Source organism: Brachionichthys hirsutus, chromosome 1 (assembly GCF_040956055.1).
Source record: "Brachionichthys hirsutus isolate HB-005 chromosome 1, CSIRO-AGI_Bhir_v1, whole genome shotgun sequence".
NCBI lineage: Eukaryota > Metazoa > Chordata > Actinopteri > Lophiiformes > Brachionichthyidae > Brachionichthys > Brachionichthys hirsutus.
This window is the reverse complement of record NC_090897.1, coordinates 7,645,001-7,716,353: the sequence shown is the minus strand read 5'-3', so window position 1 is coordinate 7,716,353 and position 71,353 is coordinate 7,645,001. Positions and strand designations below refer to the sequence as shown.

General features: G+C 44.0%; 2 protein-coding genes across 7 annotated transcripts; both read left to right on the top strand.

Moving 5' to 3' along the window:
- Positions 1 to 3,894: 3,894 nt before the first annotated feature.
- On the top strand, positions 3,895 to 8,868 carry aktip (akt interacting protein). 6 transcript variants are annotated; one of them, XM_068760912.1, is made up of 11 exons: positions 3,898 to 3,937; positions 4,052 to 4,158; positions 4,651 to 4,762; positions 5,436 to 5,647; positions 5,831 to 5,895; positions 6,162 to 6,262; positions 6,696 to 6,784; positions 7,081 to 7,179; positions 7,329 to 7,436; positions 7,558 to 7,618; positions 7,713 to 8,868. In XM_068760912.1, exons 3-11 carry the CDS (start codon positions 4,715 to 4,717, stop codon positions 7,815 to 7,817), a joined length of 888 nt encoding a protein of 295 aa, XP_068617013.1. In that variant the 5' UTR covers positions 3,898 to 3,937; positions 4,052 to 4,158; positions 4,651 to 4,714; the 3' UTR covers positions 7,818 to 8,868. The 6 variants fall into 6 exon arrangements, with proteins under 6 accessions (XP_068617037.1, XP_068617005.1, XP_068617029.1 ...); XM_068760936.1 differs by lacking the exon at positions 4,052 to 4,158 and having other exon boundaries at positions 3,895 to 3,937; positions 5,439 to 5,647; XM_068760904.1 differs by lacking the exon at positions 4,052 to 4,158 and having other exon boundaries at positions 3,895 to 3,937.
- A 4,460-nt stretch (positions 8,869 to 13,328) lies between these two features.
- chd9 (chromodomain helicase DNA binding protein 9) lies at positions 13,329 to 65,785 on the top strand. The gene is made up of 38 exons (XM_068739116.1): positions 13,329 to 14,855; positions 30,777 to 31,186; positions 41,144 to 41,252; positions 42,774 to 42,920; positions 43,333 to 43,401; positions 43,577 to 43,632; positions 44,150 to 44,267; positions 44,578 to 44,664; positions 44,904 to 45,041; positions 45,552 to 45,673; positions 47,087 to 47,330; positions 48,844 to 49,020; positions 49,207 to 49,350; positions 50,267 to 50,522; positions 50,833 to 51,043; positions 52,676 to 52,871; positions 52,976 to 53,158; positions 54,139 to 54,324; positions 54,412 to 54,522; positions 54,679 to 54,878; positions 55,080 to 55,279; positions 55,385 to 55,544; positions 56,842 to 56,931; positions 57,583 to 57,686; positions 58,010 to 58,127; positions 58,222 to 58,279; positions 58,369 to 58,417; positions 58,594 to 58,834; positions 58,930 to 59,135; positions 59,632 to 60,495; positions 60,696 to 60,856; positions 61,038 to 61,268; positions 62,064 to 62,241; positions 62,527 to 62,675; positions 62,776 to 63,006; positions 63,258 to 63,407; positions 63,656 to 63,760; positions 64,053 to 65,785. Exons 1-38 carry the CDS (start codon positions 13,329 to 13,331, stop codon positions 65,016 to 65,018), a joined length of 8,952 nt encoding a protein of 2,983 aa, XP_068595217.1. The 3' UTR covers positions 65,019 to 65,785.
- Positions 65,786 to 71,353: the final 5,568 nt, after the last annotated feature.

Below are 71,353 nucleotides of genomic sequence, written 5' to 3'. Positions count from 1 at the left end.
TAAGGGGGGGGGGGGGGGGGGTGATCTTCTCATATGGTGGTCATGCATATTATTTTGATTTTGTTTTAAAACACATGGCATTGGGGATGTTTCACATTCTCACAGGATGTCCAAATTCAACTCAAGGAGAGGAAGAAAAAAAAATGTGGGCGTAGAATTATGCTAACATCCACTGAGGTCACACACACAAAAGACAAAGGGTATATACTGTATGCTGAGTTGCTAATTATTATATTCGGATATATATCGCCATAACTGCTGAATTGGAATCAGAATACTTCTGTCTGGTTAGACTTTATCTCAAACACAAGAGGACCAAAATATTCCTGATGCTTCTTCACTGATCATCACGGAGTCCAAATATTCTCCAACACCTGATTTTACAACTGACGCAATATCTGCATATGACAGACCAGGCTGGGCTTTTTTTTTTTTTTTTTGATCACTCCTGCTGCCTAGCAATATTCATACATAGACTTTTCAATCTGTTCCGCTTTTATTAGTTTGGGTGATATTAAATGAGATCGCTTCATCTTATTAGAATATATTTCCAGTCCTGGCGAAAGTGGCTAGTAGCTGATATTCAAATTCAATAACGTAGCCGTAGTACTTAGTGCATGCCGCTAATAAATGCCAAGGTATGACGCATATGAAGACAGGGCTCAGCGGCAATAATATTGCTGTGAATGTCCTTCAGAGGTGAGACATGTCTCTCTGCGCCCCCGACACTCCACTTCTCATATTCCTGAAGAAGTCGAGGCGACCTAAATTCAGAGATGGGCAGGAAGGATGTGCTGAAGAAAAGAGAAGTGCCATTCAAATTTCCATTACATTAACTGGACTCGACTAAATCCCTGAGAACTGTAGACACTAGCTTTGATATCGTAAAATCACCGGAAGGATGACAATATGTAAATTACAACTGTGTGACTGACCTTCAACCTCCACTGGATGCTGGAGCGGACAGCCCTGACCGAGATCCATCTTGGAGCTGGCATTTGTAGTGTTGGTTGTGGGCGACATATAAACAAATGACCAGGGGGCTACAGAATACGGCTTGAGTGCAGCGTCTCACCTCTTGGCCTCCGTGGGGTTCAAACTTGACGTCTTTCCTATATCCTGTTTTATCACTGAAACCTGGCAACTGCTTTTGCAAAGACTGCAGCTAAGGCAGCTTAGCTACAAGAGCGAGTGACCTTTACTTTTATTATGAATATTTCCGTCTCATCTTTATTCTAGAAGGAAATCTATGCATATGATCAGCGCAATGGATTTCTTTTTCATTAGTTGTGTAAAATGCCACTCAGCGAAAGGAAGGCGCTGCCTAACAGATTACCCCGCCCCCGCCGCCGCCGCGACCACGGGGATCTGACAATTGGAATTAATATGCGTGGAGATTTCTCTCTCTATTTGTTGGCTGAGGTTATCGAGAGCTTTTGCTGAGAGCTTCTTTATCATGCTCAGATCAAAGTCTAACCAACACTTGTCACTGTCAATCAAAAGGTGATAATAAACCAATAATTATCTCATTTGGTATATTAAAATCTCCAGACTTATATGAACTGCAGTCATTACAGCAAATAATTGCTGCATTGCGGTTTCAGCCAGGCCATAGCCTTCGGGATAAAGAAATACTATTGCCATATGAAAGATTTTGATCTTTTTTTTACCTTAATTCCCAAGTTGTTCATATATCCAAAATGAATATTACATTTAAATCTTTCTTTATTCAAACTAACTTTGTTATTACATATTATTTGGACACAGAGTCATCTTTTTTCGCTTTTTATGTGTCCCCACTGTCAAGACAGGTTTCACCAGGGATGGCCAATTGTAATTCTTTACTGTCTTTTAAACCAAATTGTAGATCTGAATCAGTGGGCATAAAATCTCTGAAGAAATGGACTGACAGAAGGGAACATATTTCATCTTAAATTTGAATTCTGTTGACAGCAGAAGGTGTGTAGCTTGAAAATGCTACTGAAGCCATGATATATAAATATTTCATGCTGGAACAATCAGACAATAAAATATCCAAGAAAACAATTGATATACATGAGAAATGTAAACAGATCAAATGCTGCTACTAATGTATGTCGCTGCATCTTGGCATTCATCAACAAAATTAGGTATTTATTGTTTTTGCTGCTCAAATAAATTCTAAATTAAATAAAAATGTCCTGTGAGGTAAAAAAAAAAAAAAAAAAGAGAAAGAAAGAACTAAAACTCATAACAAAGCTGCATTGAATTCCCCACTATAAAAGGAAGCTCCAATGGCTCATATATTTAATTAGTTAATCCAATCTTCCCACTTTACACTCATTAGCGTATTTGTTTGACCAAACAAGGTCACAATAGTTGATTATATTAAGAATTAATCGCAAAGACAAAAAAAAAGAGAACTCATTACAAAAAGAGTTGTGTTGAGATTTGCATCCTTGTTTGTGTCAGATACTCTATCTCAATGTCATGGAAGGCAAAGCAGGCATGAACTTATTTGTTTTGAGGTGGTCTTTGATTTGTACATGTCTGGAGAGTGGCGGTGACCTTGCATTGTTGGCTGCCCCACTAAAGAGGCAGGACACTAATTACCTTTGTCTGCCAAGTGCATGTGGAACATTACACAAGCAGATATTAATAGATTCAATGATTTGTATATTCTCTGAAAGTTGGACAATGTCATTTTGCCCAATTAATGCAACCACCCATGCATTAAATTAGTTTTTCTTTTCCTCACGCAGGGAAATAATTAGCAGTAATTGTTTGGAAATCAATCAATATGACGAATGAACTGCCAATGAAGCATGGTCAAAACTAAAGAAACTCGTGACACAGATGGCTCGCATGCCTCTTAGTTCTAGAGGCAAGAGATTTGAGCTGTGCAGAAGACCAAAGCATTAAAATAACTAAAGAGGAAACATAAAGTTATATAGAACTAGGTTTTATATAGAACCATTTATGTAGTATAATGGCTCCTTACACAAAGGACTGATGAAGGTCCTTTGTGTAAGAAGCCTGTGGCTCATCCTCGTCGGTTCAGCAGGATGAGGGTGTTTCCGAACCGCATCCAACGCCAGACTCTCCAGACAAGCGGCAACCACCGAGCTCACGTTCTAGATATGATTGTTAAACCTTCTGTAGTCCCTGGTGCTGAGTATTCCTCCCCAGAACGATGTAGAAAGAAGTAAAAGAAAAAAATTAATCAAAGGAGAGGATGAATAATCCCACATTACCAGACATTTTGCACTCAATTTACCAGATAACATTACAGCTCAAAATCAATGGCTGAGTCTCAACTTGGGTGTAAAACCTTCTTGATCAGGGTGTCTTTTCCATGCCATTCTAATGTAAAACAAAAAAATAAAAGAAAGAACAAGAAAAAAAGATGACAGCATGAGGTGCAGGCGGCTGAAGGCAGATGGGGTGGAGCCCCACAAGGGGGGTTTGCTACTGCGGTGTCATGTCATTTCAAATGGCCCATTCTTGTCGTTGCTGTGGAGTACATTGCAGTGACATTTTTCAGACGCTAGGGGGGGGCAATGCCCCCCGCAAACTCCGCCTTTGATTAAGAGTTATTTCCTGGGGACGGAAAAGTCACCAATAACCAGGAATGAACCATCTCTGTCTTGGTCGGGGACCTAAAATCGTTTGCGCCCCTGATTGGAATATTCTGGAGATGAACTGACAAACTTTATTGATTTGACAATCAAGTTTGATAACAACGAGACCCTCATCGTTTCACCAGGCGATTTCCTGTTAGGAAAGCGCGAGCCACGTGACAGAAGTGGCAGCAAATCAGATGCGATGACGTATTTGTCTAGACCAATGATAATTCGTGTAGTGAAGCGCCCGTCCAAGTTAGATTGGCCTCTCTGCCTGTCAAACTATTTAGCTAGCAAGTGTTAGCCAGAGTGACACCCAAAGGAATGGCAAGTAGGTGAGCGCATTTTGTGGAAATTAGACTGGGACACACGATAACATTACCGTGGAAGGGACATTTACAGCTTTCTACCAACTATCGTGAGCAAAATTATTGTGTTTTATTATTAAGGTCAAGAATTGAAGAAAAAAACAACGCAAGTCCAGACGTGAGCAATGCTAATGTTAAGCTAGTAAGCTAATGATATAAATAACGCTCAGACCAAACGGAACAAACAGGTGAGGCAACATTAGTTCGTGGGCATAAACATTATATAGTATTACGCACAGAAGAAACTATTTGGAATATTTCCAACTGCGAGATAGAATTACATTTGTCCTGTTAAATAACGTCGGTCCGTAGTGTTTACAAATACCCGAACAGGTAGTTTCGAATGAAACCGCTACATGCTACTCTGTCAGAAGTACTATGACATGTGAACGTCGTAAACTGAACTTGGCACGCCTAATAAAACGGCGAATCGAAGCTACTCCAAACTATAACTATAACTACGGGGTGCTAAATGAGCTGCTAGTTGTTCACCACTCGGTACTGTTAGCAATCATTTGGTTAATATAGAAATTGCTATCATATACAACGAAACTCAGCTGTGGTAATTGCTACGTAACCAAATAGTGCAGGTTATTATCTGATTGTGTTTGTGTGTGTACAGTTTTGACTGCAGCGGTAGTTATATACATATTTTTTTATTATCTTTCTCTCCATTACAGCAGCGAATGGCATTGTAGTGTCTGCGTAAGAAGAGGGACTCCAATCTGAGCGTCTGAATGAGGAATGAACCTGAACCCCTTCTGGAGCATGTCTGCCAGTACAAGCCGTAAGGTAACGTTTAACACGCTGTCCTGAAAGCCATCTCTACGCACAATAACATCAACATCGGTGGCTGAAAGCTTTTCAGCGTGATGCTGTGCGAGTATGTTTTAAGTTTGTGAAAGCCTTTCTCTGAAATGTGCTTGACAAGGTTGTGTGTTACTGAGCAACGTAGCCATTCCTCCATTAGCCGCTAGTGGTTAATGGTGGTTTCCTTCAATACTGCAACAAAAACAACAGAGAAAGTTCTTTTGATGATAACTTATTCTTTATCTGCTTTTTATTGTACTTCTGTTACTGTGCCTCAAGCTTTGGTTGGAAGCGTAAGGAGTTGTTTTACATGCTAATATCAATATGATGATGGAGAGAGGAGGCAAACGCTTCAGGTTGAACAGTACGAGTTATTTTCTGCCCGTTTACCAGAGCATTTCAAAGATATTCTGCAGTCAAGTTTGACTTATCGATTATCTGCTAGATCATTTTAATTTGCATATTGACAAAAGGCAATTCTTGATCATTTTGTTTGCATTCCTGCTCTCCTGCTGCTGAATATTCTATATCTACTATCATTCTGTGCTCCAACTATTCTCGTCATTCTGGACGCATCAGCAAATTGCAGCGATGGCGTTGGTCAAAATTCTTACTCGTGTGCTGAGATTCGTGTTATTTTTTTCATCCCAAATAGCAGAGATCTGACAACGAGGAACAGAGCGGGCGTGGAGACCAGAGAACCAGTCCGGCCCGTCTGTCGTTCGGCAGAAAGCAACTTCCACCCATTCCGAAGAATGCAGCCGCCATTACCAAACCAGCTTCAGCGGTCAACCCTGCTCAGTCAGCGAATGGCATGCATGCCTCTTATAGCCCATTTTACTTGGAGTACTCTCTGCTGGCTGAGTTGTAAGTGTTGGTCCTCTATCTGTCTCCCCCATATAATATAGTATACTCTATTACGTTATGTAAATGCTTTCAAGAGACGAAAGCAGAATCAGAATTACAGCAGATTAAAAAAAGTCCTTTTAAAAATGATACCTGAGATGAAAATAAAATGTTTTTTCTAATCTTTTATCATCTAATTTGCAGCACACTCTTGATTAAGCAGAAACTTCCTGGAATTTATGTACAGCCATCTTACAAATCAGCATTAAGTAAGCACCCTTTGTTCCTAGCTCCATGCATGTTTGATATACGTAATAATAAAATGTGTCTACTCTTGGATTCCTGTTTGAATGCTGTGTATCCACAGATTTAACTAAACTTAATAAAGAAATAAAAACAGTATAATATTTTATACTTTTTTTCTGTTTTTCTGTAAGAACCCCTGATCCTATACAGACGATTACAAACACTATTTTCTGCAGAATACCAATATCAATGAAGTAAAGATTGTGACATTGTTTCTCCCGTTGGTTAGTGTGGTTTGGGGTCATATTCATCAGGCATGGCTTGTACCAGGACGGAGTCTTCAAATTCACTGTGTATATTCCAGATAACTATCCAGATGGAGAGTGTCCTGTAAGTATAATAGACTTGTGTCATACATAAGTTACTTTTATTCTTTTTTTGTTTTCCCTCTTCAAAAACAAAGGTTATTAATGATAAGTGATTCTTGTTTTATAAGGAAATAATCAAAATAAAATAGTTTTTTCTTGTCTGCAGATGGTTTACAGATCTTTAAAATGCTTAAATGTTTTCTGAAAAATCCTAATTGAAAAAAAATCCATTATAGCTGAAATTTGTGTGGCATCTTTTCAAAGTACACATTTAACACGGGCTGCTTTGTAGAATAAGAATTTTTCTTTTTGGAGGAGTTGGTGTCTGAATGTGGTGCCACCACACTGAAAGCTCCGTCGCCTTCGGTCTTTGGTTTTGTTTTAAGGCACGGCTGTAAAATGTTATTGCAGAAAAACCTCACTTCACCATCTCTTCCGTTTGTGATTTGTTTCAGAAATTAATATTTGACATCCCCGTCTTCCATCCTCTCGTCGACCCAGTGTCTGGAGAGCTTGATGTCAGGAGAGCCTTCAGCATATGGAGGTAAAGACCAGCTTGGTGCTCTTCAGCCATTTTGTCTGAGTCCTCGAGGACATCATTTGAATTGAACTGAATTAAACTGAGTCTGAAGGGAATCAATTTTATAAATCCAACGTCTTTGAGGGGCAGTATCTCGGGTATGCCCTACAAATGCCTTGTTCTTAAAGATGTCGTCATTTAAAACGAGTCATTGGATGCAATTAGAACTCTGTCTCGGTAGGATGTTCACTTTTGTCGTCATGGAAATGAAGATTTTTAATGGCAGGTCAGTGATGTTCACTCCTTGTGTGCTTTTGCAGACGGAATCACAACCACATCTGGCAAGTCCTGATGTACGCACGAGCAATCTTCTACAAGATCAGCACCACAGAACCGCTCAATCCAGAGGCGGCTGTGCTGTAAGTTTCTGAATCTCCTTTCGTTATTTATATAGAGCTATTGGTTATAAAGGTGCTTTACAAGGTTTTTTTTCTTTGTTTTAAAGAACCAAAGTTACTTTTGTTTCAGTAACCCTCATCACAAAGCAAAACTGCTTTTGTCCTTTCAGATATGAAAAAGACGTCCATTTGTTCAAAATCAAAGTGGTGGACAGTGTGAAACTATGCAACAGTCATCTCTTTGACCCGCCCAAAGTCGATGATCCCTACGCAATAAGGTTCCTTCCTCAACCCTTACTTGTACAACCAAACACACACCCTGTTTGTGTGTGCTGAATCTGAATGGGGAACGCTACTGTTACCGCTGACATTGCTACTTTTCTTTTTCCTATTTGGTAGTTTTTCTCCGTGGAACCCAGCAGTTCATGACGAAGCAAAAGCGCACATGTTCACTCACAAGGTAAGAAGCAGGTTTACCCTCTTTGCCGTTGGCTTATGGTTATACTAGATGCATGTTCTGTTATGCAGCTTCTAATATCCCTGTGTTGCTTTAGAGGCGACCCGAGGATCACACAAAGGGAATGCAGGTGTCCGGCTTGTCTTGGGTGAAGCCCGGATCGACGCAGCCTTTCAGTAAAGACGACCCGCTCCAGAGCTGAATCTGCAGTGCCGACGCTCAACCACCAGAGGGAGGCGCACACACACGTTGGATGTCATGCGACTCGCTTACCTCAGCTGTTGGTTGTGAGCTGGCTTCTTGGAAAACCAGTTGGGAGAACTTGTTCTGAAATCTCAACATTATAGCTCAGCTTTAAAAGCTTTCTTTTAGGCCTCTCCTCAGACGGCGTTTAGAACAAGTGAAGTGTGGATCGTGTTAAACAGCAAATGACAGAGTGACGTCTCTGGACCAGTTTAGGCAACACTGCAGTCAAAGAGCTTTCACGGTTCTGGATCCACGCCCATGTTGGGTGAGGTGACGTTTAACTGTCCCAAACGGAGCAGAAAGCGAAGCACTTTGCTTCATATGGTAAGTATATTGGACTGTACGATCTATACCACTTGTTGAGATTGGCTCAGGACTGTTGATTGGTTAGTTTGATTCATTTGAAACATCCTAATTTCTGCCCCCCCCCCCCCACACACACACTGATTATGATCGGTTTTGTTTGCCTCTGTCAGGACGGTTTCTTTTTAATTCCACTGTGTGAACTAATGTCTTACATAGTTCCTAATATATATTTAAAGCAGGACAGGAAATGTTTTTTTTTAGTTAAAATGCTAAATTAGTACGCACAAACCTTTTTATCTGATATTTAAACTCATTTTGAATGCTTTGGTTATTAAAGGTTTGGTGTGTGAATCATTGCTTTGCAAAAGCTTGGACTGCAAACGAAATCTATCTTCAGCATTGCCTGTCTTTTCTATGATTTGTTTTTCGTAGCCTTGTTCACAAATGCTTTCGTACGTCTTTACAAGTCAAAAGGTGGTTCATGGGAAATCTTCATTTCAGTTTGAAATGGTTTACTCATTAACTAGTTCTGAAGCAGCACAAAATGATTCATCCTCGTACAAGGATAAACTTTCCCTGTTGTGCCAGACAAGGTTGCTGTGGATGTAACAACATCGATGTGGTTAACACTGTCTTTGTCACACTCCAGTTTGTTAAAGACGTGGCTCCATGAATGACCTTTAGATGGAAGTTGTTGTTGCCCCCCCCCCCCCCCCCGAAATCAATAAAAATCATCAAACACTAACGATTCAATAATTTATTTGCAGTTGTGGGGTGCTACTCAAAATGTTTTTGTAAATATGAAGCAGAATTTATATCGACAAATCTGAAGGCGTTTTCAGTTAGGATCTGTTTTCTACTTCTATGACGCGTATCTGCACTGAACAATGTTTTTAAATGATTTAAACTCATTGGGTAGAAAAGGTTTGCATTAGGCGGTGCCTATAGTTCATTACAAACTGGATAAAATAGAAGACCATTCTCGTTTTACAGGTATGCCCGGCCTAGAATATTAAACCTCCCTGGCGTTTAATGAGGACGCTTGAGATGACGTCCGTCCTAATTGGGGTGAGATCGCCATGTTGCCTGTCTGCCAGCAGATGGCGACACCGTACCTGCGGTCGAGCGCGCTCCTATAGGAGGCTCGCGCCGAGAAAAGCCTCTGGCGCGTGTGCAAAAGTAAACCCTCTCCGGATTGGCTGGTGACGGTGCGCGGCCATCTTATGCACTCTGTCAAGATAAGGACTTTAGACACGATACCGTCATTTAATTACCCGCCGTCCAGCGATGTTTGGGGGGCGCGGGGGGGTCACAGCACTAAAAAAAGCGCTTGGGCTGGGCTAACCCGGAATTTAATTTTACACGAAAAGCTGAAACTGTAGCAAATTGTTAGCGGCCCAATCAGAGAGGGCGTCACTAATATGCAAATGAGGTGTTATCACAGGCACGTCAGCAGCAGCAGCGGTCGAGCCGCTGCGCCGTGCTCGCCAGCAGGAGCACAACTAACAACACAGTCATAACTTCGCTGATAACACTCTTCCTGCGTTTGTCGTCTGCTGGCGCACTTTATTTTTATTTTTTAGTTGGCTTCAGGTAAGAAATGTCACTTCTTTACAGATTACCGGGGTTTCCGCTCCGCGTCGGGGAGGGAGCTGTCATTCGGGTCGCTTCGCTGAGCGTCTCTTTCCCGACAGAAATAAACACTCGACTTGACGAACTTGTCCGAACTAGTTTCGCGTGACCTCCATAGAAAGCAGGAAACGCCGTCGCCCCCCCCCCCCTCACGGTTTGCCGGTTAAAGTGAATATTCGCGTGGGTTCCAAAGTGGTTCATTCGGGGTTCTTGGTTCATGGTGGTCCTGAACTGACAGCGACCCGCCGGGCTCGGGAAGCACCGCCCGCTCCCGCTGCCCCGGTGCGGGACGCAGGAACTGTGATAGTCGGAGCTTTAAAAGGAAAAGCGCAACTTGCGCGGGGACGGACTGCTTGTGTTTATCACGCGCACCATCACTGTCGACCTCTCTCTCCTATCTCTGGCCTCCCCTCCTCCTCCTCCTCCTCCTCCTCCTCCCCCCATCTTCCTCCTTGGCGAGGAAGCGTCACGACACCTCTCGAGTCCGGTGGCGACCGGAGTGGAGGAGCACGTGCGTGGGCTCGGCTCCGCTCGGCTCGGCTCGGCTTTCCCCGGACTAACATTTCAAAATCGATAAATCGGACCGTCCCGTTCGTTTTGTCCCCCCCCCCGTCCCCCACTCGGCGGGACCGTCGTCTTCAAAGTAGCGCAACACTTTGCCGCCCGTCTGGCCTGGGGGGGGGGGGGCTCTGAGGCCATTTCTGTGTCTCCAGACTGAAGAAGAGGAGGAGGAGGATGATGATGCTGACTTCGGAGGTGAGCCCCGTGTCTCGTGTTTAACGCAAAACTCCCCACGAGAACACGAAGAAACTGTTGCCGCCGCAGCCATTGCAACATTGTTGCCGTTTGTCCGGTGGCCATTGCGGCGTCGTACCAACAAGCCGGTCTCGCTTCCGCCGGCTGAGTTTGTTCCACAGCAACATCCACTTGTTGTTGTTTTAAATCACAAAGTGGGAGTTTCGCGTGTCCCGTCGTGGGGTTGGCCCACGCTTCGTTGGCAGTTGCCTGTCCATTCTTGTTGACATGAGACGTGGGTTGCACGTGTTTGGAAGGCGCGCCCCCCCCCCCCCATGATTATTATGGAGGAGGAAACAGCTGGACGAGGGGGGGGGGGGGCAGGTTGATGCCTCAGGGCCTGCTTTAGGGGTCTCTCAAGGTTAGCATTGTCTGGGCTAGCAGGCTGAAATGTTTGCCTGAAAGCCATCCACGTCGTTGCTGCAGCTCAAAATGGACTTTCTCTTTGATCCCAGCGTGGATGAGGACGAGGACGAGGACGAGGATGCACTTTGGACGTGCACTTAGTGCATTGTCGTGGTTTTGGGCCAGACCCAATTATGTCACCCAGGAACATTTTACACTTTCAAAGTTTCAATGTTCTATCGTATCCGATTTCCGGGATGAAGCACGTTTTCCCATCCTTCATTCATTCTCAAGCCATATTCTTCGTAATCAGTGATTTGACACCCCCACCTCGTTGAACTGGAACCCGCTTCCTTGTCTGATCAGGTTGGAAATGTAGGTTTAAACTCGTGTTAATAACCGGAAGTGAAATTAATTAGTGTGTACTGGAAAATAAAACATTTGTTGTATTGTGTTTTGCTATGGCTGCAAAAAAAAAACAACAACCATAGAACAACCTGTATGAGTGCAGAGAGGTTAGAACCCAGAAGCTTTTTAACCTGGGCCTGTGTGTGTCTGTGTCTGTGTGTGTGTGTGTGTCTGTGTGTGTGTGTGTGTGTGTGCGCTGCTGCTTGTTTTTGTTTTATTTGTAATCCTCTGCAGGCTTTCCACATCCTTAGGTTTCCTCCCACAGCCCAAAACACAAGCCGGTGAACTGGTGACTTGAAAAATGCAAATCACAAATGAATGCTTACAGGAAGGAGTGGCTGTAGGTTGAGATCCGTCCAGGGTTTACACTTCTTCTCCCACCAATGTCCGCCGGGAGACACCAGTACTGAGAGTTCGTGTGCGTGATTGTTATAATTCAAGTCTCCTTGGCTACATGAGTCTTTTCCCAACACGAGCTGAATGTTTTAAAACGGAAAATTACACATTTTAGCATAGCTTGGGAGAGACATGGTGCTCATGTCAGGTCAGGTATTTTATTATTGTCCCAGTTGGGAATACATGCCGTTATTTGACATGTGGTACATCGACGCAGGATTATTTCATTCACACATTGCAAACTCCTAAAAATCATGGTCTTACGCAATCTCCAAAAATAACAAGGGTTAACCAAAGTGTTACGCCTATTGCATTCGGGCAAATACTAGTCTAGCCACATAATTGTTTTTATGGACAATTGTGCAGACAGTTGGTAAATAATACTTTAATCATGCAGTTGTACCTCTACAGTATTGCTCATCCTAACCTAACTTGGTGTTAACCAGTAAATTGCTCATACCGCAGTAATACATGATCCCTCTATCCTTATTACCTATTAAAAACCACAACACTTTAGAATGGAATAGGTCTTTATTGTCATTACAAGTGCAAGGAAAGTTTCAAAGTCAGTTAGTTTTTGTAAGTTATCCAAACCTAGTAAACTGGTGAGGCAGACTGCTTTTGGTTGGTTCTTTGCTCTCAGAATGTACAACATCAGTGTACAAGATGTGTATTCGGATATATGGGTTATTACCTATAAAATAACACCTATATTTCTTTTTCCCCCCTTCATATCGCGAGTCTACTTTGAGCAATGTTAGGTACTTTTAAATTACTGGAGGCTGCTGTTTTGTTTGTTTGTTCTAATAGTACTATATGCATATATATCTCAGTCTAGATTAATGCATCAAGCATCTGTATGGGTTGGACTGAGGTATTATATCTTTGCTCTTGTGCGTACAGAGCATAATGACTGACCTGGGTAAGCTGTCATCTTCCTGTATCCCTGGCTGTTGAAATTCTATCAGCTGTCTGTACCTCCCACACACACTGCAGTAGCAGGGCACGCAGCTTCATTGGTGGTGGGGGTGGCGTGTGTGTGATGTGTGTGTGTGTGTGTGGGGGGGTGCTACAGGAAGAGGCACTTACTTATGACTGGCTGTTGGTTTACACCAGCTGCTTTTCTACACACGGAAGGCAGCGCTGATAGATAATTGACGGTACCGACTTTCTCCCAGATCTGGGTGACCTTGCCATTACCTGCCGTTTGAAAGCTTTTGTGTGTGTGTGTGTGTGTGTGTGTGTGTGCGCACATGTATTTAATTCTTCCAGCTGACATGGAAAATGAAGATTAAGTCGAGATATGGTGGGAAAAAATATACTTTGTCATGTCATAACAGACTGAAAATGTTCTCAATCTGTGTCTCTTCTTCATTATGTTTGTGTATTTATTTTGATGGAAGTTGCAGATTACTACTCTGTAGTAAGACAGGTTTCTATTATCAGTCTTGTATTTTAATATGTCTTTATCTTTTTGTTTTGGACAGCAACACGACGTAATGGACATGGTGTATCTGTATAGACAGTGAGGCTTATTGGCATCCAGTGGAGTTTGAAAGCTTCCGGTTAACCTACGGACCCAGCCATGGACTTTTTTAATGACCCCAACCTCTTTGTTGGGGGTTTGGAAGGGCTGGATGAAGATGGCTTCCCTTCAGCACCATCACTCGTGGATGAGTTGAACCTTGGCGCTGACTTTGAGCCCCTCCAAGTGGAGCCTCTTGGCCCAGGGAAGCACCAGAACTTGATACCACCAGTTTCTGCTAAACAAGCTATGCCTCCTTACAGTGAGCAGATGGGCAATTACATTGACCTGAAGGCACAGGATCCTATCAGGCAGGCATTTCCTGGTCCTGGTGGAGGCAGTGGCCTGATGGGAGACCAGCACGGCCAGTATCATGATGCTGCAATGAGCCAAGTACCTCAATCCAATGGGCTGTTCTGTAACAGCAGCAGTCCAATGTGGGGTAACCAAGAGCAGAATGGGAATATGTACCATCCCTTACCTCAACAGCTTTGTCATCAACAGCAGCAACCGCATAGCCAGCAACTTCATGTTGGACGACAAACACAGCAACACCATCCGTGTCATCAGCAGCAGGAGCAACAGCACAGAATGCTGCAGCAGCTGCAACAACGTCAAAGTCATCAGCAGCAGCTGTTAAGTCAGCATCAGCACCAACAAATGAACACGCAGACATTATCCCTGCAGCAACTACAGCATCACAATATCTCCTTCCACCAGGGAGGCCAACCTCGGAGCCAGCAGCAAATTCACCTTTCTCAACAGCATGACCAGCACCAACAAAATGTAGCAGGGACAAGGTTCCAACCTAGGGGCCTTCCAAATAAGTCTTATTTAGATAATCAAAATCCTGGCTCCATAAGTGGGACTTGCATACAAGCACAGCAGGGGCATGGAAGCTACCAGTTCCCCAGGAGAAATCAAGCCTTCTCAAGATCAGGCCCAGAAGACCCTAACCTTCCCTTCCCTGTACGTGGATCTGTACTTCATTCGATGCCCACATGCTCAGTAAGTTCTGCCACCGCTTATCAGCCGGCTCAGTACCCTGTCTACCCTGGAGAGCCAGAAATGCTGAGTCTCAATCCGCATTCTCTGTCCTTAACGTCTGTGTCTCGGCCCCACACCAACACTGCACCTCTTACTTCGACAGTGCCTGAACTCTCAGGAACAGGCTGTCAATTTCCTTCTCCTGCAGTTATTAATCTGCAGCGCACAACGCTCCCAATTAGCCAGGGAGAGGAATGTCCTTTCCGGGCCCTACGTAGTTCTGGAGAAAGCCAGAGGAATTGCAAGTCAGAGATATTTGTTGAATCTATGAACCGCTACTCCAACATAACCAGCCAAATGACTTCTGAACATCCTGAGAACTGCAGGACCATTAGCACCAACGGATATCAAGCATTTGAAGCCAATCCTCTGCCTTCGGATGGAGGCTTAGAGAGCCTGGAGCCTCCGGACCTCCTGCCTGACCTACTGCCCCAGCTGGAGGCTGCTCTGAACCAACATGCTGAATCAAACAGTTCCTGGGCCGATTCACGCCAGGACAAGGTACACGAGCAGAGGAAACAGGAAGGCAAGGAAGAGAAGGTAATTCTGCATTCCAAACATGCATTTCCCATGTTTTTCATCTTAAAGAATATAATTAAAAGGATAACTTTGTTTGAAGCACTTTGCAAGTTATGTAGCCATACCGTGGCTATAGCTGCACACGCTACTCTTGATCTATCAACACGACCGATGCGTGCTCTCGTTTTCATAAATTGAACTGAAGCGAATAAGTGCATTTCTGGATTAGTTTTTGTGCAGCGTGGCACAAAATCTGTTCACTTATGTAATGTTAAATGAACTATAGCACGTGGAACATGCGCGTGTCAAGTAGAAAACCTGCGATCAGGGGCGGTGTGTGTGGGGGGGGGGGTGGGGGGGAGGGCTAAACGCCTGTGCCGAGGGCCGTCTGAAAGCCCTCTGAAAATGACGATGATCTGTCCAGCCTCGTCTGCCTATCTGCTCCGTGCACCGGCAGCAGGTCAGGCCTGATTAGGCTAAGAGTGGCAGGAGTGTCTTCAGGACTTAGCTGTAAGCATACTTAGGGCTATATCAAGATGTGGGTCAGGGCAAGCCAGAGGCACTTACACACCGCCTTGCTGGACTGTGGGGGGAGGTTGCACGATGTCGTGGTAACTGCCACAGCGTCTATGTGTGTGAGTGTGCACGTGCACATGTGCCAAAGCGAGTGGGAAGAAAAGCGCGTGGTGGTGAAGAGTGGTTACCTCTTGAGGCAGGGGGCTTGGAAGATGGAGAGAGCGGTAGCTCATGGAAATAAAGAGAGGGAAACAGAGAGGAAGAGCGTGACAGGGAGAAGAGAAGTGAGGGTGGGGGGGTTGGGAGAACGCATTAGCTGGCTGTAACAGGCTTCGGGCAGTTCCTGGACCTCAGTTGGCTCGTATCTTAGCAGCAATCGACGCTGTCTCCTGCCCTACCAGTGACACATGACCAGCAGCAGAAGCAACACATGAGACAAGGATGTGTATTTCTGTACATTTAGGTGTTCTCTTTTTTGATAATTGATCGATTTCAGCCGTGCAAATAAGAATAACATTGTTTTACAAACAATTAAGCATATATTGCTGATGGCAGCAGAAATAAATGACAGATTTGCAGTAAGAGCAGAGTCAAAGCTGGAAGAGTCTCTCTTTGTCATTGACGAGACAGAAGTGTTGCTTGACATTATCTCTCGAACCCCACATTTTCGGTATCTGCACCTAAACACACAGTCACTGTTTGAAGGACTCTGCAGTCTTCTCTAACTGACAGCAGGCCCATTATGTCTCCTCCTACTTCTCAAACAAAGCTCTTCAGCCAAAGCAACAAATTGTGTTAAGTATGGCCGTTACTATTCCTCAACTGGCAGGAGGCAACAACTAAACGAGTGGTCTGCTCGTCCACAAACTCCATTTGGTCATTTCCTTTGGTCCTTGATTGAAATGGGGCCATGAACCATAGCTCCACGAGTGAGCCTGTCTGTGTCAACACCCAGCGCTGTGATGCTAACAGGCCGACTGTGCTGTTCATGTGCACTGACGTGTGAAGAACTTGCTGATGGTGTGTTTGCTGAACGGGCAAGGCATCAGAGGATAGCTGTCTGCTCCTCACTCCCCCACGTGAATTTTAGGTTTTCTAATTTAGAAAGCTGCCCCAGATTGTCCGTGGTCATTGTATACTAATACCATTTTTTTTAACCAGCTATAATTATAAATGAAGCGATCGTCTCTTCACTTTACCAATAAATGAGTTTGCCTTCGTTTTATTTGAGGGGATTGGACTGTCAGAATATTGCTGGTTGATGCCCAGCCTTCATGTCTTACATAATGTAGCTGCTGGACAGTTTTCGTGCCTCATGGCAGGGTGCGCTCGGGATTCTGTTTGTGACTGGTCGTCTACAGAGTAGGTTACAGATGGCTACAATTGGTAGCTGCAACTTTGTTTATTTGACTTTTAAAACTGAAGGAAGATATCTGAAGTGAGTGATGCTTTTGTTAAGAACGAGTGGCACATGGACTTCATTTCTAAGTAAAGGCAAGACCAGATTAAAGTTTTCTTTTATTAAATGTGCTTTTTTTGTGCTACAGTTTGTATGCGTAAAGAATGCTGATATGAGATCTTTAACATAACCCGTTAAGCTGCTCTGTAGGGTTCATAAGTTTGTACATCTGATTGCGATGACGTCAGTGCCTCACCAACCATGAACCTCACCATGAACCTCAACCTCACTGGTTTGCACCATATATCAGGGAAGGTGTTTAAATTATTTGCAATAGCCTGGTAATTCATTTTTTTTGTTAGAAGAAGTTGGTGTTCATTTTTTGTTTTACTACCTGCTGTAGTGTTTTTGAAGTAACAGGCTTGCAGCATATTCTTATATGTGCACTGAGGGTGTTGCAGTCCTTTGGCCCTTAAATACACTCTAACCTTTCTCAGAGACGAGACTTCAGATGAGATGTTCCCTTCTTCAGAATACAAACGGTGTTGGAAATCAGGATTGTTTGATGCTAATGGCCAGGGCTGCTGTAGCCACTGTAGCCCCCCCTGGCAGTGACACTGAGCAAGTTTCTCCTCCTAGTCTTTATTGCAGGTTTGGATTTATTATCTGACTCGTATTGCAGGTCACTCCTCTCAATTCTTTCCTTGGCCTTTGAGCTGTGGGCAAGGAAATGTATTGGCGTGTGTGTATGTGCGTGTGTGTGCACGCTTGCACGCTTGTAAATATGTTTAGCCTGCGCTTGAGTGAGACGCTAGCTTTGTTGCTTCCTGACCTCTCTGATGTTTATGTAACTCCAAGCTATACAGGCGACCAGAAGAGGCAGGCAATGCCATAATCAGCCCTGAAACGTGACACCATGCAGCCCCATCCCTCAACCCACCACCCATGTGTGCCCCGCACACACACACACACACACACACACACACACACACACACACACACACACACACACACACACACACACGGGGAACCTGCTGCTTCAGTGGTCACATGGTGATAGGCTGTCTGATTCACACACTTTCTCTGATCACCTCCCCCAACATCTACACATAACCCTCTCTCTCTCTCTCTCTCTCTCTCTCTCTCTCTCGCTGTCGCTCCCATCCTCCCTCTTGCTCTCTTTCTCTCCGTCTCTCTCTGTGGCAAGTGTTCTGTTTGCATCCTGCGTCATTGCTCTGTCTGCTTGGAGGCCTGCCAGATAAGGGTGGGGGCGGGCGCTAACTCAGGGTCAGAGGTAAACAGGAAGGCAGGCGGTCCTTGCCACAGGCGGAAGGGGATGGCTTAACAGAACAGGCGTGGAAGGAATTGACCTTTCCGTAAAACACGCCCACATGGCTTAGTGGATCAATCATGATGCGACACGTCATGTCCGGTCGCCACGTGTGGGCGTATGTTTTTGTGGGGAAAAAAGGCATCAGACAAACAGATGACTGGCAAAAATCTGGATATTTGCTGTTTTAGCTGTAGTTTTAGCTTTCCTGGGTATCCGGATCACTCTCCAAATTTAATGGACTCTAAGTTAGACCAAATCCCATTTTAAGTTTTTTTTTTCCCATTAATTTTCCCCAGCACTTTTTTTCTTTTTAATTCTGTTAAAAACCACTCACGTAACCTCCTTGGCGAAGGTAATCAGAGAGGGCATGAAGAGGGGTCTGAACCCTTTCCTCTTGATTTGCAGCTTGCATGAGAACTGTAATGAACGTTGGTGGCACTGCAGTCTTTGATTTGATGGCTTTCGTTACCACATTTTCACTTTGAGAGATCTTAATATCAGGCGCGTGGTCAACAGACACGGCAAGTTGCGATTCAGCAAGCGGGTTTGTGCCAGTAGGAAGTCCTTAGGTAGTTGCCATGGATCCCTGTGATGTGCAATGGGGCTTTGTCCATTGGCTGCTGGGGTTGTGTTTTGCTGCAGTCCATGTTGGATGATACGGAAACCGTTTCACTCGTTTCGCTGTTAACATCTGAAAGCGTTTTTAAACTGCTTGGATCAATAGTCTATTACACATTACTAATAGTTACTCTCTGTGTACTCTATCAAGGTACAGTATCTTAATACAGTCTAAAAAAAACAGTTAGTAGGGATAACTGACACCATGTAAAACTGTTTGCCCATTAGGAAACTTGTAAATCACTACATTATTTTATTTAAAAAAATAAAAATCCAGTTTCCGTGACATCATTGAATAAATTTGTAATATTTACTTAAGTTGGGTGGTATATGGTTCAGTCCCTGGAAACACTCTAGGCTGTTGCTATCAATCACAGCTTGTAAAGTGAGTTTGTATTTTCACTCATAAAAGATAATCTCCTTGATGGCTGTAAATATGAATTTTCTTTCAAGTCTCCAACCAAAAACATTTAAGACTAGAACATATTGATTCAAAGAATACATCTCAATATAGTGAATTTTTGTTTTTCCAAAACTAAATGCCAACTTCAAAGTCTTCAAAGTCTCCATATAAAATAAGTATTTAAATGCATGGATGCAACAAGTGCATATATGCCCGGTTGTCAAAGACAGACGACCTCGAGGCAGTGATTCCAGTATTACTGGTTTTGCTTTTAAGTGCACTTGTTTTCATCAAAAGCAGTGACTTAACTTTTCTTCGGTTTCCATGTCATCATTTTCTGCTCTCTGCACCGTCTCACAGCTTGACCGCCACCCTGTCTGTTTGCTGAATTGAGTTCAGATGCATCATGTCGTTTTGGTAGTTGCTGATCAGGTCGGTAGAGGTAGTCTTTGTGTTTGGTGAGAGGAATCCTATGTGGCTGTTCATTCCAGTAGGGATTCCTTCCATGGATTCCTTCCGCGCTCGGAGCATAAGGTGAGCGGAGAGAAAGGTACTCACTTCAACATTCTCCTGGAGGCTGCATGTCTAAGCACTCGTGTAACCGGTTCATGAATGTTCGTATTATAATTACACAAAATTGTCTGTTTGTCATGGTTCTGTTATACCTGGTGTGTCATACGCTGTGCAGACTTCAGGTCCTCCAGCTGCTTCTTCTATGGTTTTATTTCTTCTTCGTGTGTCCGTGCAGCTGCTATAAATACAGAGTTTTCCCGCTGCCTCTTCCCTTTTCATAGCTGATATCAGAAGGCCAGTCATCCATTGTACCCCAATAATTTGTGTGTCCTTCCGTCCTCGTGTTGCCCTTGTCTCCATCTGTGAATGTACTTTACTTTTATTTGTGTTGATGTTGAGCTGGAACTTCATGCGGATTCTTTGATTTATTCATGTGAAGAAAGTGTGGGGAGATGCTAACTGTGTCTCACGTCTTCTCCCCCTTTAGTTTGGGCTGGGCCGTTTGCTAGCGACGCACCTTGATTTTTATATTGTATGTCAACCGGATTAAAGGGAGCGTGCCTCCAAACGTTCCCGCTGAATCCCGTGGCTCCTTCCTGCATCACACGCTGAACGACCTACACAACGCAGAAGTCCACCGGTCACACTCGCTCTGTCTAGCTCGTCTGCAGATGTATGTTGCTTCTGTGTGTGTGTTCCTTTTGACGTAGGCTTTTGGCTCGAGTCTCACTTTGCACTGCTTCAATAATGAAGGAGTTGTAAAGGCCTGGCAGCAAGCCCCCTGCTGAATTCCCCTCCACCTCACCCTCACCCTTGCGCTCTCCTCTGCTGCCCTTGCTTTCAGTCCCTGTCTGACTCTCTGTTCGCATCCTAAGAGACCTCCTTTTAGTTCCACTCTGCAGTTTGTACCAGCGTTCCCATTAATGAATTGCGTCACCCTGCTTGCTTGTTTTGCACACGCAGTTCAGATTCACATTACTGATGTCTGACCTGCTGTGCAATGTCGCGTTCAGAGTCACCGTGTCGTTACTCAGAAGAATATTTGTTTGAAAAAAACCGACAGCCATAAAAAAACAAGACTTTTGCAGAACAGCAGAGTCTAAAGAAAATAAAAGCCTTGAGCTGTTCAATATAGAAAGCCCATGCAATTCCTCTGGGACAAATTATTCACGCAGTACCTGCAAACTTATCGCTTCCTCAGAGGCCACCTGTTCTCTTTAAGCCAATTTATTCTCTTGTTATTGGCAGCAAAGTCTCAATTCAAAAGAACAATCTGTTACTTAATTAGATACAATTTTAGAATTTGGATGATAAAGCACAACAGTTTAAAGGCCAGCATTTTTTTCTTATTGGTTTGTTGTTTCTACATAAAAAGATAGCACTCAGATGGGAGTTATTGGACACAGAGTAAAAATGTTCCTGGTTCAGCTTTGACTTAGTTCTGTGTTTAGTTTTCTTTTCTATTGAGACAGTGCAGGTGTAATCATTTCAGATTTTACTTTAGCATTAGGTGGTTCGGTCAATCTGGGTAAACAGTTGAATATCTGACTGCTCATCTTTCTTGACCTGTCGGACTTCTCTGTAGTTTTACAAAAGGCCAGATAAGTATTCCGTCATTCTCTGAGACACAAATAAGTAAAGTGAAACACTATTGGCATGTGATAGTTCCGCAGAGTACTCCACCGTTTATGTTGACATCCTCCAGACAGGTGTTTGTACACATCATGTTATTTAACAGAAAGGAGCCTTGCATTTAGAGTGTCAAAGTGTATTTGAATGGAAAATGGTCCATAGTTGGTGTGTAAAATGTGGAATAATTACTTTGTTCATTGATGACCTCTTGCTTTCTGCCACTTTGGCTTGTGTTCACTTGCTGGGCTATTCCCTCTGACCTTCCACTTTCACAGACAAAAAGGCCAGAGTATTTTTATGGGTCTTTGTGAGACAGCGACTGTCACGGGGACACCAGCATAAACAAATACACAACACACAGATTAATATCAGTTTATTTCTTTCTTTTTTTTTAATCTCTTTCAAACGTATTCAGATAGCTGATACAGAAAGGCGATGGCAGATTTATTCTCTGTCTCTCCCCGTGCCTTTTAGCTTTCTCCCCTCACAGTCACCCCCTAGTGTTCAGTTGTGTCCTTGCCATATGAGGAGGTGCAACATGCCGGGCCTCGAGCGCACGCAATGGATTTGTCCATACTCACAATATGCTAGCAATGGAAATCGATGCCTATACTGAACTTGATTAAATACACAATTCAGTTGAATGACTGCATAACAAGGAGCTGATAGGCTGTTTTGGTTAATACTTGTTGGATTTGAGTTGCTTCAGGAAGGAGGGAAGGAAACGGGGCTTATTTTCAGTTTGTCTTTGTGGTCATGGTCCTTCATGTGTGTGTGTGTGTGTACTGTGTACTATAAATATCTGGGACAGATGTTGTAACAGTGTTGAATCTTCTGAGGTCAGCTGCAGCTGTCAGGGTTGAACTTTGCTTCCTTCTTCTTTTTAAATGTTTGGTTTATTCTGTGCTTCACCGTGAAGACGCACCACTATCAGTGTCTGTATCACACTGTTTGTTTTTGAGCTGACGGCAAGTAAAATACATTGACGATTAACCATGTGACAAAAAAAAAAAGCTAAATCTCTCCCCTGGGAGCCATATTAAGGTTGTTGAAATGCATTTTAGCCATTTAAGTTTCCTCTTTATTCAAATAATCCTTCAATGAACTGGAAGTTAAAATCTTCCACGTCTGGCTTTGAATTAATAAACTTGAACTGTATCATAGAACTACATGAGAGTAAATCTGCTGCGTTTGAGCTTGAGCCCTGGGCAGTTAACCCACATCTCAGTGCTACCTCACAGATGATGGTGGGATGCAGCTATGCTTTGCTGTTTGTTTGCTCTTCTCTCCGGGGTCTCCGGTTTCCTCCCACCTCCAAAAACATGCAATTTAGGTGAATTGATCACTCCAAAATTGTCCGTAGTGTATGAGTGTGCGTGTGGGTGGTTGTCTTTCTCTGTGCGGCTCCGTGTTGCTCTGGCAGAGCGTCCGAGGCGGACCCCGCCTCTGGCCCACAGCGAGCTGCGATAGGCTCCAGCAGAACCGTGACCCGCAAGGCGGAGAAGCGGCTACAGATGAGACGATCGTCTATCTGCAAGAAGATGGCTGGATGAATTCAAAAGTCTTCCTTGTGTAGACAACTACAGTAATTACATTAAAAAAAATGACATGCCGGTAATTTGTTTTCTTACAGAGCCATTGCACCCAAAGAGATCGCCTTTATTATGGCGAGCTTCTGCACTCAGTTTCTTTTATCTGGCTTGTTCAGACCGTTTGGTCACAGTGGCGCTCGGCACACTGGAGCGATAATGCACTGTAAGACTTTCAGCGGCGCCTCTCGAGGCTACCACGCTTGGCCCAACTACTGTTACTCATGGCCCTAATAAGGGATCATTAATGCATGGTGCTGTATTTAATTGGGTGGGGGAGCATTGCTGTGCATCATGTCCCCTTTCATTTATCAACGCTGTCGCTGCCTCACACTCCAGTGAACTGGCTGCACACTGGCCTGTAGCTGCAGGCCTAATTAGCTGTCGATCTTCCTTCCTCGACATAGGAGTGCAATCTGCTAACTACATGTCATTAAGAGAGCCATAGGTAGGAGATCTGTTGGTGCATGTGGATGACGTACGGCTTCTGTGAAGAACATTAAAGGTCAATTGTAAATTCTTGGTAAACGGGACTGAGAAGTATGTCGAGGAAGTGTGAAAAAGTAATCTTCAAGGTTGGAGGTGAAGGTGACGATGGAATTATTATCTGCCTACCATGAGAGTGTAAATGTCTCTCTTCAATTTTGACAGGTTTTCCTGAAAACCATCAGATATGCCAGTTAAAATTAGTGGAGCGCTTTTATATAAACTGTAGTAGATCGGGTTGGAAGTTACTGATGCTTAAATACTATGTTTATTGGAGTCTTAAGGTCAAAGCACGTGTAGCACAGTGTTGAACAGATGTTTCCAGAAACCATTAAACGCTGTCAGTTTTACTATTGTTCTGTCCGTGGCTCGGTCCTCCCCGAGAATAGCGTTGATCCGGATCTGGATCCAGATTCTAGAATTATTTTTACATGAACAGGAATTGTGCCTGTGCTGTAACATGGGAGTGTCACTTTAAGAGGGAGGGACACGAATGGCATGATGGGAAAAAGAGTCCAGAAGGTGTCTTGTAGTACGTTCCGGAGCAGCAAGCTAGAGCAGGTTTGGCCCCTCTGATCCGGAAGCCCCGTTTTCTGTCTCACAAGATCCAATAGTCTTTTGGAGGCGAGGGTCTGCAATCTCTGATTGTGTTTCTAGTTTGTTTTGCACTTGGCACAAAAACATGACGCTGACCATCAACCATTAGTTACACACAACTGCAGCAATATCACAGTTTTCTTATTTACTGATTTCTTTCCATTTATGGATAAACCTGAACTTTTTAATTCTCGTTCTATAATAGAAGATCTCGTCGATCCACATCAGCTCAATTGATTTTTCTTATGTGCCCATGAGCACAAATTGTCTAGTTAAATTTGGTACTCCCACTTTTAAGAAGTCTGCAAGGACTTGCTGTTTGACGTGAAGATTGATTAAAATGGCTCCCTGAATGCATCATTTAGTCTTGCGGATAATAAAAATGAATTTGCTAGTCAGCTGTTAATTTGTGAGCGCTATGCTGTGCCAGAGCCGACTCTCAAGTGTTGGGTGTCAACCCACCACAAATCACTTCTGAACCTCAAACATGTGTTTTAGAACACTCGTTTTAAGTGGGAGGAATTCCAGATCGGGTGTATTTAAGATCAAAAGGTATGTTCTGGCATTCATTTCGCTATGGATACCTCTACAATCGACCATATGAGTAGCAGCTAGCGGTAGACGCTGAAGAGCCGGCGGTTTGCCATCTTTCCAGTCGGCCCCGTCTCTCAGCTCTCATTTCCCTAATGGTGAGTTAGTCGAGGCCCTCACGGAGGTTCAGGCAAGAAATGAGAGCACGGCGCTCTAATACAGTCCCTTTGATGAGGAAGTAATGGAGTGTTCAGAGACAAACACCTGTGTCTCTCCAGCCACCTTAAATCCCTCTGCACACACTCACACACACATAGGCTTCCTTTCATCATCACTGCTATTCTGTTCCCCTCCTCTTCCTCTTGCCTCCCTCCTCTCTGCTTTATGGAAGCCACTCCCCTTACACAGAACTGCAACGCTCATTTGCATATTAACTGTTTAGTTGCCGTGGATTTGTGGCTTTGTGCCTCGTGACCACACTTGTTGCATGTTTTTTTTATTACTGCCAATCATATGTAGGAACCGAGGCCAAGCAGTCATGCTCTTTAAAGCTCCGCTATACCATATCTCATACGCTCATAAGTCATGTGGCTTTAATGTCAGCTGTCGACATTTTCGTTTAGTTATTTTTTTCTTTGCATAAAAAGAGGCTTAAATGAGATTCATTGTTCATCTAACTGTTGTAATTCTAGTCAAAGCTTTCCGCCTGATTTGACCTTGGTGATCATTATTTGACAGTTGATTTGTTTAGATTGGGGGGGGCGGGGGTGTTGTTGCTCAGCACTTTGTAAGCCTGCACGGTCTGCCTCTGAGTCCAAACTCCAAGGGCCGAGCCTGGCAGGTGGCTCAGATTCCTGCTCCTGCGCACATTTGGGCAGGACAGCTGCCGTTTCACACACGTCTGCCTCACACAGAAGCAATGTGAAAGAATGTCACAATCACGCTGGCTATTCCACTGATTGTGTAACCCCCCCCCCCGTCTTGATTGAGACAAATGTCAACACTATTCTGGACACTTACACATTTCGTTATTTAGGTTTATCTGGGCTACAGACAATGTAAAGCCGTATTGTGTTGTAGCCGATACTGTATACACGCCATACTCACAAATATTTTGCTTTTGAAGACTTGTCTTACTTTGCGGATCTTGCCGTAAATAAGGATTTAGTGTCATTCGGTACCTCGGTTCTGATCCAGCGCTGCTGTTCTCTGTACCCGGCTTAAAGCCGGTCATGTGTCTGCATAAATGCTAATAGCATGTGACACTGGGTGAACGTGGTCTCTGTATCATACAGTCAAGAGTCCCCTGAAAGGTGCACTGGAAAAGGTTTTGGACGCACATCCCAGTTTCTCCTCTTGGAATAATTTCCCCTCCCCCCCCAAAGGTTGGGGTCGAATAGTATTTTTGGCTGAGGAAGGTTCCTTCCTGAATGAGTAACCCAGAAGCAGCTAATTACAGCCATATTAAGAGCCGTTTGAAGTCACTACATGCAGAACAACGATGATTCCTTTCGAAGCTCTCTCGGCAGAGCGTATCGCTTGATATTCCTGAAAGGAAAAGAGATCAGTTGTAATTCTTTGCAGCGGTCAAATGCAAGAAATGCATCTCTGAGTCCCTCACGAAAGCAACCAACTCATGACATTACACGTCCGCAGTCTTTATTAGCCACGACAACTTAAAATATACAATCAAGTCAACATGTAATGGCGACTTTGTGAATGTAACTATTATTCTAACACAGTTATCTTTATTTGTTGACACACCGCCATACTCAAACAGCAACATTCCATATGTCAGCAGCCACATTAATTACAAGGTCAATAGCACATAATTTATGCATGAAAAGCTGCAAGTCGATGAAGAGGAGGCAGGGCCTGGATGTGAGCAACAGTTGTGACCCACAACCACTCAGTCATTATAATAACACAATAATGCCACTACACTGAGGACCCTTCATAGAGGGTAATAACAGATGCATTTGTCTGCATGCGTTGCTGATAAACCACACAATGTATTAATATTAGGCTTTGTGATCAAATAGTGTTTGTTGCATACATTGCACTTATACATCAAAGTTTTTCTTTTCTTTTTTTTGCATCGTCTTTGCATGGCCGCTCCACCCCCCTTTACATTCTTCTGTCCTTCTGTGTATGTGGGACAAAGTACATCACGATGCCGATCTGCTGCATGTCGTCGTTTCACAACAGCAGACCCACGTCGGTATCATGCGCCGCCACATACTTGCATAGCTTAGCGTGAAAGCGGTCCGATTCTGGAGTCGGCTTCTCGTGATTTCAGGAAGCTTTCATTGAAGATCAAGGGAATATGTTTGAGAAACGATGATGGGAGGTTCATCTTCTGATGGTTCGACCGCAGCTGAAGAGTCAATGCAGGCTTTGAACCCACGAAGAATTGAGTTCACACTGACTGCTAGTCTTTCTGCTGTTTATCACAAATACGTTCTCAGCGCTTCGGAATTTGGCGTGCTCCCGTTCCCGTCTGTCTGTGGTGTGGGTGAAATCCAGTGCGTTGGGGGTTAAGTTGTGAAAGTTAATGTAATAACTGCTAGCACCATCTGCTGGCCTACTTCCTTACAAAGAGAGAGAGAGAGAGCAAGCGTGTGTGTGTGAGAGAGAGAGAGGAAAAAGAGAGAGAGAAAAAAAACCGAGTCTGGGTTTTAACGACATCTCTAATATTCATGCTGATGCATTTCGCTGCTTTGTGCTTTCATTCTCCGCCGCTCTGCCTGCCGGGGTCTCAACCTTACAGCGCGCACCCCAGCCAGGGAGAGAGAGGAGGGCAAGCGAGGGGGAAGGAGAAAAAAGCCAAGCGGGGTAGGGGGGGGGTGGAAAAGGAGGAAAAATCAACTGGCCAAACAAGCAGCGAAGCTAACACAAAAGCCTTTTTGTGTTTAATTAAAGGAGCAACATACCTTATCCTGGTTGGTGGAGAAGACGAGGAGCGGCTCTAAAGTGGAAGCGGCAGAGCAGAAAGAGGCAGAGCGACCAAGAAATAAGAGGAAAAAGACAGCGAGGTAACGCGTGCACGCAACGAATGGCAGGCGGAAAGAGGAATCAATGAGAGGGGAGGAGAGAGGAGGCAGGGGAAGGCAACTCGGACACACATGCACTGAAAGAGAGCGAGAGAGGACGACTGGGATGAAGCGGGACGACAACGAAGAGGCAGAATGAACGCTTCCTGGACCGCCACTCGCCTCCTCTACTGCCCACAGAGCTGCTCCCTCATCACCCTGTGAAGAGACGAGCGAGGGTGGGAGAGAGAAAGAGAGAGAGAGAGAGAGAGTGCTCCCATGCACTCCTCTTGAGCCCTGCCCGCTGGGGGAGGAGGAGACGAGCGGCTCCAGTACTTTTGCACTGCCTGAAGAGAAGAGCTGACCAGAGGAGGAGGAGGGGAGGTGAACCAGGAGAGAGAGAGAGAGGGAGAGAGAGAGAGAGGGAGGGGGGGGAGGGGGGGGGGGCACGCCGCCTCTAGGACGAGTGAGAGAAAACGACTGTTGAAAGCTAAAGAGTGAATTTGTTTGCCAGCGAAAGCGTGAACGAAAACCCGGCGAAAGGGCAAGGCTTTCGTTCGGTTCGTCCGGTCGGCGGGGGGGAGGAAAGAGGAAGAAAAAAAAAAAAGCCCCACCATGTCTACAGTGAAGAGGCCAAGAGGAAGGGTAAGTGAGCTGCTCTGGAAGGGAGGAGGGACGAGGGGGGGAGGAGGGACGAGGGGCCGACAGGAACTGAACAACCTTCTCTGCTACTGGCTCGTGCTGCACTGCCGCCATCTTGAACTCGTTGCTGCTTTATTTTCCTTTCCTCTACACTCGTTTACTTTGCTGAGCGAGACCTTATCGAGGCACGGGGGCTTCTCTACACCCCCCCCCCCCCCTCGCTCTGCACGTCGCTCTACATTCCTCACTAGGCTTCAGTTCATGTACAGTGCTTGTTGTGTATGTGTGCGTGTGCACATCAGTGTGTGTGTGTCCATGTGTTGATCCTGTCAGTCACCAGAGTCACTCCATGTGGAACTGAAAGGTGAGGGGGGGGGAGCTGGGCGACCCAGTTGGATCTTTCAGTACATTTTCATGGGCTGTAACTGACCTGACTGTTTTTCTGGGACTAGAGAGGGGTTTGAATCCCTGCAGCGCCGGCAGGCTGTAATTTCGGATATTTATAGATGTATTGCTCGGCGGCAGTGCCCTCAGTTTTGGTGCATTTTATCTATTCTCTCCATCCCTTTCTTTCCTGTACATGTTTTGCTTCCTCCTCTCACTCGCTCTTTCATGTTCTTCCGCTGTTAAGCAGTACTTTCAACCCCTCCCCCTCTTTTCTTTTTCTTTTTTTCTTTTACAATTTACTTGTGTGAGAACATTCCAGCGTGATCCAGTAAATTTCTTCCTAATAGCCTTAGCAGCATTGCTCATGTGAAAATCATAATGCGTCTCTTGTGTTTGTGTGTGTGTGTGTGTTTGTGTGCACAGTACCCCCGCCCCCCTTCCTTCCAAATAAATTGCTGCCTATTTTTCTCCCTCCCCCCCCCCCCCCCATGTGTTGTAAAGGCTGCATTTTATTCTCTTTATTTAGCTCGCTGCGTGGAAAATAAGCAGCAACTGATCGTGCCTGCATGGGCTCCTCAGGCCGACGCAGTGCATTTTTAGATTAGCTCGTCCATTTCTGGGTTACCTTCCTGTTGGGCTCAAGGCCCACCACAAGGTGCTTGTGTCGGCATAAACCACCATCACGCATCTATTATTCATAAATGATCATGTATCAGCCAGGCTGGATTATTTATGCTGCACCGGGCTACATCGAGTCGGTGTTTACAATGGTGGACCCAACACCAAAGAATATATCATTTGCATGAGGCTCTGAGTTTGTCACTTGGTTTCAGAGTCCTCTCCACGTGATCTAAATGACTTCCTTGGCGGGGGGGGGGGGGGGGGGGGGAGCGTTTTCCTTTCTCATGCTGAGGGTCTGCTGATTGATTCGCATCGGAGGCTCGGAGTTGAACCTCCACCTCCAGCATCTGAGATGGGGATTAGCAACAAGCGCTGCGGTTCACACAGTGGCCGTTGCAGTGGTCACGTCACAGCATCAGGCGATATTGCAAATTCATAAAGGTTTTGCGGTGGTTTACTCGAGCCCATGTTCCATATTTGATAAACCCCCCCCCCCGCCCTCACCTCTACGTCTTGTAACATTTAAATGGATTCTCAGTGTGCTGCCACCATTTTCCTATAAAGGAAATCAAGTCCCGCTAGCATTACTCACCGATTCGGTGACTCATTAACAGGCTTGTTCCGTTAAAGCAGCCTTGGAATGTGTGTTTTTTTACTATAATATAATTGCTCGATGTATCTTTCGACCACTTCAGTTCCTCATTTTCATATTGTCCACTTTAGCAGGTGGATGCTGTTCATGACTAACACAGCGAGCAAGTATTTTCTGGTACAAATATGTGTCTATGGGCAAATGAATGACGGTTGAAGATGCGTCATTAGGTCCCAATAGCTGCTTCTGTCCTTCATGCTCATGTTTTTTGTTTCATAAATTCCACATTCTTGTCTTTTAATCCAGGGTTCTTGTTCTCTATGTGCCGAAGCGGTTTTGAACCTTTCATTGCTCGTTAACGAAGCTAATCAGCTGCTGATAGACCGTCTTTTAATTTTGACTCCTGGTTTCTCTTCTTGGAGGTCAACGCCTCCTCTTCTTACTCCTCTTCTTCCTCCTCAGTTGGACTTTTCTTCTTCGGAAAGAAGCTCTCCAAAGACGGTTGTTTTTAATTTCCGCTAGTTCACTGCTGTTTTTTTTTTTAGCAACGGACCAAGAGGCGATTGTTACGTTGCAGAAAATCTGGTTGTTTTTCAAAATAAAACGCCTTTTAGACACTAATAATGGATACAACGGAAATTGTATACATTAGTTATTCTTTCTGTGTGGCCCGGTAACAAAGCCTCATGGACCGGTACCGGGCCGCGGCCCGGTGGTTGGAGCCCACTGGTCTAAACAATTAATGTGTTTAGACTGAGCTTCATTTAGTACATTTCCTTTTGTTTGTCCTTCTTTGTTCGAGAATCTTCTAAAAAATATGCTATTGTGCAACATCTGCTTCAGTCCCTTAACTCTGCTTTAAAAGTCTTATCTTTATATATTGAGTGTTTATATTAAGTTCTTCTATAGCCCGTATTGCACACCATCTGAGTTTGGCTTCGTGTCATCTTTAATTAATTCCAATATGTTTTTATCACTGTATATTTGCCTTTTAAGGGGATTGTGACTCTGAGTGTGGATCATCATTGTCTTTTTCTCTCCCTTTCCTTAGCCTCGAAAAAACGCTAATGGTCCCAACAACCAGCTGCGGGTTCTCAGTCCCCCAATGAAGAGCAGCTCCTCGTCTTCCTCGTCATCTTCCTCTTCTTCTTCTTCATACAGCTCCTCGTCAGAAAAGAGGACACCACGGAGGACGCATCATCAGGTCGAGTCAAATTTACAGGAAAAGCAGGAGAAGGCAAACCGGATAATATCAGAGGCTATCGCTAAGGCCCGGCAGCGCGGCGAGAAGAACATTCCCAGAGTTATGAGCCCCGAGAGCTTCCCCGGCTCTTCCTCGCAGTATAGGGCCCACCGTGACCGTGAACGCAAAGGAAACGGCAAGGCCAGGCTCAAAGAGAAGTCCTGTAGGAAGGCCTGCATTGTACCCTCGTCTAAGCCCAAGCAGAAGGCCAAGATTGGGTATGTAGTCGCCGCATGCTATGGTGTTCTGTAAACTGCGGAGAGGAGAGCTTTAGTAAGGTCCTCCTACCCAAAGCCATGCAATACATGTGGCTTATTATGATGAACCTTTAACACCGTGAAAGGACAGTCATACATGTTATAATTATTTATGCAACTTATCAATCTCTCGATACGGTAATTGTTTAATAAATATCTTTATTCGATAATAGCAAACACTGTGAGAAATGCACATCATGTGATTAATTCATACAATAATGCTGTGTGTGTCGAATGAGTGGATTTTACTGGTATATTGGACCAGCAGATTTCCCTTCTGTAAGGGTTGGATTTGAATTAATCCTGTACAATAATGAATATCAACCCATTTGAATGTGTTAATAACGATATGTGTGATGATAGAAGTCCCTCACCTGTCGGTGTGTGCGTGGCTCACTTCTGAGGCCTCTCTGTAAATGGATTCTTAGCAAATAATACATGTCTGATCTGCCCATATCAATTTCATCTTAAATTGAACAACTTTCATCAAGTCCCAGGCATTTTGATAGAAGAAGACTTTACTTCCAGTTTAAGACTTTCACAATCTGAGATCAGACAAAAATAATCTGACGAAGCAAAGTCTCTGAATGTCTTCAACTGGATCAATTTTTCATGGAGATGATATGCAGGACTTAAGCCAAAGTCATATAAAACTGCTAAATGTCATCGGAGTACTTTACAAACTAAGACAGATACCGGTACGGTGTAATCTTAGTCGTAACACATTGCTTTGTTTGACTCTCTTGAAGTTTTGAAAAATGAAGCCTGATCCCATTAAGCCCGAGAGATTGAAAGAGAAGATAGATTTTGTTTTTGTGTCAGATGTTGTCATCACAACTTGCCGGTACATCTTGTCTCTGAAAGAATTAAAATTTGTGTCCATTGGGTTAAAGATACTGAATGATTCCGAGGATACCCATATTAAACAATATATAGATTTATATATAGAAGAGCTGGCGACTTGTCCGGGGTGTACCCCACCTTTTGCCCGTAGTCTGCTGGGATAGGCTCCAGCAGACATGTGACCCACAAGGTGGATGAGCGGAAAGAAAATGGATGGATAGTTCGAGTCCCTATATTACACACGTGTGTGTTGCATTTACGACTGACACAGAAGGCATGCTGTTATGTTCTCTTTTGCTGATTTAACCTTATCATTGGATGATATTGCTGGTACATTATATTACCGTCAATTTTTATTATTTTTTTCCAATTGGTTGTCAAGATGGAAGCTCAGAGTTCAACAGAATTTATTGCCACCATAGCAATAAACCAGGCTCAGTCATCAACCAAGAAATGGGAGGAGCAAACAAAGGCTGCGTTTACATGCGAGACAGCGGTGCGTTCACGTCTCGCTGAGTTACGGTTCCTCCCATTGCCGTGTTTGATCGCTACACTGCGTCGTAGGGCTGCTACACTGCGTCGTAGGGCTGTAGCGATGCACAGATATCGCGGTACGACACACGATATTCAGCTCACGATACGATTCCCAGAAAAGACTTCAGATTGAAACGCATGCTACACAGCCACTGAAGGAGCCTTGCAGTCCCAGCCAACCGTTTAAAGCACTCATTACGCCATGCATCCCAGCATGAAACTGATTTATTCCGGTCAGACGACGCTGGCAAAGCATTACACAAAATTAAATTTGGGCTGTGACTCTTTATACCCTGTCTATTTATTTTCTGAACTTGTAAATTAGTTTTTGGTTTGGCTGTGTTATGATGCCACGGCTTATATTTTAGGATTCCGTTTGAAGCCTGATTTTAAAGTCGTAACACGCTGACAAAGTTACGATGTACTTTTTACTGTATTGTTTAACATACACATTTTGTTGGTACTTTCCTTTCAAGTACATTTAGACATTTAGAATGGATCTTGGTCAGTGGGCCAGAAAGTCCTCAGCACCCCCCCCCTCCCCCCTTTTACCAATGAATGAATGCAAGGATGCTCAGCACGAGTCAAATAGACATCAGAGCTGGTTGCTGTTGATGGATGAGTTGGGTGAGGGAATCGGGACGAATCAGAATGTGACCCTGGAGTTTATCTTGTTGTGACTTCATCTTCAGTGATTCCATAAATGTGCTCTTGGGAATCTTCTTTCAGATGTGGCTGTAGGGATTACCAGTTGACAGCCGCAGCACCTATTATTTTATTGTCCAAAACTTTGTTCAAATGGCCCCCTTGTGCAACTGTGGTAAATGATGTAAGGCGCTTAATGTGTGTGTGTGGGAGTGTGTGAATTTCTCATTTGAGGTGTAATGCTGGCAACCAGTGTGGAGGAGAGCTATTTAACCGTTTACTCTTGATGACAGTGTTGATTTGGAGAAAATGTAATTGTGCATTGTTCACTTCCATTATACATTATTATAAACGATCGCTTTTTTCAGACTTTAAGACACAGGCCGACTTGTGTTGTGTTCGGCTGAGGATGTTTTCCCTCAGGCAGGCATGTGTAGGCCTGGAATTATGAGCTCCATCGTGCTCAGTCACAGGGTCATGGCACTGTGATGTAAACACGAGGGGCTAAAACACAGATACCACGCTATTGGCCTGAGCACCATGCTGTCTCGTTTTCACAACTCATCTTTGGATGTATTTATTTATGCTGCTAGAGAAAACTACCATTTCCTGTCTTGTTAGAACAAATGGTGATGTTTTTAGATTAAGAATCAGATATCAATCCTGCTGATGAACTTTAGCTCACGCCCGCACAACACAGTAAAAACAGCATCTTGTTCTTATGGTGGCTGCATGTGGGCACAAGACAGGATGTTGTCTAGCCTGGCTCAATAGACAGTGAATAATACAGAAGCAATATAACATTGTGCAAGTTGGAACTGTCCAGTCTAAAGATTATGTCCAAACTTATTTAAGCCAAAGCACTTTGTACTGCAGTTCCGTGCGCTCTTTACTTGTGAGGCCCGCCCTCTCTTGATTAACTTCAGTATTACCTTTAGGGAATGGCGACAAACCTTGACTGGGTTTGGCTTGAGCTGACCAAACGTACGATCTGGCGTTTGCTCATCTGCCTGTCGATGCACCAACAATATGGTTGGAGGTGCCACGTTGCTAATGTGATGACGACACAGGCTTCATGCCGGATGAAAAGAAGTTCCAGGGAGTGATTCATCCAGGAGGGAGATTCCTGTTCATATGCACCACTCAAAACGATATGTAGATGAGTTAATTGTGTTAAATGTACTTTTATTATGCTTTTGTTTTTCGTAGTATTTACACTGTTATGTGTTGTTTAGATAGATGTAGTTACATATTAATATAACTGTAGGCACGGACTGATCTAGTTTCCATTATTTCTTATGGGAAATATAGCTTCAGTTTAGAAAACAAAATTGGTTTTCGAACAGTATTTCAGAACCGGGGTTCCCCTGTAGTTAATAATAGCATCCATAGCTTGTCAATGACCCTCTCCTTCCCCTTCGAGACAGATCAACCCTTCATGGGCAGAAGTATCAAGCAGTGACAGTTAACTTGTGGCCTGTGGGCCATTTCTGGCATACCAAAGCTTCCCTTCCGACCTGCAGAAGATGAATGAAAAATGGAACTGTCCATGTAACATTTAGTACCCAGCAGAAGAGGCCAAGTCTGTCCTGGCCGTGAATTAGCTTGCAGAACCCTGGAAATGGTCCAAATAGCCTGTAACTTGTAGCTCACTCTTCTGCATGCAGAATCTGATTATTTTCCAGCTCTGTCTTCTTTACTCTGTGGCTCCAGCATCAAATCGCCTGCTGCTCAGGTTAGGGTTAGGGAAAATCCTGGGTTGGAGAATCACTTGGGCTGTGCATGGGATGCATTAAACAGCACCTGGTCTTATTTTTATTGGCCAACTATTGTAAAGAGTCTCGAAATAGTGTTTTTATTTCTTTTTTAATTACCGGTATAGTGGACCATAAATTGGTCTGTGTTTTTTATTTTTTTTTATTTTATCTCTGCCTCATTTGTGGACGTCTGAGAGAAGTGTTGGTAGATTATCAATCTCCCTTGTTCTCTAGGAGTTTGCACATAAATTAATAAAGAAATGCCAACCAGCATGCTCATTAAATGCGCATTACAAATTGTGGCCCTCCTTCAAAGATTTCAACATGCCACAGATTAACAGTAGGAGATCTGGTCTTAAATCCATTAAAGTAAAGTCAGAAGATCGGTTTTGTTTTTTTGGTGTACAATTACCCAAAGACAGTTCTTCACCTGAAAAAAGAAATTATTTTTCTCGTAATATTCTTAAACAAAGAATCAAAAATAAATGTTGTGTTTGAGTTGAAGTCTGCCTTCTAGGTACAAGAAGTATTGTTGTAATATTTACCAAGAACATCTGCCCTTGAGATGACTCTCTGCAGACTGGAGTTTGCTTTTCTCTGCAGCTTTTCTCCCCCCAAAAAATAACCTCATATAATCATCATCTGATGAAAGCACTGTGCTGCTCATTCCTTTCTTGTTTCACCCTCCCCCCCTCCAACTTTACACCCCCACCCCCCCACCCCCAATATAAATTAGGTTCTTCCAACCTGCTCAAAGCCGTGCATCCAGTGTTTCATGTTAGCAAGCGTGCTCTGAAACGAGTACTAAGCAGCAGGGTTGCAGGAAAATATCAAACAAAATGGTGCTTGTGAGATCAATTACATGATAGAAAATGGAGGTTTAAGTCGGGCGTATATGCAGCAGCATATAGCTGCTCATATTTTACTGGTTGCCTGCAAGCAGTATAATCTCCTTTCCCTCTTTCAGCCATTTGTAATTGACTATTTTCTTATAGTTAATCCCTTGCACATATCCATCATATAGCATGTTTGTGGGTCAGTGTCGCCTGTCCTGCAGATATACACATCCTTGTGTGTGTGTGTGTGCTGAATAAAGCAGAAATCCCTCGTGTGGCTGTGTGCACCGTGCTGATACAGTGTTTGTCTTTGAGAGGGTGTTCAATGGGGCTGTAAATACTATTTCCAGTTGTTTGCTGTGTGGCACTGAGATTACTATAGCCTTCCATTCATAAGAAGGGGGATTTCCTGTCAAGAACCAGCACTGCTGTCTCAATAAGCCCCTCAGGATGAGAAATATGACCACACACACACACACACACATGCAGCAGTTTCAAAGATGACTCATTCACACACGCTCAGAATTTCTGAGTTGCGCGCTACCATAGCTTCTATTATAGTGTTAAACTACACACACACCCCTAGTGGCATCATGCCAAGTAGGGCAGGGCAACACTGGGGGGACAAGGGACGGAGGTTATTTGGACTAATTGGAGGGTGGAAATCAAGTAAGGCGGGCTCAAACAGCAGCTCGGCTATCACTCTCAGGAAAAGGCTAGTGGTAGCCTATCACCACGGCTCGCTCTGTACTGTCAGATCAGTGCCAGCTGTAGTCTTATTAGAGACAGAAGATTATGTCTGGGGGATGACCTCTTTAAATCTTAGTGGGGAGGAAGGAAAAATGACTTTCCTCTCCATCAGTAAGACATTATTGCAGCCAGAGGCATCCAAGGTGGAAATCAATCTAAATGTACAATTTATGAACTGAGATGATGTCGAAGTGAAATTGGGATAAGGAGATGGGATAAGAGCAGTGAGGGATGAAACGTGATTTATTGGGGTATCTATTACATTTGAATTTGATATAAGCTACATAATGCTACTTTCAGGGTGTAAAAATATTACATCTATTTTTACATGCTAAAAGATTGTCTTGTTTTAGGTGTTTGTTCTATATCTGTATCACAAATAATGAATAAAAGTAATTCCAGATTTCTGCTCGCACGTAAGTCAGTGCTCTGATCTGTTTGTGTCATTTTCTGTTTTAATTATAGAAAACCAAGCATATCACGGCTTCCTAATCTAATTTATGGGAAATAACTACGATGGACGTAAATGGATGTAAAGATGATCATTTTGCATCTCATGAGTGGAAACATGAGGTGTTGGTTTTTATTTTAGGCTCGAGGTTCGTCACCTTCGAATAGGAGCAACAAGAAGTCCCAACAACAGCAAATATCTTCATTGGGCTGCAATGGAATAGTTACATCTTATTACCTTCATGAACAAAAGAGAAAACTAGTTCTAGTTGGGTTGTAGGTTGGTGTTTACTGCATGATGTTCTTACTTTCTGAGGATTACAATACAAAAACACTTTATTCTAGGTAATCTGTGTTCAAATAAATGTGGATTTGAATTTTCAGACTGTCATCCTGAGCTGCAGTAAATGCTGTGGAGCAAGCCCGTGTGATTGCTTTGTTCATTTCCGTGCTTTCTATCTTTATTAGCCACCTTCAGAGGCCGTTGATCACCCCGAGCCATCCTCCTCCTAATCACGAATAGTCGACGTGTTTTCTCTGGCGTTTTTCTCTCTCGTTCTTTTCAAGGAGACTTTGCTGTGAGCTCGAGGAGGAGATACGACTGCTTTCTTTAATCGGGGCTTTCGCCTCCTTGTCATTGGACTTGAGATATTTTAGCTTCTGTGGATGCCATTCAGTCCAAGGTAGCGCGTGCATCAGCAGCGGCGTTGGTGCACCGTTGGGTGATCCGGTGAATCGGCTGCAGCTCGGGGCTGTAACCAATCGTCATTGACGTGCAGCTTGAGCTCTGTGTGTGTTTATTGATTACATATCGTATATTGCAGTTTCAATATTATCCGTGTTTTCTGTCTGTACTGTCTCCACTGATGATTTCACAGCCTTGAAGTATCTTGTTACACAGCTTGTGTTTTTTTGGGGGGGGGGGTGAATAGAGAGATGCTTCGGCCCTGTTATGTGCTTTTAGCCACTAAGCTGCTACCTGGTAATGTGACACTGTTATTCTACGAGGTCTGTGTTCCAGCCAGTTCTTATTAGGTAAAGGAAGAGCCTTGTGGTTCCCCCCCCCCCCCCCCCATTCAGCTGCTTCATAATGTTTGTTTTTCTATTCCTTAGCTGTCTTTGTTTTTCTTCTTTTCATTGTGTCACTCTGACTTTACACATTTTTCTTAGCCACTCATACCAGCAGTGGACATGGACTGGCGTGTTTTCACAGGAACTGATGTCACCATGAACATTACCACCCACGTTGCCAAATACGCCCCCCCCCCCCAAGGGGATGTTGCATGGCAACCGTAAAATGTCATTGTCTAGACTAGAGGATTTATGGAATGTAATGTCATCCAGCAGGGGCAGAAGGAAGGTCTGGCAGAGTACTGGCTTCAGATACCACAGTAGAAGTAGAACCGCTCAATGACGATATCTGTGTGCGTGTGGGAATTTGTACCTTTTAATACAGAAGATCATGCAGTCTATGTGAGCATGCCGGGTTTCAAGCTGCATTTGTTTGACTTTTTTGAAACCTGATTGACCAGGTGTTGCTGCTAATATGGTTATTGGACAAATATTGTCTGGACACATCTGTTTGCCACAGTGCTAGTTTTACAAGTCACATAATCACCACCTATCAGATGTTTGTCATTTTTAACCATATGCTCTAATTGGATCCTAAGACAAGCTGAGCTAATATTAGAAGTGGTTTGGATCGCAGCACCGAAGGTGTTCGGCCAGACATCTGGCGTCTACTGAGAACGTCAGAGAAACGCTGATGCTTAAAATGCAACTGCTTTTTTTTATTATTTAGCTTGACCAGTTTAAATGACAATTTATTTCCTGGATGAAAACAAAGGCATGAACGGTTAATTATTTCATTTTTTTTATGACAAGTCAGTGCCCATAATCACATTCTATTATCAATGTACTTCCTTTGTTAAAGATGTTATACTTTTGTCAGATATCCGTCTTAAACTAGGAATGCTTAATTCATTTTTTTTTTTTTTTTACAAACAATTCTGTTAACTAATAATTCACAATCCATTCCAAACTGTCACCATGTTGTCTTCTTTTAAATCTAAAAAAAACAGCGATGTCATTTTGCTCTTCTCGGTTAGCTCTGCTTCTTCTTCTCCGTTTTTGTCGAAGCCTATATCAGAGTGCAGATGCATGGGCGAGTCCGTCCGTCCGTCCGTCCGTCCGTCCATTTTCTCGTGGACGAGACAATCGCAATTGTCTCGACGACAGCCGCTTATCCGGGTCGCGGGTCTGCTGGAGCCTATCTCTGCTGGCTTACGGGCTAAAGGCGGGGTACACCCCGGATGAGACGCCGACTCATCGTGGGATGCACGAGTCCATTAAAGGAATTAGAGTTGCGCTATTGACTCTATAAATCCTCCATCATTTCATTACAATCTGATAATGTACATTTTCCCATTACCTAGCCCATAACCTATCAGAGTGATTTGATTCTCATTAATATTATGTGTATTCCTATACACTCAGATGTCAACTAATGTGCCTATAAAACATGATGCTATACCAGAGCACGATGGACAACCACTACATCAAAACCGTGAACTATATTACTACTTACTTGCTGAATAACCTGCATGTTGTCTGAGCAGCTTCTCATTCTGTTCCGGAATTCCCTGTAGTTCTGCATGCAGCTCCGGTCTCTGGCGAACCCGCTTAGTATCTGAAGAACTGATTTACTGTCTGCCCGGATGACTGCGAGGATATTATTAGGACACGTTATTTTGATCTGTAATATAAGGTTTGCATCAATGCATCCGGCCGGGACACGCCCTGTCATGCAACGGTCAGAGTGTGGCGGTGCAGAACATGTTTGCCTTTGTGGGAAGCCTCATGCATATTTGTAACGCATATGTATGCATGCTGGAGGGGGGGGGGGGATACAGACCTGTGTTTCATATTAGCATCACACCGAGCCGGATATTTTTACGCTCGCGGCTTCCAAGTGATAATACAGTGCATGCAGAGAGGCACAAGATGGGAAGTGGCTGAATGTGTGGCGTGAAAATATACGAGTAAAGGTCACAGACGTAATACGGAGCTGTGTGGAAAAAGGGAGGGAGGACAACGCGCTGGTGAAAGGTATAAGCGAGCATCTATTCATTATGCAGTCAGTCTTGGTTCATTAATCAATGGCGACGAACTAGCAAATATAGCTTGGAGGGAAACACCTTTGCTAATTTACAATGAAAACACGTTGGACGGAATCCACCAATGAGGTTGGAGCTTTATCCATACTGTAAATTCCCATTGTGTCAGTAAGTGCAAATATTTACTGTCATACTTCAATGGCTCCCCGATCTGCTGTTGTGTTCAGAGATTGTAACAGAAGATCATCTACTGCTGCAACCATGCTGCCTTTGTTTGTGGACTGCAATGCAATGCAAAAAATAAATAAAACATGCTGGTGTAAACCTGCGGGAAAGCTAGTTCTCGGTGATAAGACTTGTCCACTCTGATGTATTTGTCTGCGTAACAAGCCCAGGCTCCTCCTTTTATTCACCCTTATAGTTCTTTCTACGTAAAAAAAAAAAGACCAAATACGTTGTTTGAACACTCCGAGTAGAGAAAGAGTTGAGATTGTGGAGAAAAGGTCTGCAGCCATCTGATGTATTTTTGGTTTGCTGATGTTGTAAGGGCCACCAGCATGCTGGGTGCTATCGTAGCGTACAGTGTGAGGGCGCTTCACAGAATTCCCGTATATTAGATATTAAATGTGCTGCTGATTTTAGTTTATTAACCGGTAAGGCTTCAGATCTGACATATTTTTTTATTTTTAACAATTCTGGATGTGTACATTGTAATAATAGTGTGTATTTAGTGTTCTGACTAGCTTAATAATCTTTTTTTTTTTTTTTTTTTTGCAAACCATTTGGAACATGTACATTTGTAAAAAAAAAAAACCTGGCCAACATCCCAGCGTTATTCAGAAGCACTGGGCTGTCCGTTAAATGTATTCATCAACTCAAAGTGCTCTTAAATACACACGTCTGTAGTAAATATTACCAACACCACTTGGAACATGTATTTGTTCTTCAGGCCTTCATCTCATCATGGTTTGCATTTTCTTACCACAGGAAAATTGTCATCAAGATCGGGAAGAAGAAAAAGCGAAAGCCGGACTCTTCGGAGGATGAGACGGATGAAGATCCGCCCCCTCGACACACTTCTAAAGATATGGACTCGGTAAGGTCTCGTACGACTAACTGCTCAAGTCACGGTTTTCACCGATTCACTTACAAGTTGAAGATATTTTTCCCGAGCCGGGATGGAATAATTGAGATTTTAGAAAGTCTTCATTAGCTTTACTCCACCTTTTGTACCTCCTTCATTCAGAGGCGTTCTTATTACCCGTGGTGCTTCGACCTCCTGTAACACAAAGCAAATGGATGCTTTCCGTTGCTATTCTTGCACGGTGAAGTGGCGTCCTTGGCCTGACTGTTCACACTGCTGCTCGAGCAAAGCTTTGCCGCTTCCTTTTGACTCTGGCTCACATCAAGGTCTCGCAGGCTTTGGTTTTCTCAAGTACTCATTCATATCTGTGTCAATCTCTCACACCCACACACACACACATCAGCTCACATAACACGACAACATATTTGCGTGTGTTTGCGCACATTTATACTCAACAGATTTTTATTAGCAAAAAAAAAATATCGCCCAGTTATTTCAGGTAGTTTAATAAACTAACACAAAAATGAAATCATCACATTCTCTTCAAAGGCAGAGAAGTATTTATACTCCATGGAAGACCAATAATTACTTTGCTGTCAAACGCAACCGTTAATATTATAGCCATTGTTTCTGAGACCTTTGTGAATTGATCAATGCTAGTTGTGGAGGCTCGTCTCCTTTACTTACTGCAGAAATGACAGATGACTGTTATTCCAAACACGACGTGTGTGACTTCGCCTCGCCACTTCTCTCCTTAACTTCCGAGCCGGACTGCTGCTTACGATATGATTTCACTAATTAAACGGTGCCTCTGGCCTTGATTAAAACAGTCTGTTGATGACTCAGTCAAGGTGATCCTGCGAAAGAAGTCCGCGGAGCTATAACAGAAGTGTGGCCACCTCTGGGCTTCAGCCCTATTGTCATGGCATGTCCCAGGCTTGACTTTCCAGCTCGTGGTCAGCCTCAGCTCGGCGTGCATCTCCATGGGGATATTGTACTACACACCTAATTAACTTTGGATCAGTGGCATTTATTCCTAATTAACTACATGTTATCTTTTGAAGGGGCCCATGTATTGATGCAGGGTGCAGCAGCCCGTTCATATGATTATGAACATAATTTTCTCTGGAATTTTCCTTGGTGTAATGAAATCTGGGTCATTCATAGGTCGTGTTTTTGGTGCCTTTAAAGTGGATGGAGAATTAATATAACCCTTCTCACATTGGATTACAGTGACCCATAAATGGACTTGTTATTTATTTTTATTTTTATTGAAGAATATTCACAATAATTTAATTTTCTGTTGTATTTTAATTCTAGTATAAAATTTAAGAAAATTAAATTGGTAAAAAATAATAATATGGACTGTTCTTATTTTTAGTTTCTTTAATTGCAGTTGAGGGAAACCAGGTATTTAGTTTAAACTACAAAACAAAAACATTCTGTCAGTTGAGATATGAATGAATGAAATAATCAGGATAATTTGAATAGTTCTGTAAATGTGTATCTTGCACATTCGCTTCCATTTTTTAGAAGAGGAGATCGAATCGGCAGGTGAAGAGGAAGAAATACGCTGAAGAGCTGGAAGCCAGGATCTCAGATGATGAAGTCAAGGTTACTGTCAAAGCCAAAAAAAGCCACCCTGCAGCATCCAAGGAGTCGGCGCTTCAACTCTTTGTAGTAAGTTATTCTCTTGTACAACTCTAGAGAGCAGAGAAAAGCTTTTTGTTGTAGAATGCATGAAGTGAATGGGCCATGATGTGAACTACAGTGCATTTATTTTAATGCCGGCGTGGAGATAGTCAATGCCTGAATTAACCATTTAAATCCAAATGCTGAGCAATTAAGAGGGAGCTGCTTAAAAACATGTTCCCAGAAATACATGTTCATGTCCGGTTGTTGTATGTTGGGGAGATTGCAAAGATTACAATCTCCCCAACATCCAACAATGTCTTACCTTCCTTCCTTTCCTTATCATTAGAAACATACAGTTGTGTGTGTGTGTGGGGGCTGTGCAGTGTTGACTTATGCTTTTCCAAATTCTTTTTTGAGAGTTGATCAATTAAGTCCTGACACTAAATAATTCACTCAGGAGAATCCCAGTGAAGAGGACGCTGCGGTTGTTGACAAAATCATGTCCTCACGAATCGTCAAGAAAGAGGTAATGGTTTCTTTATTCGTTATAATCAAGTAGCAACACGAGATAGGAATTACTTAAATGCTGTCAACACATTGTTTTACTTTAAACAATACTTTGTGATATTATATTACGCAACCATTGTACTATTTTTGGGAGATTATTTTACGTTCTCGTGTCCCTTGGAACCTCTCTGTAGGTTTCTCCAGGAGTGGCGATTGAAGTGGAGGAGTTGTATGTGAAATACAAAAACTAGTAAGTTTGTTCTTTTAGCTGTGACATTTTTAAAAAATCAAACCATGCCAGAAATATTGTGTGTTCTACAACTGCACCACAAAGTTGTTATCTTATGCCATTCCAGACTTCACTGTTGCACTCCCTGGATTTTAACAAGAAATCCAACAAGCAAAAATAAAAACAATAAACAGATGTCCTTCTTTTTAAAAGCATGTTAAATTTAAAGTATGTGATTTACACAAGCATCGCAGCTGGGGTGGATTTGGTATTCGGCAAACATTCAAATTCAGCAGCAGTGATGTAATGTATCTTCTATGAATGTATCTTCTATGAAATCGAGCGCATCGTTGAAAACTTCAGAAAAATATTTTCTTTTGACTTGTCAAGTTGTTCTTGACACTTTTAAACCGCAAACAAAGAGACCAATAACTATAAATGGCATTTCAATAAAATCTGTGATCACACCTGGTGGACGCAGATGTTGTTTCAACCTTAGTGTGTGTGTTTCTGTGTGTGTGTGTGTGTCTGGTCTCAGCTCCTACTTGCACTGTGAGTGGGCCACAGAGCAGAAGCTGGAGAAGGACAAGAGGATACAGCAGAAGATCAAACGTTTCAAGATAAAACAAGCACAGAGAGCGCTCATCTTTGCAGATGTAAGGCTGTGTGGACAAACTGTCTACTTCCTCTTTGTGTACACACATAATCAGGCATTTACAATAAACAGATGTAGAATTTCACAACTCTTAGAACATTTGTGCTTATGTGGACGCAAGATTTCCTTTTTGTGTTTTCTTTGTGTGGGCTGGCACATCTGTGATGCATATATTAGAATTTATTTTTACTTGCTCAGTCGTTACAGCCGTGATGCCGATCTCAGACTCCAGATGGTGAGTGGGCACTTGAGGTTTATTCTCTCGTTTACTCTCTTTCTTCCCTTCTTCTTGTTCTTGCTGTCTCGCTCAGATGGAAGAGGAGCTCTTTAACCCGGACTACGTAGAGGTAGACCGGGTGCTGGAGGTGTCGTATTGCGAGGACAAAGACACAGGAGCGGTAAAGTGAATAGTTATTCAGCAGTGTCTGTGTGTTGTGTTGTGTCCTCGTGCGTGAGCGTGTTTAGCTCGCGTTCGTGTTGTGGTTTTTCAGCTCATTCTTCGCTCTCGTGATGTCTTTGTATCTCAAGTGCCCAAGGCCATTCTAATGGGCTTCCGTGCGGCCTTTGTTAAATGTATAAAAGCTCGGCCTGGCCTTGCGCTTGCTCCTTGGTTGTAATTTTCCTCTGCCTGATTCAGGAGGTGGTGTACTACCTGGTGAAGTGGTGCTCTCTGCCTTATGAGGACAGCACCTGGGAACTGAAGGATGATGTAGATCAAAGCAAGATTGAAGAGTTTGAGCAGCTGCAGGCAGTGAAGCCCGACTCGCGCAGAGTGGTGAGCCATACCCGACATTCTTCACTGATCTACCTCCATTTTCCATGTTTGTTCCAACACTGTGGAACGAAATTTGTTTTGGGGTTTTTTTTTTGCTGGTATTTTGAAGTGTAAATAAGGGAGTTTCTGAAATTCTTGTTTGTCTTTTATAATGATGAATATATATTTTTTTGTCAGGGAATCTTACTGGGAATGTGTTTCTCCTGGACCCACAAGACGTAGCGACGGGGAAATTAATGGGCATCATTCGGCAAATGTTAAACATGCGTACAAAAGACCACACTAACACAGCGATGTGAACAAACTGGGGAGACTCAGAAACAGAAGCTGTCAGTCACTTCAAAAGAAGTGAATGATGTTTCTACTCTAAAAATAAAGATAGATAGATTTTTTTTTTAATCTGGGGCATTGGCATTCAGATTAAACCTTGTGGTTATAATTATACTTTTGTGTCATAATTTGTATAATCTTCAGTGTAGAATTAATTATAAAAAATTATTTCTCATTTAGGAGCGTCCTCCGACGAATCTGTGGAAGAAAAGGGAGCAGTCGAGGGAATATAGGAATGGCAACAGCCTCAGGGATTACCAGCTGGAGGGTGTCAACTGGCTTCTGTTCAACTGGTACAACAGGTTAGATTAAAGATTATACTTGTGTGCATGCAAAACACCCAAAACCGTTAAACTTTGGCGTGAAATAGTCGTTGTGTGTTGTCTAACTGAAATATGCTCTTGGCCAGGATCAAATCTAGAGTTAAAAATGGAAACTCCTGCACACGGTCTCCTTCTGCAAAAAAGGTTTAGTCATATTTCAAACGACTATATAAATTGAGTGTAGGTTATTCTAAAGATTATTCTAAAGATGAACTCCATGGTCTGATGTCAGTGTTATATATGCGTAACCTAAATAATAATACAATCATATTAAATTCAGGTGGAATCCAGCTACAACTTTAATCAATACAATTGAACAAAATGCTAGAATAATGGGAAATAGTTGAGGCTTTTCAAGTCGCAGTGTAAAAACATGAAGTCTCTATTTTATATATAGCTAATATTCTTGGGAATATCTTCGTGACATATCATGCGTGTGCTTCAGTAGCTGCAGCACACACAAGCCAGTTGTAGATTTAACATATATCTTACACCTCAAGCAAAATGATGCGTCTTTATAAATTCTGTTTCCTGTGATGTTTCATTATTCCCAAGCAAATAGAATGCTAAAGAATATTTATTGATTCTGAGATTCTACGTAGGCATTTTGTCTGGTCTCCTCTGAGTACATTGAGACTGCAGATAATGGATAATAAATCATTGTTCCAACACAGTGTGTGTGTGTGTGTGTGTGTGTGTGTGTGTGTGTGTGCGTGTGTGCACACCACGGTGTAATTTATCTGTATTCACATTATTTGCTTGAGCCTGTGAGTTACATTTCCTGTCAAGGTCCACACTGCCACACGAAAAATTGCCTCTTTTCTCCCCCCAATCACAAAATAATCTGCACGTTACATCCGGAATATGTGGCGCCAGTGTGCTTGCATTAACCCCGGGAATGTATTGTATGTGTGAGCATGCAGGATCTGATGCATGCCTACGCATAGATATTCATCAAAATGTGGAGAGCTACTGAAGAGGCCAGTGGGGATATATGCAAGTTGCAATTAGCATCAAGACATAATATCCCCACCCACTGGATGACTCAACAAATGGTTTGACAATGCAGACACCATAAAACAAAGGCAATTTTATTTTCCATTAGACAGTATCTCATCTCTTTACTGCTGATGATGTCACCCCCCCCCCCCCCCCCCCCAACCACCACTGTTCACAGTTTACTCTATTAGTATAAGAATTTCTTTATTTTTTTTCATTGTTTCCCTCCCTCTCCTTCTATTTCTTCATCTTCATCACATTCTATTGTAACCCAACATATTATATCCACATACAGTGTCTAATACAAGAGGTGCACTCTTTCTAAATATGAGCCAAACATGTCACCACTTCTTCTAACTGTTATTTTTATTTTTTTATATCTGCACCCATCAGACGAAACTGCATCCTGGCAGATGAGATGGGCCTGGGAAAGACCATCCAGTCCATCACATTCCTACAAGAGATCCGTTATGTGGGCATTAAAGGGCCATTCCTCATCATCGCCCCGCTGTCCACCATTGCCAACTGGGAGCGCGAGTTCCACACTTGGACCCATCACAATGTTATCGTCTACCACGGCAGCATGGTCAGCAGGCAGATGCTCCAGCAGTATGTGATGTATTTCAGGGATGCACAGGTAAAGGGACATCGAGCACAGAGACATTTCTGTGTTATTTTTTGGGGTTTTTTACAGGTAATGTTAAGGTGTGATTACAAAAACCCTTAGGTTGGGTTTTAGTCCGGAGGCATCAAAGCGATTCTGAGATAGCCAATTAGAGGGCGCAGGGGTGAAAGTCCTTTTGGCTTTAACATGTACAATATAACACGTGTGGTAAAAGGTTTACAGCCTTAAAATGCATATAATAATTGTAAAAAAATAAATTATTCTCTCAGAACTCAATTACAATCAAAATCTTTTGGGATTATTATCAGTTATGGTTTCACTGCTTCAGTTCAGTTAGTCTTGCATCCCGAACACAAATCATGAAGATTTAAAGGCTCATTAGTTCCCGTTGACACATTGGACCTAATGCTCTGTGATATGAGTGGAAATGAACTTCAGATTAGAAAATGTTGATTCACTTTGTTAAAAAAAAAAGAAAGCGATAAGAATTTGTGTTGCTCGTCTGATGATTTGTTAGAAAACAAGATGCAGCAATAGAATTTGGGTATTGAAATCCCAGACATAATGCTGGTAAAGGGTTTCTGTGAGGAAAAATACTACATTATATTTTGCATTCATGTTGTTACATGCTGTGATGATTTGAACTTCTCACGAAGCCTGCTGTCGAGTGTGAGGACATTTTTTATGAATAAACGGTTCTAACATAGCATATGACAAGATTCAGACAAAGCCACGCGCCTGCAGGAAGTGGGCTGCTAGGTAGTTAGTGAGCCTTTGGCGAAGGCTTTCTGTGTTTGGCAGGCCATGTGATGTGTCACAGCAGGCAGTTAGAAGCTCTTAGTGTTCAGATGAACCGTAGGAGGAATTAAAGCGATAGTGAGAGCAGAGCAGAGCAGAGCGGAGCGGAGCGGAGCCGCCACCAGGCAGCCTGTGATGTCACGGCAGCCTCCGAGGGGAGCTCACTGTCACCGCTGCTCAGGCATATCAGAGAGAGGCGCTACTCTTCAGCAGCCTGTTGGCTGAGCTAGCTGTGGGAGGGGGTTACTCGATTACTGAGTGTCCCTTGAGGATCGTTGCCAAGGCAGCAGAAACAAACGGAGAGGCGGGCTGAAGCAAAATCTCCCCAAACAGAAAACAAACAAGTAAACAGCACAGCGTGAACACAAGCCCGGTTGGTGCATATTCATGTCTCGGTTCTGCTGCAGATACCTTTCAGACCTAAAGGTGAACTTTTTTTTTTTTTTTTTATTGTTGATAAAAACTAAAAAATAATCCAAGCTTTCAGATTTAGGACATTCATAAGAGCTAAGAAGAGCAACTCCTCGTGGGCGCTGGAGAAATACAAAATTAAATATCTTCACACAATCTTCTCTTCTTCCTCGCAGTATTCTCGCAGAAACCAGCTTTGCACTTGTGGAATATCTTGTACATAAAAACACAGATGCGATCATGTAGTCATTTTATGAACGCTTTCAACTTATTTGGTGACTCTTGTTGCACCTATTTCCCCCTTTTTGGTCTCAAGGGTCGTGTGTTGAGAGGAGCCTACAAATTCCACGCTGTTATCACCACGTTCGAGATGATCCTGGGAGGTTGTCCCGAACTGAACGCCATAGAGTGGCGCTGCGTTATCATCGATGAGGCCCACCGCCTCAAGAACAAGAACTGCAAGCTGCTCGAGGGCTTCAAGCTCATGAACCTGGTACATATTCCACTGAATGAGTGTTTTGACATTAACAATTCTGTGAAAATGTTTAACTCTTTATAAATATGCAATGAAATAAATGAAACCCATCAATATAAAAACATTTTTAACAGTTTGATGCACGAGTTTTTGATGAATGAGACATTTAGTAATTTCTGCCTCGTGCATTTTGTCCTCTTTCAGGAACACAAGGTCCTTCTGACGGGTACTCCGCTCCAGAACACAGTCGAGGAGCTCTTCAGCCTGCTCCATTTCTTGGAGCCAACTCGCTTTCCCTCAGAAAACACTTTCATGCAGGAGTTTGGAGACCTAAAGACTGAGGAGCAGGTGAGCTCATGGATGCAAAGAAATGCCTTTTGTGAATTTATAATACAAATGTTTGCGCTTCTGGTGCCGTTTTTCGTATTAGCAAATTATTTGAAATGAAGGCCAAATTGATCGTATTAGCGCTCCACAAAACACATTGCTGCTCAGATAGGAAGATCCTCTTGGTACAGATGGAACTCTTGAAATGAGGCTTTTTCTAACTAGGCCACAGTGACATTTTTTTACACTAGCATATGTGCACACACACAAACCATATGGCGAACAATGATAGTAGATGAGAGCGTATTATGCTGCTAATTGTCGAACCAAGCGTTAACACGATTTCTACAAAGAAAAGCTTTTTAACTCTTCATCGAAATTGATGTAGTTTAGCATTTCATTTAGGGTGAAAAGAGATATCTGATGATAGAAGTGTCATGTCGCTACTGTGAGTCAAACTATTTTCGACAGCTTGTACTCAACATGTAGTACTTTATCTGTAGGCTCTTCATGTAAGTGAGAATGCAAAATATTTAGCACAGTTGAAGTTGCTGTTGCTGTTGAGACGTGAAGGTTCTGTGCATAGAAAGTAATTACAATAGTCCTGTGAACTGTAGATAACAATGATATTCATAAGACTTTTATTATTAAATAGTAAATATTACAACTTGGCCTTAGTTAACGTTAAAATCTTATTTACCTAATGGACATTTGGAATTTCTTCCAATTATGGTCATGAAATGCACATTTCCATATTTCAGTTCGAGGTTGGAATTGAAACTGGAGGGCTTGTTCTGATTAAATAGAACAATTATTCTCAATTCAGGAATGGAATATTCAGAGGAGCACCTAGTTGAATCGGAACCAGCCTAAACCGGACACGTGTGCCCGATACTTGTGTTGCAGCCATAAGTCTCCTTTCCCGTTTGGGTCGCAGGTACAGAAACTTCAGGGAATCCTGAAGCCCATGATGCTGCGCAGGTTGAAGGAGGACGTGGAGAAGAAGTTGGCCCCGAAAGAGGAAACCATCATCGAGGTTGAGCTCACCAACATTCAAAAGAAGTACTACCGTGCCATCCTCGAGAAGAACTTCTCTTTCCTGGCTAAAGGAGCTGGTCAGGCAAATATGCCCAACCTGGTCAACACCATGATGGAGCTGAGAAAATGCTGCAACCACCCCTACCTCATAAAAGGTAGGATGGGGCATGTGTAGTTGTGATCTTGGAGACAATTGGCAGATTGTTCAGTTCAACAATATTCTGCTGAGTCGTCAAGAGGTGTCGTGGATTCCTCACGTTTTTAGCTGCTTTCATACCATCCGTGATCGCTGCACGAGACTACCAAGTGGCTTTCTGAGGGTTTTTTTATTATGCAAATGTCCTGTGAAATAAAGAGTAAAGCTCAGCTTTAAAGAATGAATGTTACTGAAATAAAACCCTGCAGAGAGCATGAGTATTTTAAAAGGCGGCGCGGCTCAAGTATCCATTTCTTTGCTTATGTCAGGAGCAGAAGAAAAGATCCTCGAGGACTTCAGGGAAGTGTATAGCCCCGCGGCCATTGACTTTCATCTGCAGGCTATGGTGCAATCAGCCGGGAAGCTGGTCCTTATTGACAAACTGCTGCCCAAGATGAAGGCGGGTGGGCACAGAGTGCTCATATTCTCCCAAATGGTGCGTTGCCTGGACATTTTGGAGGACTACCTCATTCAGAGAAGGTAAGAGTGACCAATGATGATCTTTACTTTGCAGCTCAGACTAAACAATTCCTTCCCACTTCCTTGTGAGAAAGCGATTTCAATGATGCCACTCCTCTCTTTTCTCTGTCATGCTTCTCACAAAACACCATCCATTGCAATAAAGAAAGAATCGGCCGCGTGAAGGTTTTCAGTCACGATAGCTTGTGTCATGTTTAAATCTATGCTAAAGCCCTGAATCATTATATTCTGTCTTAGTCATGGTATTGGAGAAATCATATTCTCATTTAATTAAGAGCGTTACATGATGCCAGTGCTCAGAAATGTTAAGTCGGTATCATCCTCTGGCTTTATTGTGTTTGTGATGATTTACAGGCCGGATTGGTGCCACAGTATGTTGGGAGCACTCGGTAGCTGCTTCTCATGTTGTAAAAGATGATCTGACTTTTACGAGTCCAATGAGGGACAGAATGTCTGCATGAGTAGCTGGCAGTGGCACAGCTGGGCCAAACGGCTCGTCCACCCATTGCGTACCCATCTACCTACTGTCTACTTGCATTTAGCACATTCGGGGTCATACACCTTTGGGTTTTACGTGTTGGTTTCCATACTACTACTACTGCTGTACTTTCGGCTTGTCCGACCTCCTCCACTTCACCCTGTCCTTTGCGCCGTCCTCCCCCCCCCCCCACCAGCCACTCTCATGTCCTCCCTCACACATGTCTGGTTCATCGCCCAGCCCAGGTAATAAGAGTGGGTCCTGTTCACCGAGCCTGCATGTCTTTGGGCAACTGCAGGGCATTTCAAATAGTGTTATGTATTTGTTCATGTAGGCGAATTGGATACCATCTTTTCTTTTTTCTTTTCTTGCCATTGTATGACCAAAAAGGATTTCATGTTGCATATAAAAAAAAACCACGGCATTTATTTTTGTCGATATTGTGCTTCTGGTTCAGAAAGCAAACATTGATGAAGTTGTAAGTTGCCATCAAGTTCATGGGAAAATTGTCAGCTGGCCAGTAGCTTTAGAATTCATTTTAAATTTACAAATACAGTTTTAGTTTCTGAGTCTCTTCCATTTTTCTCAAATGTCCAAGCTCCTCAGTGTTTTCCATTTCGTCTTCTTGGCCTTTTTGGGTCTTTATTTGTCTCTTTGTCTTCTGGCTTCCCACCAGCAGCTGGAGCAAGCCCTAAACTATTGTTAAACATGTGAAGATGCTGCTGAGTGCAGACAGACAGGGTTCAACAGCGGGTTATGGAAGCCCTTGGGGCGACACCACATTAGACAAGCAGGAGTTTCTGTGAGGCTTCTTGAAGTGGATCCCCCTGAGGAGGGAAGGAGGGTCAGATTGTGGGAGGGAAAGAGAATAATGGACACAAGGATGAAAGAACACAACCATTCCTTCTAGATACTATTTTTTTTTCTTTGAAGATATTGTTTCTCAGGTGTAGAAGGGAAGCAGACTAAAAATAGGGTTTTGGATCCAAAGACCTGCTCGTAAGCATTAAAAGTTCTCACAGTTTAAATGAAGTTTATTCCACTAAAACTCCTTTGGAAAACATGAACCAGTAAGGCCTTTTGAGTGTGCATTGACTGAATAAAGCATTAACTACGGCTCAAAATGCAGACCATAATGACTTTTTATGTTTCAGGTACTTGTACGAGCGCATAGACGGACGTGTCCGTGGGAACCTGCGGCAGGCAGCCATCGACCGCTTCAGCAAGCCTGACTCGGAGCGCTTTGTTTTCCTGCTGTGCACGAGAGCTGGCGGACTGGGCATCAACCTCACGGCAGCGGACACCTGCATCATCTTTGACTCTGACTGGAACCCGCAGAACGACCTGCAGGTGGGACACGCTGCTGCTTATATGAATGCATGTCAGTGTAATCCGTTTGTCCATCAAACGTGCACACGCGACGCGATTCACACGCGTTTCTGTGCCATCCGCAGGCCCAGGCTCGCTGCCATCGGATTGGTCAGAACAAGGCAGTGAAGGTGTACCGACTGATCACCAGGAACTCGTACGAGCGAGAAATGTTCGACCGGGCCAGCCTCAAGCTGGGCCTGGACAAAGCAGTGTTGCAAAGCATGAGTGGCCGAGATAACAGTCTGGGAGGAGGCACCGGGGGAGGGGTAGGTTTGAGAACTGTCCAGATGGGCTGTAGAAGAAAGCGAGAGTTGAATTACTTTTTCATGTCAAGTGTGTCAAGTTTTCAGTTGCTGCCTGTGTTGAATACAGTCCATTTCAAAACTTAGCTGGACGTACAATCATCATCTTATCATGACACAGAAAAGTACAAAAGCCTGGTGCGTCACTCAGACAATTATAAAGTACGCATTTCTTATTGCGATACAACACTTACCGGTACTTTAACCATGTTTATTTATTTTTTTCTAAAACTCAACATTTCATTTCCTCAGTGTTAGATTTTGTCAGTAATATCTCCTCCTTTATCGTCCTGCTCTGTCTAGCGTCACATTACGTTGACTAAAATCATGAACGACATCTGGAACCTGACTCTTAATTTAACAGTCAGGACACTATTGCTGTGAGAATCAGACTAAATGGTTCCTCGTGTGGTGAATTACACAAATCGAATGAAGAAAGATTCCCTCCAGTTGTTGTTCCAAAAATAACAAAAGTCAATAGTTCACAATATAATCAGTCCTGAATGACAACGGAGGAAAACTGTAACAGATGGCAGACGGCAGCAAGAAACGAGCCGTCCACAAACCGGAACACTTGGAGTTCATCCCAAAATGTCGATTTGAAGTCGAACCAGTCTCATTACTTAATGGGGGAGTGTGTCGGAGGATGTTTGTCTGTGGTTGGTGAGGGAATTGAGATTTAACTGAAACATTAAGACATCTGGTCTGATTGAATATATCAGCATAATAAGCAGCTGCTGAGGCTGAATAAAACTGTGTTGATATTAATGATCCAATGTGTTTGATTGGGTGCTGCCTGTTTCATTCATTGAGTTGCTGGAGCCGATCCCAGCTCTCTATGGGCAGAGGCCGGGGTTTCACAGTCCTGTAATTCTATAGTCGATTTTATTACCTGTTGGAATATAATGAAATGTTTTTTAAACAAAATATCTCTGACCTTCCAGGCAGTTCAGCAACAGCTATCCAAGAAGGCGATTGAGGATTTGTTGCGCCGTGGCGCATATGGTGCCATCATGGACGAGGAGGATGAAGGGGCCAAATTCTGTGAGGAAGACATCGACCAGATCCTCCAGCGTCGGACAAAGACCATCACCATTGAGTCCGAGGGAAGAGGCTCCACGTTTGCTAAGGTGACGGAACGAGACAAATGCAACTGCTCTAACACAAGTGATGGAGGTCAGGAAATACAAATTTGAAATTATTCTCATGTCTTTCAGGCTAGTTTTGTTGCATCCGGAAACCGCACAGACATCTCTCTGGATGACCCCAACTTCTGGGACAAATGGGCCAAAAAGGCCGACATTGACGTTGATATGGTCAATGGCCGAGTGAGTGTTGCACCAAAGAAAAGCGTGTGCACACCAAGTCATCATTGTTTCTCACAAAGGCATGAGGGCTGGACATCTTGTGATGCTGCTGTTATTTGAGTTGCTCTACAAAACCCTTTCATCAAAGTTAGCTTTCCTTCGATTACCCCTTTGCAGAACAGCTTGGTGATCGACACTCCTCGTGTCAGGAAGCAGACCAGACCTTTCAGCGCCACCAAGGACGAGCTGGCGGAGCTTTCAGAGGGCGAAAGTGAGAACGACGAGACCAAACCCAAGCTCAGGCGAAACTACGACCGCCTGAATAGCTACGGGCGCACAGAGTGCTTCAGAGTAGAGAAGAACCTGCTCGTCTACGGGTGAGGCTGATTCAAAAGCTTGAAGCCGTCAAACCACTGATATAAAAACAGGACCTCAGCTGACGATGTGTAACAGGGTCGAGGATGCATTGGTTTCTATTTCACCCACTCTAAAGGGCCGTGATGAGTTTCACAGCAGAACTGATGTCTTCACTGTGAGGCCCCTTTCTTAAATGTTTCCTCTTCCCTCTTGTTGTTCAGGTGGGGCCGATGGAAGGATATTCTCAAGCATGGTCGTTTCAAAAAGCAGTTGACAGAATGGGATGTGGAGTCCATTTGCCGGGCACTTCTGTCTTACTGCCTGGTGCATTACCGTGGCGATGACAAAATCAAAAGCTTCATGTGGGACCTCATTGCCCCGACTGAAGACGGGCGCACCAAGGAGCTGCAGAATCACCTCGGTAAGCCTCAGCCTTCATTTTCACTGGATCCCTTCTCACGTCTCACACCTGGCAGTGGTATATGGAGATGTTACACCTGTAAATGATGTCGCCTTGTTCCACCAGGTCTGTCCGCCCCAGTCCCAAGGGGCAGGAAGGGTAAGAAGGTGAAGACCCAGTCCAGCTCTTTCGACATCCACAAAGCTGAATGGCTTCGGAAACACAATCCAGAGCACATCCTTCAGGACGACGGCTACAAGAAGCACCTGAAACACCACTGCAACAAGTAGGTGTTTCCTGATCCCACGAGAAAACGTAGCGAGTGAATCTACGCTTGAATAACATCAAGAGCTGTACAGTTTAAGAAAACAGCCATTTCTCTTGTTCTCTGGCAGGCGGTCATTATTCACTTCTAGCACAGATTGCATCGCTTTAATTTTAACAAAATGAAGATAGATAAAAAAAAAAAACGCATAATTTTCACATGGCTCAAGTTTTTTTGCTTTAAGCCACAGTAATTATGAGGCCCTGAAATATCTACTGGAGTTGGCAATCAGCTGGTTAGTTAATTAATGGACATGCGTCACATGGAGACCAGCTAATAGATGAGTCATAGCAAGGCTCCGGCCTCGCTAATGGCCGACGTGGATCTCTCTTATTTACAGAGACAGAAAAAATGATGGCTGCTATCAAAGCAGGGATCACTGCGATATGAAGTCAGACAGGGGGCGGGGTTGTCCACAGGGCTTTAGACACAATACACATAGAAAGTTCTCCTTTGTTTCCTGGGCCGATCGCTCTGAATACAAGGATTGTCTGATTTGTGAAACACTGAGCAAACGAACACACACCATCAGCTAGGCTTGCTGACTTCTGCATTTTTTTGGTCTGATGGCCTGTAATGTGACTGGTGGGGGGGGGGGGGTACCCATAGAAGTCCTCCATAGAAACCTTCCTTCCTCGGCCAAAAGAAAGATTTTAAGAACACTACATGCTCTATTTTTATTTATTATTTTCAACAGCAACAGCTGTTGAAATCAGTGTTCAGGCAAAAATAATTCCAAAGAAATAATATGAGTCAAATCTCATGCCATGTCAGACGTGATCGCCTGGCACTCAGAGCCTGCTGACTGTGCTGCGTGATCAAGCATCACAGCGTTAATGACTCCCCCGTGAGTCAGCCTCGGCTCCACGGCCTTCTTCTGCTGCCAGAGCGTGACCACATGATGACTGGAGATGGGCGGCTCACATCTCCCTGCAGTGGCGACGCAGATCACCGAGTTACCAAGTTAATTGATCGAGCTTAGTGTGGATACTAGTCAGACTGTGATTCATGTATATTGTGTCCTGCTCTGTGAAAGGCCTGATGAGAATCCTCAAACGCACACACACACACACACACACATTAGTGTACGCTGTGGCTGCAGCCCACACCAGCGAATCTTTGTGTTACAGCTGCGTTGTCACACATTTGCTTTGTGTTTGACCGGCTGTTGCGTGTCTGTAGGTTCTGCTTACTCAGCATTTGTACTTGTTCGGGGCTTCTATTTTTTTTTTATGACCGGCTGGTTTTCTCTGTGCAGGGTGCTGCTCAGGGTCAGAATGCTCTACTACCTGAAACAAGAGGTGATAGGAAACCAGGCCCAGACTGTGCTGGACGGGGCCGACGCCAGGTGAGATACTCGGATGAAGCCTTGCCTTATAAATGGCTCCTTTTCTATTACCGTCGTAGCACAGTAACGTAATTACAAAAAGTGCAATACTCTGCCAAGCAAAGTGTTATTTTACACCTGCTCGCAGGATGAAGTGGAAAGATTCTTGATAAAGGTCAGTTAGAATACCGGAACCTTCACGACAACATTATTTTCAATATTTTCCAAATGACATGGCTGCTTCAGAAATGTCTTTTTTGGAGCCGCCTGTGTTGTTATCAGAATTGATAGCAAGCTTATCATCCAAAGGTTTTAGAAGGTTTTAGAGCTCCACCTGTTGGTGAAAACCCGTCAGCCTTCTTCTGTTTTCTTCCATGCATGCTACCCAAAATAATTAATAAAGTAATAATGTAAAGTTGAGGGAGGTTTTAATTGTTGTGTATAATTATGTACGTACACAAAGCAGCTCATCACAGGGAGGTTAATGAGGTTATTATTCATTAAACTTTCTATAATAGTTCTCTGTCTCACATAAATGCCTCAAACTCTCAATCTGATTCCATTGGAAGAAACGTTTCTAAACAACTCTGGTTAGATTGTTTGATATCACTAATTGTTATTATTATTATTGTTGTTGTTGTTATTGAACCTCCTCTTCCTCCTCCTCTTCAGTGAGATAAAGATCTGGGTTCCAGATCCTGACCACTCTGATCTGCCAGCCTTGTGGTGGGATGCCATCTCTGATAAGTGTCTGCTGTTAGGCGTCTTCAAACATGGTAGGAAAACCTCTGTTCTCTTTATGATTTGCTTTATTAAATAAAGTAATCAATTGAGAAACACGTAAACCTCTAAGTTTTGACTCCACTAGTCCACACTGTGGGTACCTACAAAGTGTTTCTGGAGGCTTCTGAGAAAAAGACAAATCTGATACCGAACGTGAAAGATTAACAAACCGGTGTAGAAAGGAAAACGTTGTTCTGTTAATAATAACACTGTGTCAACATGTGATTGTGGGACGCTTTCCAGCTTGTAAATGTTACCTGAACGTCCAGGCAGGATCCCTTAACCAACTCCTTCAGCGTTTGCTCGATCTTCTCAGGTTACGAGAAGTACAACACAATTCGTGCAGACCCTGCCCTGTGTTTCATAGAGCGCGTGGGACGGCCAGACGAGAAGGCCATCGCTGCGGAACAGAGAGGCAACGATTTCATGGATGGGTGGGTGGATCACGCTGGATTTAAGCTCGCTTTCTTTACGAGTGTATTTATTAGACGTCTGTCAGCTCCGTTGTAACGCTGTGCTCGTGTTCAGGGACGTGGATGATCCAGAGTACAAACCTGCCCCAGCCCTCTTGAAGGATGATATGGAAGTAAGGCCGGAGGAACCACGTGTGCATGTTGGTCTTCTGTTAACGCGTGCTTTGATTAACACATGCTGTCTCGTCGTTTCGTTGTGCAGGATGATGCCTCTTCCCCCGGAGATTTGGTTGTCATTGATAATGGTGGAGGTGAGAATAAAAAAAGTCATCCAGAGCTAATGAGTGCCAATTTGACTGTTATTTCTGACCCCCCCCCCCCCCCCCCCCCAGGCAGGAGAAATCAGAAAATGTTGTGAAATGTGTGTGTGTTTCTGACTCCGTGATTAAGAGCAATGCTCTTTGTGATGTGCATTTCCATTATTCAGACGCAGTTCAGCAGGCGGGAGGTGAAACTATCTACTGGCCTTCTTCCTCTGTGCTGACAGCCAGGCTGAGGCGTCTGATCACGGCCTCTCAGCGCTTCACAAAGAGCCGGCAGATTCTCCAAATCCACCAGACTCAGTCCCAGGATGCTATGATACTTTCTGCTCCGCTCTGCCCGCTGCCCCCCATGCTCGACGACAGCCTCAATCCTAAAATGGCTGCTAAGATAGAACGCCAGCAAAGGTCAGAAGACCTAACAGTCGCAAATACAGTTTACTCTAAAAACAATGTGTATTGTGGTTATTATTGCAACTTAAAAAGTGTTGTTTCTTGCGCAGGTGGACCAGGCGAGAAGAGGCTGACTTCTACCGCGTGGTGTCCACCTTCGGTGTTGTTTTCGACCCAAACCTTGGTCGCTTTGACTGGGCAAAGTTCAGAGCCATGGCTCGCCTGCATAAGAAGACTGACGAGAGCTTACAGAAATACCTGTGTGCTTTTACTGCCATGTGCCGACGGGTGTGTCGCCTGCCACCCAAAGAGGGAGGTCAGAAGTCTACCTGCTTATTCATATATGGACACACACACACATACACACACACACACATGCAGATGAACTGTCTTTTGTGCACAACTGAAGCGCAAACGTCTGGTCCATGTCAGCATTTTGTTTCTGACTTCATTCCCTGTGATTTAACGAGAAGCGGTCCTTGCTAGATAAGACGTGTCACCCCGACACCCAGCTTCGTATGGGGGTGTCTGTCTTTGATGTGGATGTGAGTGTAAATGAGACGATCCACCCATCAAGCCTGTTCTATAAATTAAGGGCCAAATCGCAGACCTTGCTGTGACTAGTTTTAATCTGGAGGGAGGTCAGTTTGCACCTTCATGAACAAGCTGACTCGCCGTTAGCGCAGTGCAGGGCCTGATAAAGTTAATCATTTGCAGAAGGATAAACTGTTATTTCAACTCCAGGCTGCAGGGAAAAGTCTTTGGGTTGTTTTTGTTTCCTCTCACACCTACTTTCTTCGGCTCCGTTCCAGAGTCGACGGTGGACCCGTCTCTGAACATCCAGCCTATCACAGAGGAGCGAGCGTCTCGTACTCTGTACAGAGTAGAGCTGCTTCGCCAGGTGAGAGAGCAAGTCCTTCGCCATTCTTTGCTTTATGAGCGCCTGGCGCTGTGTCAGATGAGCTCTGACTTGCCTGTCTGGTGGGAAGCTGGCACTCATGACCGCGACCTTCTGATTGGCGCCGCAAAGCACGGCGTGAGCCGCACTGATTACCACATTCTCAGAGACCCGGAACTTAGCTTCATGGCTGCCCAGCGCAACTACAGCCAAACGAGAAGTGCACAGCACCAGTCACGCACGCCCGGCTCGCTTCTACACCCTCAATACCAGCCCACGAGCTCGGTGCTGACGGGCTCTCCTGTGCCTACGCCGGTCCAGAGAGACGCGGACCCCTGCGGGATTGTGCTCAAAGTAGAGACGACCTCAGAAGGGGAGGAGGTCGGGGAGAAACAAGGGGAGAGTTGGAGCCCTCCTCGACCGCCGTCGACTCCCACCGGTCTGGAGGAAAAGCCCGTCTCTGAGGCGAGGGACAGCGAGAGGCAGATGGTTGCGGCGCGAACCAAGCCTCTTACGCCCAACTCCTCAGAAAGGAAACCCAAGAAGTCCAGCAAGAGGGGCCGCAAGGAAGCAAGGCGCGCTTCAGGGTCCGCCTCTTCTTCAAGCTCTTCGTCTCGCTCTTCCTCTTCGTCTTCATCGTCCTCTTCCTCCTCGTCACACTCCGGTTCCAGCTCATCGTCATCGTCGTGCTCCTCCGGCTCTTCGTCGTCATCGTCGTCCTCCTCCTCGTCTTCCTCTGATGATAGTGAAAGTGAGGGCAAAGAAGGGAGAAAGAAAGGTCAGTGTGTGTGTGCAAAGTTTACACAAAATTACCATTTAGAACTAGACTATGTATCATAATAATATCTAAACTATGCTCGTGTACATGAAGCTGCTGCTCCGAGCAGCTTTACATTGTAATAAATGTCCATGCACTGAAGAAGTAGGCAGCCTGAAAGCGTTTCGACGCATTGCTCCCTCTGCCTGTTGGGTCCTCAGTGCCTGCAGTAACGCCTGTCAAGGGCTTTGATGAGGACAGTGTGGCGTCGCTGAGCGCCGCACAGGATGAAACGCAAACGGCTGAGAACGGCATCGCAAACAATTCCTCACATCCGTTCCAAGGAGGAGGGTACATGCTTGCAGCATCTTACTGGCCAAAGGTGAGTTACTGTACATGTAGGCAAATCTGTGTTCTGTTGAATGATCTGTAATAGCTGTAGGTGGATTCAGTCAAAAGAGGAATATTTCATGAAGTACCTGGAGATACAGCGTAGTACCGGGGAGAGTGGAAGTCAAACTGACGCAAGGGATTGATTGTACTCATCGTCTTTTCTTGTTCAGGATCGCGTGATCATCAACCGCCTGGATAGCATCTGCCAGGCGGTGCTGAAGGGCAAGTGGCCCGGGACGCGTCGGGTCTATGAGCCTGGGGGTGCAGTCGCCTCCTTCTACACCACCAAACTGCTGGATAGCGCCAACAGCCTGTGTGAGGACCCCTCTGCCTCACCACAGGGGTCAAAGGTGACCAAGCATGTTGCAGAAAGCAAGGAGTTCTCAGTAAAACTGAACGACGTATGTTGATTTTTTCCCTCCCCCCTCCCCCCCCCCCTCGCTTCGCTTCGCCCTAGCCGTAGGACGCTGCTACAGCTGCTGCCGTGTTCAGCATGTTTCTCTAGGTTTTCTTCCTTCTTCCTTTTGGATATGATTGATGGCTTTCGCTGCCTGACAGGAGAATAAATGCGTCTAATAACATCCTTTCTTTCTTTTCCCACACACACGGAAGCCGCCCTGTCATGGCGACATGTTTACGTTCAGGGTGAAGCCTCTTTTTCTTTTCCCCGCGGGGTTCTTGTCTGCAATCTTTTTGCAAATGGAGATCTTGGCGGTGGAAGTTCCAATGTGCTTTTAGGCAACTATTAGCATGGCAGGTTTCATCCATTTCTTCTGTGTTGCTTTTTAATGGGGGTCTTTTCCCAAACTGTATGGTCCAAAACGCCTGCTGCTTTTTACCTATAAATCTGAATATGCTTCCAGCGGCTATCTCTGTGGCATGGCTTCCCACAACAGTCCAAACTAGAACAGACATTACCTGCGTGCCGACCTACCACTGCCTGCTGTGTGTCCATGCTCTCCATTACTAAAAAGAATCCATATTTGATCTTATTGTAAGAATTCTTGATACTTGATTGCATAAATTCCAACTCGATATTCTTACCAGGATATAAACTTAGAGATAAGAACATGGACTGTCATTGGCTTTGTGGTCTCTCAATCACTTGGCTGACAGAGAAAAAGACCTCAATGTTTGTGGTGTTGATAAATCTGTGAATCTCACGGGGAATATTCCATTTGTTCACATTTGTGTAGCAGGAGGGAGGTCTCAAGCTGACTTTCCAGAAACAAGGTCTACCTTTGAAGAGGCCCCTGGAGTCGGAGGAGGGGCCCCAGTCTCAGCAGCAGTACCTGGCCCGGCTTCATGAGTTGCAGAGCGCCTCGGACACGGGCCTGGCAGACATCACCAAGCCTCAATGCAGCTTCCAGACTGGTGTGTATTTAAATTCAACAAGTACCAGGATTCTGTCTTCCTCCATGCCACTAGATGGCAGCAACGTATAGTTTGGGACGCTCATCTTCTGTGGCCCCTTATGTAGATGAAAATATATGTTATCAACTCGCTACTAGAGCATAACTTGTTAAAAGAAGAAGTAAATGTGTCTTAAGTGGAGCACAATTTCAAAATGTATCATAAAGTTTCATTTCGCTCGCGCTAACTGGGGCCAAAATTGACACTGCGGTGCCGAGCTAAGCTAAACGACCGGTTATTCTGCAGCACTTCCAGATTTGACAAGTCAGATGAGGTTGAATGGAGCACTCGACGGTCAGCCACTGGTTAAGAAGCGCAGGGGAAGAAGGAAGAACGTGGAGGGGATGGACCTCCTGTTCATGAACAAGAACAGCGGCACCGCCGCTCCTGATCAGGTAGGGAGCAGAATGTTTAAAAAGGTTTGTATATTTAACAATGTAAGCTGAACAGGATGGCTTGCAGTGTAAACACTACTTTCTGTTCACGTATTACCAGGTGCCTCAAGGGTGGGGTGGTATTGGTCAGATGGGCGTGGCTGTGGCCCCTGTGGTGGGCTACAGCCCGAGTCCCAGTCAGGCCCCCACAGACACCGAGAGCAGGGTGCCTGTCATCAACCTGAAAGATGGTACCCGGCTGGCTGGGGACGACGCTCCCAGGAGGAAAGATCTCGAGCAGTGGCTCAAAGAGCACCCTGGCTTCGTGGCGGACACAGGAGCCTTCATCCCTGTAAGTACATTCATTTGTAAAACTCATCCTCTTCATCACAGCTGTGTTATTTGGATCTTTCATCTGAATGTACGTTCTTGTTGGAGGTAATTTAAAATACTTTGTGTTAAAGGAAAATCTCTGTGGTAAATTGACAAGCATTTTTATGCAATAATATTTGTCAGAATTCATCCGATGCAAAACTGGTTTGTGTGTAGAAAATTCACTGCATGATTGCACCCCCCCCCCCCCCCCCCCCATTTTGTTTTTAGGGTGTGAGTAAAATGCAAATGCAGTTTCACTTCCAGGACGGTCGGCCGAAGCAGAAGAGGCATCGCTGTCGGAACCCAAACAAGATCGATGTGAACAGCCTGACAGGAGAGGAAAGGGTCCAGATCATCAACAGGAGAAATGCACGCAAGGTGTGTTGGCTTGGGTTGAAAACAAATTACAAAAAGTAGCTAAAAAGAATTCAAATAAATCCCCCCCATCCCCACAAATGATTCCATTAAGGCATAATAATTAGATTTTTATGAACTGGGTTGTGAATAATTCTTTTTATGCACTCCATGTTGTATCTTTCCCATTGTCCATTCCTTCCTTTTTACAGACATTGTGTATCTTTTGTGGGGAACGCTTGTGCTCACATTGGCTGTGATCTCTCCTGCAGGTCGGTGGTGCATTTGCTCCCGCTCTGAAGAATCTGTGCCGGTTCCTTCAGGAGAACCCAGAGTACGGCGTCCCACCTGAATGGGCTGATGTTGTCAAACAGTCGGTGAGTCACAATGTAACATAATCAAAAGTGTTATATGCACCGGTCAAAATTAATGTCATCTAAAGTACTGAGTAAAGTACTTGATTTCTCATATCTTTCATGTTTTCAACAAGGATGTTATTCAGGCTTGTTTGCACTACTTTATAACTTCGTTTAGCTTTATTTAAACGAGTCTTTTAGTTGTTCACACCCACAACAAGTTCCTGGTTGTCCAGTGTTGAGCTGTAGCTCCTTTGCCACAATCATCTTTTGCTTTGTTTTAAAAATTGCTAACCGTGCATATATTTTCTAGGGTTATCTCCCAGAGAGCATGTTTGACAGGATTCTGACGGGCCCCATTGTTCCTGAGGAGATAAGCCGGCGTGGACGTCGACCTAAGAATCCACTGGCTAAGGCGGCGGCGGCTGCAGCAACCCCCAATCCAGCAGCTTCGACGCTGGGTCTGAACCCAATGCTCGCCAACGGCCTCCTGTCTGGAATGGACCTGAACAGCCTCCAGGCCTTTCAACAGAACTTCCAGAGCTTACAGTCTTTGCAGCTCACGACGGGCTTGATGGGGCTGCAGCCGGATGCTGGTAACATGGCTGCAAGCAACTTGGCTGCCATGTTTCCCATGATGCTATCTAACATGGCTGGATTGCCAAACCTCATTGGCATGAGTAGCTTAATTGGAAAGTCTGCTCAGGAAGGCGCGGGAAGCTCCGAGGAGAGGAAAAAGGGAATCTCCAGCTTCGCAGCAGAGTCGTCTGCCTCGAAAGCATCCCCTCACAACTCGGACACCAAAGGAGAATGGACAGAGGGCTCAAACACGAATACTTCCTCCACTCCCTGCCCCTCTTCCTCTGCTCCTGCCCCACAAAGTGCTTCGGCTGCACCTGCAGCCTCCAGCCCCCCCCTTTCTCTCAACCCCTTGTTACTCTCCAGTATGCTTTACCCAGGGATGCTTCTCACTCCAGGCCTTAACCTTCCAGTGTCTGCCGCCCAGTCGCAGAGCTCAGTCAGTGAACCCCCCGCTCTTCCTCCTCCACCGACCCCCTCCCAGTTATCGGCACAAGAGACAGAGCAGCCGGCGGCAGAGGAGGATGATGATGATGATGATGATGAGGAGCAGTTAGAGGAGGCTTTGGAGGGAGAAGATTCAGCAGAACAAAAAGAAAATAGTGGTCCTGAAGGTTCGGGGAAAGCCGAGTCATCTTCATCAGAACTTGGGAGCTCTTCTTCCTCATCGGATGATTCGGACTCCAGTGATGAGGACTAATCCAATGAATATATAATTATGAATTTATTTATGTATCGCCTCGAAATGTAAACATTTATTCACATATATATGGATTTTTCAGCACTTACGTTGTGATTTCTTTACATGTAAATATAAGATCTAACAAATGTTGTGTAATAAAGACTAGAAAAAGCTAAAAACATCAACAACAACAACCAATAACTGACTTTAAAGAACTGAAATCAAGTTTCAGTTTCTGTTCTCAAGGTACAGTCTTGTTTTGAGACATTTTGCATGTCAGGATTTGGTAGATTTCAGATTTCTGAACTTGTAACACCCAATTATGTACAATTTCATCATAAAAGGCATTATTGTAATTATGTCAGAATTTAATTTTATTAAAAAATTGAAACTACATCAAGATGCTCGTTGAGCTGTACTATTAATATATTTTGAATTTGTTTGGGATGAGAGAATGACACGTGACAGACTCTCGTTTGTCTCTTGTAAATAGCCAGTGCTTTTCCAGGTCCGTTGACACTTATGCTTTGCAGTTCGTATGTTGGATATGTCAGCAATAACTTGGGCAGCTAATGAATGTCACTGAAGCTGTAGATTCTCGCTCTGCCATGTTCCACCCCAGTGCACGGATCAGATCATGTTGAGGAGTGCGTCGCGACTTTAGTTCACATCCTAGTCAGAAATGGAATTACCTGGCGTTACCCACGCTCTCTGGGATTTGTTGGGGTGAACCATGTCGAGGTGTTGGAATATTCCAAACAGCATAAATCTGAAATAGATTCTTATTTAATGTCCTGCTGTGATTTCTTTTCATTTTTTTGAAAGGTTTTTAATTTTCATGTGGCTAACTAATTGTAGGAATTTATTTTTCAACATCACCTTTACGACATCACAAACATGTCACCAACATGTCCGAGGTGCACTTTAGTTACTTCCGGTAGGGGCACAATTTGGCTTTGTTGTCACTGACTCAGAGCCTGACAAACTCCTTGAGCTGTGAGGACAGAAAAGAACTCTTTGACGTGTGCCAAAATCTGCCCTTTGGCCGTTTTGAGGTCCTGACCGAGTTTAGTTGTCTCTTAATAGAGGAAGAATTCAGGATTCTGTAAGACATGGATATTAGTACTACAGACCCTGCATATTTGACTGCATCTTACCTCAACTGTGCTAAATGGATTGGCTTCACTGTGCAGATGTTCCCTGTGCATGGGTGTGTTTTCTCGTCCATGTACGTAGTGTTCGTCTCTGCTGGAACATGTGTGTCAGAGGCCTTTTTCTTTGTTTTTTTTGTTTTTGTTTGACAGAGAGCTTCCACTGCACTGTCTTGTTTAGCTGGACTGCTCGGGTGTATCTACGGCTTCCACAACGTTCCAGTCTGAATGTTGTGTCTTAAAGAGGGGCGCTTTGAGTGCTCCGATGAGTAGAAACTACACGGCAAGTGTTTTTGACCTTCAAACGTGTTTCATCCTTTGGACTGACCCCCCCCCCCCCCCCGTCCCCCGTCTACCAAAGTCTTACCATCACTCCTGGTACGAGCACAAAATAGTTCGGATTGCGGTGATTTCATCATCTTTGAGTATTAAATGTCACAAAGGTTGAGGAGGCTAAATGATAGCAACTGTTTTTACTGGGAGTTTGCAGCATAGTTTATTTTATTATTATTTTTTTCTATTTCTCTTTGTCCTTGACTCTGTTTGACCAGTAAATGGAGCTTCAGCTAGATGTAGAAGTGCCCTTATCCTGTACCTCTATCTGTTGTCCAACGTCCGTCTAGAAAACGGCTCAGACCGGTACTCCGTGTTCATACCTGTGCGTTTTTGTTCACGGACTCTTCACATGTTCGGCTGCAACTGGGACACACACAAACACTGGAGTTCACGCGAAACTGAAGTACCTTATGTAATATTCTGTAGCACAACAGTGCTCGCTGTGGGACTGCTGCTGCGCGGTGGACTGTTAGACGCACGGTTCAACTACTACTTCTGAGGCGAGGTTTCCGTTTGGACTCGGGATGAAACCCGCTGGATTAACTCGGCCTGTCCATTCGTGCATTGCTGTAGCAGCCGTCTCCAGTGGGTGACATCATAAGCAGCCGAGTGGCTGAGCACACATCTGACTCCTAATGTCGCTTTAAACTGGTATTCTTGTATGCCTGTCATAAATGGTATATACATATATATATACTCAATACTTAGTAATGAGTTTTGATTGAAGTTGCATTTTGTGTATTATTACTAACCGTACAGCATTTGTTTCTATGTCTGAGCAGTGTACTTCAACATGCCGCTCATTGTGCAGAACTACACTTCTTCTCTCTTTGAGTTGTAGTGCCCTTATGCAAACACCCAGCCATTGCTATTTCTGCTGTCAGTGATCTAACAACGTGTGCTTTTGTTTTCTATTGCCCCACAGCGGTGGATTGAAGACTGTGCTGAGACTCTTAAGGACACACATGGAAAAATATTCCTGTGGGTTTTTTTTTTTCTCCTCTCTGGGTTGTTTTCTGAGGATTCCCAAAGCACTGTTAGTCTTAGGGAAGCAGTGTTGAACCTGCATTAAACAGACACAAGGAAACCATGACCAATATGCAAGAGGAAGTTGCAACACACACTACTGCTGTACAGGGAGTTTTTCTTTGAGTTTTCATACATGTGATCATTGAGATTGACAAACATCGTTGGTTTTGTATTTTATTATTTCACGCTTGATAATATCCTTAATGTCACCCTGGTCAGTTCTGTCTTTTTTTTTTTTCATTGGACAGTTGTAATATTTGCAAATTGTGGTCTGTGTAGTCAAAATAATTCTTTATGTAGTGCAGGAAAACACCTTAAAAGTCATTTGTAATTTATTAGATTACTTTCTATGAAGTTCTATAGAGTAAATTGAGGTTTAATTATTTTTTATTAAACATTCTTCTGACTATTAAGCATGCCTTTCATCGTTGCTTTGTCTGGGGGGGCCTTCATCATGAAATGACTGCTGTTAGCAACATTTCTTTTTTCGGGGGGGGGGCACTTTTGCTAAACCATAACACGTGTATGTCAAATCAGGTAACTTGTGCTTACTCCCATTTATCCAGGTGCTAATGAGAAACAAGGATCGGGATTGAGGTACGATGTAATGTAGGAGTTAGAATAAGCCTCAATATAATAATATGTGTGTATATAACACTGATTATCTGCTTTTGATCATAAACATGCTCATTGTACTATCCTGTATATCTGACCAAATTGAAAGGCTGGCAAGTGTAAAGGCTTGACAGTTTAGATATGAATATTCAGGCAATATCCCCAACAGCAAGGAAAATATCGCACCAACCTTGTGGCTTTACATCAGAATACACTAACATGCCGTTTAATGTTGCAGTAAAAGTAGCACCAAACGATTCTCAGTAATGCCGCATAAAAGGAATCAGGCGTTTGATACAAAAATAAATGAATAAAACAAATGATATGGGGGGGGGGGGGCTGAGCTCCAGGAGTGCTCTATGCATCGGAAAACTCAATACTGCAATATTCGATACGTGAAGTATTCATACAATATTTAGTTAACCTTAAATGAATACGTATCTGATAATCTTCGTAATATGCTACTGTTAAGAAGCTCCATTTAAACAGTTCCCAACTTTCCCACCCATTCATCGGACACCTGAACGCAGCGCTGCAAGCCAGAGACGAAAGTTTTCCGTTCTATTGCGGGTCCTGTGTGTCTCCACTGGGCGGCGCTCATTCGCCTGTGTTTTAATCTGGTCCATGCTTGCAGCAGCAACACGCGGACGGCATGTCGGGGCTTGTTTGCTGCCGAGGCCGGTGATCTGAGTCTGAGGTGGACTGTTCTGAAGCATGCTGCCCGTCTCCACTGCTGCCAGCCGGACGTAGGAGCCACCCCCGGGGGGGGCAGAGCGGGGGGGGCAGAGCGGCCGGCGCTGGTGAGCGGCTTGCCGACCCGACCCGACCCGACGGACTGACGGAGACTAACGTCAGCTGACATGTAATTAAGGCACCGCTACCGTGGACCTCTGCGTGGGGGTTAGAAGAACTGCAGTTTAGCATTTAGTTTATATTTAAAAACTGCTGCATAAACTAAGCCAAGTTCCGTTTAGTGTTTAGTATTTAGCACGTGTCCAAAAGTGAAAGTAACTTTTTATATTTATTTTTTTGTCCAGAGCGCAGACGTCACGTTGGCCATTTAAATCAGTTTATCGTTTTATTATTGATCAAGGCACCAAAACGTCATGCGTCACGTGGGCAGCTGCTTCTGTTCATCTCATCCAGACGTTGGTCAATTTACTGCATTCAAAATAGTTTTGAATGACTTTGGGGCCTATTCTCTGTGTAGAATGTGCTGTGAAATGGCGGCCTTTTATCTGTGGTGGAGTTCTAACCCAGGATTACAGATGATGGATGGATGGATGGCAGCTATGGATCTTGTACATGAGCTGGTTGACCGTGTCCAGACGTGAAGTAGAGTATTTAGTCTTTAGTGAGTGCTCCGGATGATGTGTGAGAGTCAGAAAGGTTTCCACTTGGACTCTTGAGGGAGATTTAGATCAAAGTGTGTCTGCCGTGCAATGATAGATCAGAGGCTGGGGGTGGCGGCGGCTGATGACTATGCTGAGATTGAAGAGGCTAACAAACTGATAAATTGAACATCTGAAGACTATGAGGATGTTGAGCGCATTCAAAACAGCAGAAATGAAGCATTTGTTCTTGGCTGTCAGTAATTATGTGTCATGGTTTCTGATTTTTTCCTTTTTTTAGGCGCCCACTCCTGTTTTGACTCTCATCCCCGTGTGGATTTGGGCGGACATCATGGCACGCCAGCCTCAGGGCATCCTGGGAAAACTTCGGCTTGGACCCAGTGACCAGCTGATCGCCATGTTCAGGTTTACACCGCAGCCTCACCGTATTACTCATTCAGTGGGCGCCACGTTTTAAATAAACCTACTAATACGGGTAATAATGGTAATGATTAATAAAGTGGAATATAGAACTCTCTTCACTCTGAGTTTAAATGCTGCAGTGAAGCCTGATAAAACCGCTTTGAGGCCTTTCATGTACTACTACAGTATTTTCCCACCCAGTCGGCCCTCATTGACGTGTCAAACGGTGACTCGTCTGATTCAGGGCGTGCTCCAGAGACCCCAGCGAGGCGATTAAACACAGACTGAGATGTATGCTGCAGACGTTTCTGGAACATCACAAGGACAGCGCAGGAAACCAGCCCAATGGTACGTTCTTATATGAGGTGATCTTTAAGCAATGGAGAAAGGAAATGTGACAAAAAAAAAATGCTTTACATAAAAGTTACTGTCGGTGACTCAGTGAGAGAGGATCTGCTTTTTTCTGGTTTGATGACGACCTTTGATCCCTGAAAAGGATCTAGTTCTTTCTTTGTGCCGGTGTTGTTCCAGCACGTCTTATATTGGCTTGTACCTGTTGTGAAATTCCCACGAGCAACATTTGCACCATCCGGTCTGGCTACGTGTCCTCCTCCAGACACTCTGAGAAACTACGACAACCACGTTCACCTCGTCTCATGCGTTATTGTAAATTCAGACAACATTGGACAACATTTTTAAACAGGAAGGATCTTCGTTAGGAATAGGTTGCTGTTGGTTACTTGTGACTGATGATCAATGCGTTCTGTTTACAGTGTTGGCAGTAAAGTGCTGCTGTGAAGCTGGGATCTGGTTTTACAGGCTTTTGGAGCACCATGCCAGCGAGGAGCGTGTCAGTGATATTTCGGTTAGTGTGCGGCCCTCCTGTGGCCTTAACTGGAACTGTTGTTTCACAAGTACCTTTTCTGCCCACGAGGGGCAATGGATGATCAGAGAGCATTTGTTAAATCACTTCTGTGTGTGTGGAATTAAAAGATGTATGCTTTTGATGTCTGTATGTTTGCTCGCAGGTCATCTTTGAGAGTCATCTTTTCCAGTGTTGTCTGGCGGCCTGCTGTCTGGAGATGACCACATCTTCCAACCATCTACCATGTGACGTCAGTCTGCTCCTTCAGATCCTCAAACTGACACCATACCACTTCTGGAAGGTGTGTATCCAAGCCTGTTGGCAATCAAATCATTGTTAGTTTTCTGTACGTTTTTAGAAGTCAAACAAAATTCTCAACAAACTTTCATACGCCATCAAATCGATAAATGATGTCTTGGAATTTTTTGATAGTCTGCTTTTATTTGTATGGAGCACACAGGGGACAGAGAGGGTTGACTGACAGATATATATTTTTTTGTACAAGCTCCTCAGTCAAATATGGTTCCTGCTTCACAGGAACCTTGATATCGGTATATAAATGTGCACAATTATGGAATATGATGAGAATGCATTGGTGTGTAA

Coding starts and splice junctions, on each gene's coding strand:
- aktip (XM_068760904.1), top strand. CDS start 4,715: ATGAACCTGAACCCCTTCTGGAGCATGTCTGCCAGTACAAGCCGTAAG. Junction 5,896..6,161: donor ATCTTACAAATCAGCATTAA/GTAAGCACCCTT, acceptor CCCGTTGGTTAG/TGTGGTTTGGGGTCATATTC. Junction 7,437..7,557: donor GATGATCCCTACGCAATAAG/GTTCCTTCCTCA, acceptor CCTATTTGGTAG/TTTTTCTCCGTGGAACCCAG.
- chd9 (XM_068739116.1), top strand. CDS start 13,329: ATGGACTTTTTTAATGACCCCAACCTCTTTGTTGGGGGTTTGGAAGGG. Junction 43,633..44,149: donor TATGTGAAATACAAAAACTA/GTAAGTTTGTTC, acceptor GTCTGGTCTCAG/CTCCTACTTGCACTGTGAGT. Junction 55,280..55,384: donor GGAGCTGCAGAATCACCTCG/GTAAGCCTCAGC, acceptor TTGTTCCACCAG/GTCTGTCCGCCCCAGTCCCA.